Genomic DNA, 72,089 nt, shown 5'->3' with positions numbered 1-72,089 from the left:
AAAGAGGGGAGTAGAGACAACCCCGGTAACTATAGACCAGTGAGCCTTACTTCTGTTGTGGGCAAAATCTTGGAAAGGTTTATAAGAGATAGGGTGTCGAAGACAGTCGTCTGGGAGGCTCTAAAGGCGGTGGTGAGGGGTGAGGTAATTTTGTTTCAGGCCAGGGTGGACAAAGCGGAGAGGGTGGACCGGCAGAGGGTAATAGATGAGATGTTAGAGAGGAGTTATGCAGAAGATGGGGACCCAGCGAAGCTGGAGAAGAGGAAGGAACTACAGGCGAGCTTCGACCGACTGTCCACCAGGAAGGCGGTGCGCCAACTGAGACGAGCAAGGGGTGCAGTTTATTAACATGGAGATAAGGCGGGGGTTTATGAACATGGAGCTATGTTAGCAGGTCAGCTCCGGAGGGAAGCAGCAGCAAGGGAAATTCTTCAGGTGAGGAATAGGGCAGAGAAGTTGGTGGTGGCTCAAGAGATGATTAACAAGGTTTTTGAGGAGTTTTATGAGAGGTTGCACAGGTCAGAGCCACCGGGGGGAGACCGTGAGTTGCACAAATTTCTAGATGGGTTGGAGTACCCGGGGTTAGGGGAGGGGGACAGGGCTACATTAGAAGGAGCAATAGTGGAGCAGGAGATAGAGGATGCGATTGGGAGGATGTAGTTGGGGAAGGTGGCAGGGCCGGAGTGGTTTCCGGTGGAATATTATAAAAAATTCAAGGATAAGTTGGCACCCCTGATGGTGGGGATGTTTGAAAGGTGATAGGGAAGGGGATTCTGCCACAAACCTTGGGGCAGGCATCGATTTCACTGTTGTTAAAAAAAGATAAAGATCCAATGGAGTGTGGGTCGTATAGGCCCATATCACTTCTGAATGTGGACGCAAAAGTATTGGCGAAGGTACTGGCGGGTAGGCTGGAGCCTCCCGAAGGTGATAGGGGAGGATCAGACGGGGTTCGTGAGAGGGAGGCAGCTTTCTTCGAACATTCGGAGGGTTTTGAACATCCTTGTGGCACCGGCGGAAGAGAAGGAAACAGAGGTGGTTGTGGCATTGGACCCCGAGAAGGCGTTTGACTGGGTAGAACATAGAAAATTACAGCGCAGTATAGGCCCTTCGGCCCTCGATGTTGTGCCGACCTGTGAAACCACTCTAAAGCCCATCTACACTATTCCCTTATCGTCCATATGTCTATCCAATGACCATTTGAATACCCATAGTGTTGGCGAGTCCACTACTGTTGCAGGCAGGGCATTCCACACCCTTACTACTCTCCGAGTAAAGAACCTACCTCTGACATCTGTCTTATATCTATCTCCCCTCAATTTAAAGCTATGTCCCCTCGTGCTAGACATCACCATCCGAGGTAAAAGGCTCTCACTGTCCACCCTATCCAATCCTCTGATCATCTTGTATGCCTCAATTAAGTCACCTCTTAACCTTCTTCTCTCTAACGAAAACAGCCTCAAGTCCCTCAGCCTTTCCTCATAAGATCTTCCCTCCATACTAGGCAACATTCTGGTAAATCACCTCTGCACCCTTTCCAATGCTTCCACATCCTTCTTATAATGCGGCGACCAGAATTGCACGCAATACTCCAAATGCGGCCGCACCAGAGTTTTGTACAGCTGCAACATGACCTCATGGCTCCGAAACTCAATCCCTCTACCAATAAAAGCTAACACACCGTACGCCTTCTTAACAACCCTCTCAACCTGGGTGGCAACTTTCAGGGATCTATGTACATGGACACCGAGACCTCTCTGCTCATCCACACTGCCAAGAATCTTACCATTAGCCCAGTACTCTGTCGTCCTGTTATTCCTTCCAAAATGAATCACCTCACACTTTTCTGCATTAACCTCCATTTGCCACCTCTCAGCCCAGCGCTGCAGCTTATCTATGTCCCTCTGTAACTTGTAACATCCTTCCGCACTGTCCACAACTTCACCGACTTTAGTGTCATCTGCAAATTTACTCACCCATCCTTCTACGCCCTCCTCCAAGTCATTAAAAAAGGTTTGTGAGGCACGACCTACCCTTCACGAAACCGTGTTGACTATGTCTAATCAAATTATTCCTTTCCAGATGATTATACACCCTATCTCTTATAAACATTTCCATGATTTTGCCCACAACAGAAGTAAGGCTCACTGGTCTATAGTTACCGGGGTTGTCTCTACTCCCCTTCTTGAACAAGGGGACAACATTTGCTATCCTCCAGTCTTCTGGCACTATTCCTGTTGACAACGATGACTTAAAGATCAAAGCCAAAGGCTCAGCAATCTCCTCCCTAGCTTCCCAGAGAATCCTAGGATAAATCCCATCCGGCCCAGGGGACTTATCTATTTTCACCCTTTCCAGAATTGCTAACACCTCCTCCTTATGAACCTCAAGCCCTTCTAGTCTATTAGCCTGAATCTCAGTATTTTCCTCGACAACATTGTCTTTTTCCTGTGTAAATACTGACAAAAAATATTCAATTAGCATCTCTCCTATTTCCTCGGACTCCAAGCACAACTTCCCACTACTGTCCTTGACTGGCCCTACTCTTACCCTAGTCATTCTTTTATTCCTGACATATCTATAGAAAGCTTTAGGGTTATCCTTGATCCTACCTGCCAAAGACTTCTCATGTCCCCTCCTCGCTCTTCTTAGCTCTCTCTTTAGGTCCTTCCTAGCTAACTTGTAACTCTCGAGCGCCCTTACTGAACCTTCATGTCTCACCTTTACATAAGCCTCCTTCTTCCTCTTGACAAGTGTTTCGACTGCCTTAGTAAACCACGGTTCCCTTGCTCGACTACTTCCTCCCTGCCTGACAGGTACCTACTTATCAAGGACACGCAGTAGCTGTTCCTTCAACAAGCTCCACATTTCCATTGTGCCCATCCCCTGGAGTTTTCCTCTCCATCCGATGCATCCTAAGTCTTGCCTCATCGCATCATAATTGCCATTCCCCCAGATATAACTCTTGCCCTGCGGTATATACCTATCCCTTTCCATCACTAAAGTAAATGTAATCAAATTGTGGTCACTATCACCAAAGTGCTCACCTACCTCCAAATCTAACACCTGTCCTGGTTCATTACCCAGTACCAAATCCAATACGGCCTCGTCTCTCGTTGGCCTATCTACATACTGTGTCAGGAAACCCTCCTGCACACATTGGATAAAAACGGACCCATCTAAAGTACTCGAACTATAGAGTTTCCAGTCAATACTTGGAAAGTTAAAGTCCCCCACAACAACTACCCTGTTGCTTTCGCTCCTATCCAGAATCATCTTTGCAATCCTTTCCTCTACATCTCTGGAACTTTTCGGAGACCTATAGAAAACCCCTAACAGGGTGACCTCTCCTTTCCTGTTTCTAACCTCAGCCCATACCACCTCAATCGACGAGTCCTCATCAAACGTCCTTTCTGCCACCGTCATACTGTCCTTGACTAACAATGCCACCCCTCCCCCTCTTTTACCACCTTCCCTGAGCTTACTGAAATATCTAAACCCCGGCACCTGCAACAACCATTCCTGTCCCTGCTCTATCCATGTCTCCGAAATGGCCACAACATCGAAGTCCCAGGTACCAACCCATGCCGCAAGTTCATCCACCTTATTCCGGATGCTCCTGGCATTGAAGAAGACACACTTTAAACCACCTTCCTGCCTGCCGGTACACTCCTGCAACTTTAAAACCTTACTCATAAGCTCACTACTCTCAACCTCCTGTATACTGGAGCTACAATTCAGGTTCCCAAGCCTCTGCTGAACTAGATTAAACCCTCCCGAAGAGCATTCGAAAATTTCCCCCCCAGGTAGAATGGGGGTACTTGATGACAGTTCTGGAGCGGTTTGGGATTGGACTAAGATTTGTGAACTGGGTAAAGCTACTATATAAGGAGCCGAGGGCGAGTGTCCGCACAAACAACATCAGCTCGAGATACTTTTCTCTCTACCGTGGGGCTAGGCAGGGATGTCCTATGTCCCCCCTGCTGTTTGCACTTGCGATTGAGCCATTGGCCATCGCATTAAGACGTTCGGGAGCATGGGAAGGAATAGTGCGGGGGGGGGGGGGGGGGATAGAGCATAGGGTGTCCTTATATGCCAATGACTTGCTGCTGTATGTGTCGTAACCGAGTGCGTCGATAGGAGGAATATTGGAGCTACTGCGAATATTTGGGTCTTTCTCGGGGTACAAGCTGAACCTGGACAAGAGTGAGTATTTTGTGGTGTCTCGACTGGGGCAGGAGGGGGGGGGGGGGCAGGGGTGGGGGGAGCTGCCATTCCGTAGGGCAGGGACTCACTTTAGATACCTGGGGGTGCAGGTTGCCCGGGGTGGGGGGGTGGGGGGAAGTTTGGTGGGGAGAGTGAAAGCTGATCTGGCTGATCTGAGGTGGGATGGTCTCCCTCTATCACTGGCGAGTCGGGTACAGGCGGTTAAAATGAATGTGTTGCCTCAATTTCTGTTTATTTTTCAATACCTACCGATTTTCCTGCCAAAGGCTTTTTTCAGGGAGATTGAGGGAAATATTACCTCGTTCATATGGGGAGGGAAGGTAGCCAGAGTGAGAAAGGTGCTGCTACAGAGAGAAAGGCAGGCAGGGGGTTTGGGTCTCCCGAACCTGATGTAATACTACTGGGCGGTGAATGTAGAGAAGGTGCGGAACTGGGTCAGAGGGGTTGATTCCCAGTGGGTCAGAATGGAGGAGAGTTTGTGCAGGGGGTCGGGATTGAAAGCACTAGCAACAGCGCCGCTCCCGATAGCTCCGGGGAAATACTCAGGGAGTCCGATAATAATAGCTTCATTGAAAATCTGGAGGCAGTTTCGCCAACACTTTGGGTTGGGTTTAGGGTCAAGGGAAATGCCGATTCGGGGGAACCACAGATTTGAGCCAGGGAAGTGGGATGGAAGTTTTCGGAAATGGGAAGAGAAGGGGATTAAGACGCTAAAAGATTTATTTCTTAGGGGTCGGTTTGCAGGATTGAGGGAGCTGGAAGTGAAGTATGGGCTGGAGCAGGGAGAAATGTTTAGATACATGTAGGTTTGAGATTTTGCCAGGAAGGAGATACAGAGCTTCCCGGAGGAACCGGCCTCCACATTGTTGGAGGAGGTGCTGACGACCAGGGGACTGGAGAAGGCGTAGTGTCAGCGGTGTACGGAGCTATTTTGGAAGAGGATAAGGCACCATTGGAAGGGATCAAAGCAAAGTGGGAGGAAGAGCTGGGAGAGGTTACAGAGGAGGGGGTCTGGTGTGAGGTGCTCCGGAGAGTGAATGCCTCCACTTCATGTGCGAGGTTGAGGCTGATACAGCTGAAGGTGGTACATAGAGCGCACCTCACGAGGGTGAGGATGAGCTGATTCTTAAAGGAGTAGAAGATGTGCATGAGCATTGTGGGGGGCGGGGATGCTACGTTCATATGTTTTGGTCCTGTCCAAAGCTAGAGGATTACTGGAAGGAGGTTTTTAGGGTCATTTCCAAGGTGGTGCACGTGAAACTGGACCCGGGTACCCGGGAGGCCATATTCGGGGTGTCGGACCAGCTAGGGTTGGAAACGGGTGCGGAGGCAGATGTTGTAGCCTTCACCTCGTTGATCACCCGAAGGTGGATCCTGCTGGGATGGAGAGCAGCCTCTCCACCCAGTGCCCTGGCGTGGCGGGGGGACCTGTTGGAATACTTGACCCGCAAGAAGGTTAAGTTTGAACTGAGGGGAAGGACGGAGGGGTTCTACAAGTCATGGGCATTATTCATTATGCACTTTCAAGAATTGGATAACATCGAACATTAGTTGGGCCGTGTGGGTGGGAGGGTTGGGGAAGGGGGGCTGTGTGTATTAAGTGTGACTATGGGTAATCCCTGATTCCTCTTTGTCATTTGTTCATGTAAACATGCGGGCTAATGTTTGGGGTTTGGTGGGAGGATGGGATCATTTTTATTGTTATGGGGATTGACATATTTGTTGCTGATTATTGTTTATTGCTGGTGGGTGTACATTTGGGAGAAAATGTAAAAAAGGAGAATAAAAATATTTTTTTAAAAAGTCATTGGAATTAATGGTTTCACTTCAAAGAGTCTATAACTTGGAGCTGTCAATCAAACTGTAAAATAGAAGACATTCCATTGTGATAATGGAAGATTATGTCAAGAGAGGGAAATAGCAACCAATATTTTTTTTAAACAGTTCACACAATTTTTTAACAAAAGGCTCAAAGGGCAGAAGTTTTAAATGCCTTGCCAGTTTGACAGTTGCTTTTGACAGTTCCCCTTGACAGCTCCAATGGGTTGATGCACTTTTTACACACGTTCATATTCACTTTTAACAATCCTAAAAAGCACCATACTTCCTCTAAAGGTGCCCCGGGACTATAACCGAAGAGGTACACTAACTCCCCAAAGGATTCCCCAATGTTTAGACTTGATCCTACCAGATCTAATCTGCATACATCATGTTTCCGACTCCTGGCTGATGAAAATCAGGCACGACTGGAGACAGCTTCTGTTTTATATGGGCAAGTAGCTCCATGAAATGTGCATGCACAAATCCTGACCTGACCCATTTCTGTCCCTGCGAAAATGATAGGAGCTATGTTTGGGTGTGTGGTGGTTGGGGTGAGGGGGGGCATGGAATTTCCAGATTTCGGCCATTTTTGCAAAGGCATGGAGGTGAGATTCAGGGCCCACATTTTCGAGGGCATTGGAAAATATTTTCATCTGAATCACTTTGTATGCCTCTTGCAATCATCATTGCACCAGAATCTGTTCTGTGCCCTAAGCTCTGTAACCCAGCTTCACTAAAACATGCAACCCCTGCTACAATATCCTCTATGCTCCTCTTTCACACTACATTCCAAGCTGATGTAAGATTGTTATCACTGGATAAGTGAACAAACTGCTCTTTAAAAGTTCTAAGTCTACTTTCATTATGTTTTGTTGTCTTTTTTAAAAAGTCCAATGTTGACTCTTTCCGTGCATAAATTTCATGAGGACTGCATGCATTTCCCTTCAGGCAGCTACTGACACTGTCATCACCCCCACCCCACAACTTTCCATTTAATTATGTCTTCTTGAAAACAACTGACCTATTTTAGCTGAGTGAAGTTCACTTGTGAACTCACAGCTGGAGCAGCACAAAATGGTGCGACAGACTGCAGCACCACGCGGTTAGAGCAGACAGCAGCTGAGCTGATGCTGTATGATCTGTCAGACAATCACGGTGCACCATTCAGCTTGAGGCAGGATGACAAAGTAGTCCAACTGCTGCTTCTGCAGCCGCAAGGGGAATATAATTAATTATGCAGCTGGTAAAAGGAGGGCAAGGCGAGCAAAGCAATGGAGGGTGTTCCAATACACTGACCATCCTACCCCCAACACCCCCCCCCCCCCCCCCCCCCCCCCCACAAGGTGATTGTTTTGAACCACTACTTTTTCTCAATCCTGTGCAGTAAGATACATTCCAAACCACTACGGCAGTAGGGGTTGTCAGCTGTCCCGGAGCCTCCAGATATTGAAGGCTGATCCTCGGGGGCATTAATGTGAGCAACTCTGAAGAAAAATCATCAGGACATTAAAAAAAATTGTGAGCTTTCGTAAATGTTCTTTGAACACATTTTCTCTTATTAGTTGAATATGAATATCGATCAACAGTTCCAACGCGCCAAAGCGAAAAACCGCACCGACCTCCTCAGAAGACGAACATGGGACATGACCGACAGAGTACCCTTCATCGTCCAGTACTTCCCTGGAGCGGAGAAACTTCAACATCTCCTTCGGAGCCTTCAACATTTCATCGATGACAATGAACATTTCGTCAAGGCCACCCCCACATCTCCACTACTTGCCTTCGATAAACCGCCTAACCACAAACTACCCAGCCTTCAGAACAGCGACCACGACAGCACACAACAATGCCACGGCAACCTCTGCAAGTCATGCCGGATCATCGACATGGAACTACCATCGCGTGTGAGAACACCACCCACCAGGTACGCAGTACATATTCGTGCGACTCGGCCAACGTTGTCTACCTCATACGCTGTAGCAAAGGATGTCCCGAAGCGTGGTACATTGTCGAGACCATGCAGTGCTTCGCCAACGGATGAATGGACACCACGCAACAATCGTCAGGCAGGAGTGTTCTCTTCCATTCGGGGAATACTTCAACAGTCAAGGACATTTAGCCTCCGATCTTAGGGTAAACGTTCTCCAAGGCGGCCTTCAAGACACACAACAACGCAGAATCGCTGAGCAGAAACTGGTAGCCAAGTTCCGCATGCATGAGGACGATCTCAACCAGAATCTCAGGTTCATGTCACGTTACATGTAACCCGCACCGAATCCTATTAACTGTCCTGACTTGAGACAATTCAAACCTCGATTACCTGTGATTATCACTCACTCCACTCACACTGTCCCTGTAAAGACTTGTTTACCTGTAAACACAGATTAAAACCATACTTCACATTCCAATCTGTAATTATCTTGCAATTGTGACTCTCCTATAGTATCATAGAATCTACAGTGCAGGAGGCCATTCGACCCATCAAGTCTATACTGGCCCTTGAAAGAGCACCCTACTTAATCCTATGCCTCCACCCTATCCCCATAACCCAGTAACCCCATGGTAGCACAGTAGTTAGCACTGTTGCTTCGCATCACCAGGGACCCAGGTTTGATTCCTGGCTTGGGTCACTGTCTGTGCGGAGTCTGCACGTTTCCCCGTGAGTTTCCTCGGGGTGCTCCAGTTTCCTCCCACAGCCGAAAGATGTGTGGGTTAGGTGGATTGGTCACGCTAAATTTCTCTGTAGTGTCCAAAAGGTTAGGTGGGGTTTCTGGGTTACGGGGATAGGGTGGAAGTGTGGGCTTAGGTAGGGTGCTCTTTCAGGGGCCAGTGTAGACTCAATGGGCTGAATGGCCTCCTTATGCACTGTAAACTCTATGAAATCTATGAAGACCTTGTTGGACACTAAGGGGCATTTTAGCATGGCCAATCCACCAAACCTGCTCATCTTTGGACTGTGGGAGGAAACCGGAGCACCCGGAGGAAACCCATGCAGACATGGGGAGAAAGTGCAAACTCCACACAGACAGTCACCCAAGGCCGGAATTGAACTTGGGTCCCTGGAGCTTTGAGGCAGCAGTGCTAACCACCGTACTACCATGACGTCCAATATACAATCTATAGATTATTGAAACCAAAGGTAATATTAGCACTACTGGTTTTGCCAACGAAGCAATGTCACAATACAAATAGTCAAATTTCACCAGACGCCATGAAGCCAAAACTCAACGCAATGGGGAGTCACAGAGTGGTACCCAATAGACTAGAGAGTGGTCTTTTCAGGCTGTTTCTAATGGGCGTTATTTGGAGCAGAAGTTGTGAATAGGAAGGGGTATTTTGAAAGAGGGCGGGGGTGGGTAGGTCATTCATCTGTAGTCTAGGGATGGGTTGGTGGGTGAAGTGGGAAATGGTTCAGAAGGGCACTTGGCACAGAAGATGGCTGCCTGACACACAAGATGGAGACACAGAGAATAAAGCAGACATAACTGATGCCTGGAGTCCAGCGGAGTGCCAGTAGGACAGATAGGAACAGATCCAGGACAAAGGGAGCCAGACAGGAAGATTAAGAAATACATAAATACATAGTGGGCAGCACGGTAGCATTGTGGATAGCACTGTGGCTTCACAGCTCCAGGGTCCCAGGTTCGATTCCGGCTTGGGTCACTGTCTGTGCGGAGTCTGCACATCCTCCCCGTGTGTGCGTGGGTTTCCTCCGGGTGCTCCGGTTTCCTCCCACAGTCCAAAGATGTGCAGGTTAGGTGGATTGGCCATGATAAATTGCCCTTAGTGTCCAAAATTGCCCTTAGTGTTGAGTGGGGTTACTGGGTTATGGGGATAGGGTGGCGGTGTTGACCTTGGGTAGGGTGCTCTTTCCAAGAGCCGGTGCAGACTCGATGGGCCGAATGGCCTCCTTCTGCACTGTAAATTCTATGTAAATAAATGCGGGACATCACTTGAATAAAGCTGACTTTAGCCAAGGTGTACACAATGATATGCTAATACGAATGTCTTGGGCCATTTCCTAAAACAAAGGGACAATCGATACTACCTTCCTGCTGCTGCCTGTAACCTGTTAAACCTCTGACTGTGGCCATGTGTAAATGGCAAAACGCTTACAAATAGCGATGTACAATCTATAAGATGTTTAAAGATAACAAGGTGACAATTGTTTTGTATCTGGGCTCATTGTGAACCCGAAGTGGCTGTTTAAAGATAACAAGGTGATAATTGTTTTGTATCTGGGCCAAAGTATAAAATGAATGACTGCCATTCAAACCGGGAGAAAGGCCGGCTACTGTACTGCGGGGTACGTACGCTTTCTCCCGAAGCTTCATGTAACAATAAAACTGCACTGATTTGAACACAGCAAGTCTGACTCTTGAAGTGGTTGATTTTCCCACAACATATTGCCGTAGTCTGGCAGGGTCTTACTTCTGGTGAGTTCCGATCGAAGGCCTCGATCGGAAAGCCGGGGTAAAGATTGTTTCGAATCTGCAGGAGTCAGACAGATCAAAAGGTGCAGTTTAAAATAAGGTACCTATAGTGATAAGCATAGTGTTATAAGTCTTGACTGTATAGTGACATGATAATAGATCAGGTTTGGTACTAACTGCTGATAGTATTAAGGATTTGTGGCTTGTGCTGATCAACAAACGGACAAGGTAGTGCTGCCCCAAACGCCCAGCCTTAGACTGGCTGTCAAGGGGAGGAATCTCCCATGCGAAGGTCAGGATTTGAAGTGGGTATTGAGGCACCAAAGGCACTAAGGATTGTGAAGCACAAGTGGCAGAAATCGGCTAACCCCGAACTCTGTATGGCGAACAAACGCAGAGTTCTTGTATGAAAGTAGAGCATAAGTTGGGTACTGGGCTGTCCAATGTCTTATTAGCGGTGCGGAAAAGGAGCTGATCAACTTTGACCTAGAGCCGAACTCCGGTGGAGAAGCACGTTGCCGAGGCGGTAATAGTGGACACTGTGAGTATGTCAAACCCTGAGAGACGGTAGCGATAGCGCGGCGCTGGAATAGTAATAGTGGCTGGGGGGTAGTGAAGTCCCTTCAGTAGAGAGCACACTTTGCTAGGAGGCAGCTGCACCCATACAGATGGTGCTAGGGTAGTAATAGTGGCTGGGGGGGGAGTGACGTCCCTCCAGTAGAGAGCACACTTTACTCATAGTAACCGGGGGTATTGAAGTCTGCGAGATGGCAGGCAATGATATAAAAAGGGGATCTGGAGGTTCTCTTATCGAGACATATATGACAGACAGACAAGTGTTGATAAAAAAGATGAAGAAGGACGGCTGGGACACTTCCCAGACCTTAGAACAACAGAGGGGTTGGATAGACAAAGAGAAGAGAAACAAGACTAAAAAGATAGGGATAATGTTAGTACATCAGTTAGCAGGACTAATTGAACAAGTAGACACCTCTACTGAAAAGTGGAAGGAAGACAAAGAGAAGATCAGGGAATTAGAATCTAGAGTAAGGGAACTGGAGAAACACAACCACGTGTTGAGAGAACAACAAGGGAGGGGGGAAACCGATCCCCTACCCCCTTACGAGCCCACACAGCAGGGGCCAACCGCCCCTCCGGCAGGGTGGGGTGCGTTAGAATACAATTTAGCGCCAGTAACCAGAGGGGGAACAGATGCGCAGCCAAAAGCGAATTATAAACCCTTTACCCCAGGTGAGAGACAGCAGATAATGGCTTCTCTGGGCAAATTACAACCTAGAAGCGCAAACACCAAATTCTGGGAAGAATTAGACACAATCTGGGTCAGACACCAGTTACACCTAAGAGACGTATACCAGCTGGTCAGGGCAGCCTGTCCAGCAGATAAGTGGAGGCAGGTAGCTGGCGGAGCCGCCACTCCTGCAGCCCAGGATTATAATGGGGGACGGTGGACACATGCCGTCGCTTTACCAGCAGAGATAGATGCACAGCAGGACCCCTTCGCCCAATTTAAAACGGAAATCCAGAGAGTGTTAGGGAACGCTGCCACTAACTGGAGCAAGATCACTACCACAAGACAGCAGAAAGGGGAAGGAGCTTCTGAATACGGGGAACGATTGTTCCACGTGTACCAAGAGTGGTCAGGGCAAGGGAACCCATGCCGTGGGGATCGGGCGTTCATCCAAGCTTTTAAAGATGGACTCTTTAGTGCTCACCAGGCTATCCTAAAAATGGGAGTGATTATGTCCCAGGATTACGACGAATTGGTAGAGTGGGCTAGCGGTGTACAGGTAGAGGAGACATCCCAGGTCAGAGCAAGACCAGAAAGAGTAGCAACCCCCAGTAACGGGAACTGAGCCAAGCCGAAACCGGCCTGCCACAACTGTGGCCGGCAAGGGCACTATGCGAGGGATTGCGGGGCCCCACAGAAAGGAGACAGACCAGGAGACAGTGGGAAGCATTGCAGCCACTGTAATAAGTATGGACACTCAGAGGCAGTGTGTTGGGAGAAGCATGGGAGACCCCCGATCCGATCCAGGACCACCACAGAACCGGAGGAATCACGGAACCTCTGAGGTCAGCAGGGCTGACTGTCTGCAGCCCCCACTCCAGCAGATCGGAAGCAGGCAATTCAACAAATGCCACGACCCGTCACCATAAGAGGGGTCAGGAAGGTGTTAGGGTTATTCAACTATAGCTGAAGTTTTATCCCGGGTTCGCAAAATTGGCCGAACCAATACAGGGACTAGTCAAAAGGGGAAAACCAGCGTCAGAGCCCGTAAAATGGACACCGGAGCAGGAAGAGGCTTACAGTAAACTAAAAACAGAACTAATATCAGCCCCTGGACTAGGGTTACCAGATCTGAATAAAGACTTTCATATCCATTGTAGACAGAGATGAAGGAGAAGGTAGAATAAAAGACACATCATTAACAACAGCTGAGGAGACCCTCTTTGTAGATGGGTCACGAAAATATGTGGAAGGATCACCTCGGACAGGGTGGGCAGTAGTGAATGATAAGTTAGAAACCATAAGGTCAGGAAGGATTGACGGAGGTCAATCCGCACAAGTAGCTGAACTAGTGGCGCTCACACAGGCACTAGAGTTATCTGAGGGGAAAACCGTGAACATATACACGGATAGCCGATATGCATTTGGAATTCTACATGATTACATGACAACATGGGGAAGGAGAGGGTTCATAACCACTGGCGGAACCCCTATCAAACATCAGCAAAGAATCAAGGCGCTATTAAAAGCCAGTGAGAAACCTCGAGAAGCCGCAGTAATCAAAATTAAAGTGCACCAGAAGGAGCCAGGAAGAGACAACCTGGATTGGTTGAATTTCAAAGGAAACCAAGCAGCTGATGCAGCAGCACAACTGGCTCTAGAACAAAAAACGATTAGCGAGCTACCAATAGCAGCTACAGAACCAGTAGAAGAAGATATAGATATTAGGGAATTACAGGAGAACACCCCAAGTGAGGAGAGAGAGAGGTGGGAAGCGCAGGGTGCAGCCAAAGGGGCTGATAATGTTTGGAGACGAGAGGATAAGGTGATAGCACCGGAATGCATACAGAACACCCTATTGGAATTACACCATGGGCTCGCGCATGTGGGGAGAGAGGCCATGATAACCAGCTTAGGAAGAGAATGGTGGTGGAAAGGGATGGGAAGAGACGTAGCCCGACACTGCCACCGATGCGTGATATGTGCACAACACAACCCTGGTAAAGCCATCAAAATTAAAATGGGACACCAACCCAGACGCAAGGGACCCTGGGAACACCTGCAAATGGATTTCACAGGGCCACTACCACAATCCCATGGAAAAACCTATTGTCTGGTCATCATAGACCAATTCACCCGGTGGGTAGAAGCATTCCCTACCAGAAATTGTACTGCTACCATGGTAGCCAGAATATGGCAGAGGAAGTAATCCCTAGATGGGGAGTGCCCCTACAAATTGATTCAGACCAGGGGACACACTTCACTGGGAAAGTGATGAAAACGGTATGTAAGCTGATGGGGATAAAACAAAAATTCCATATCCCCTATCATCCACAGAGTGCTGGGATGGTGGAACGTATGAATAGAACACTTAAGAATACATTAGCTAAAGCCATGCAAACATCGGGAAAAATGTGGACAGAGGTGTTGCCCACTATACTAATGAGGCTAAGAGCTACCACAAACCGGACAACCGGATTAACCCCTTATGAGCTAAAGACAGGACGGGCGATGCAATTACCAGAAAGCATCATAACAGGTGGGACCGATGTAGGTCCACTAAAAGACAGAATCAGGAGATATGTTTCGGAACTGAGCACCCAGCTAAAAGGGATGTGCAAATTCATAAAAGACAATCAGGAACAAAAAGACACACAAAGAGAGCTTGATATATTCCCTGATGTCCCAGCAGCGGGGAGTCGTGTCCTAATAAAAACACTACCTGTTAAGCCAGGATTTGCCCCAAAATGGAATGGGCCATATGAAGTCATAATTAGTGGAGACACCTGTGCCTGTATTGACATAAGAGGGAAGGGAACATGGAAACACTGGACCCAGCGAAAATTGTATAAACCTGAACATGAATGAACTAATCCGATTGCTTTCCCCCAAACACAGGAGGAGACCGCGAGCGAACGACCAGTGTACTCAGAAAGTGTAGAACAGTTCTGCAACCAAGCATACAGACAGATTATAAACTATAGTGTTAGAATTGATACTTGGACTTCCGGGTGCAGTGATGACCAGCTAAGTCGCATGTTTCGGCACCTCCCGTTGAAACGGACTTTTGGGCTCTTATTAGGAGCCCCAACGGCAATTTTTAACGGCCAAAATCATTGTGCGGTGAAATAGGAGGGAATCCCCCCGGATAAATATGGATAAAGGAGAGGATAGCGGCCGGATTGCAGTGGATCCACTGGAGCAGCGGCAAGGAAGGGAAGCTCGAAGCAAGATGGCGTTGGAAGGTGGCTGTTTGGTATGGGGCCCGGAGCAACAAGAGTTCCTGCGGCGCTGTGTGGAAGAGCTGAAGAAGGAGGTGTTGGCCCCGATGCTACAGGCGATTGAAGGGCTAAAGGAGACGCAGAGGACCCAGGAGTTGGAGCTTCGGGTCGTGAAGGCAAAGGCTGCGGAGAATGAGGATGAAATACAGGGCCTGGTGGTAAGGACAGAGACGCACGAGGCACAGCACAAAAGGTGTGTGGAGAGGTTGGAAGCCCTGGAGAATAACTCGAGGAGGAAGAATTTAAGAGTCTTGGGTCTTCCCGAAGGCACAGAGGGGGCAGAAGTCGGGGCATATGTGAGCACGATGCTTCACTCGCTAATGGGACCGGAGGCCCCAACGGGCCCTTTGGAGGTGGAGGGAGCTTATCGAGTTCTGGCGCGAAGACCAAAAGCAGGAGAAATACCTCGAGCCATAGTGGTGACGTTTCACTGCCATAATGACAGAGAGATGGTTCTAAGATGGGTGAAGGAAACTTGGAGCTGCAGGTGGGAGAACGCAGTGATCTGCGTGTACCAGGATTGGAGTGCGGAGGTGGCGAGAAGGAGGGCAAGTTTCAACCGGGCCAAGGCGGTGCTCCACAAAAAGAAGGTTAAATTTGGAATGTTGCAGCCGGCGAGACTGTGGGTCACACACCAAGGGAAGCACCACTACTTTGAGACGGCAGAAGAGGCGTGGACATTCATTGTGGACGAGAAGCTGGAATAGTCTGGCGAGAGAAAAAGCTTCTGTAATCAAGTGGTGGGGTGATTATGTGGGACGAGGAAGGGGAAGGGGGAAGTCAATTTTGTAACTTTTCTCTTTTCCCCTCGTGGGGGGAGGGGAGTATGGGGAACTGTGGGCGCCAGTGGGAAGGAAAGGGGAAGGAGAAGGGAACTGCGCCATCAGGGGCGGGGCCGAGTGGGAAACGCGGGCTTTGCTCCCGCGCTATGGTAATTGTGGCGGGAACGGGGACGCAGGTAGGAGGGGGCCTCGCACAATGAGGGGCCGAGGACAAACGGGGGAAGCTGAGGTCAGCCAGAGTTTGCTGACTTCTGGGAGCAACATGGGGGGTGCAACTACGCTAGAAAGGGATCTAGCGGAGGGGGGGGGGGGGGAGTTAACTGGGTTGCTGCTGCTAAGGAGAAGGGGGAGCTGTTATGGGGCGGGGTGGTTGGGACGGGAGAGCACCGTCGGTGGGATATACGGGTACGTGGGAACCGGGTGAGGAGCTGGGTTAGAAATGGGGATGGCTAGTCGACATGGGGGGAGGGTAAAGAGCCCCCCAACCCGGTTGATCACGTGGAACGTGAGAGGGCTGAATGGGCCGATTAAAAGGGCACGGGTACTCGCACACCTAAAGAACTTAAAGGCAGATGTGGTCATGTTGCAGGAGACGCACCTGGCAGATCATATCAGACTACGTAAAGGATGGGTGGGGCAGGTGTTCCATTCGGGCTTAGATGCGAAGAATAGGGGGGTGGCTATTCTAGTGGGGAAACGGGCACTGTTTGAGGCAAAGACCAAAGTGGCGGATAGTGCGGGTAGATATGTGATGGTGAGTGGCAGATTGCATGGGGAGGTGGTGGTTCTGGTGAACGTATACGCCCCGAACTGGGATGATGTAAACTTCATGAAGCATATGCTGGGGCGTATCCCGGACCTGGAGGCGGGAAAGCTGGTAATGGGGGGAGACTTCAATACGGTGCTTGATCCAGGGCTGGACCGGTCTAGGTCTAAGACCGGGAGGAGGCCGGCAGCGGCCAAGGTGCTTAAGGACTTCATGGAGCAGATGGGAGTAGACCCCTGGCGATTTATTAGGCCTAGGAGTAAGGAGTTTTCATTTTTCTCCCATGTTCACAAGGTGTATTCACGGATAGACTTTTTTGTCCTGGGGCGGGCACTGATTCCGAAGGTGACAGGGACGGAGTACATGGCCATAGCCATTTCGGACCACTCTCCACATTGGGTAGATCTGGAGGTAGGAGAGGAAAAGGAGCAGCACCCACTCTGGAGATTGGATATAGGGTTGTTGGCGGATGAGGGGGTATGTCTAAGGGTGAGGGGGTGTATCAAAAGGTACCTGGAGCTTAATGATAACGGAGAGGTCCAGGTGGGAGTGGTTTGGGAGGCGCTGAAGGCGGTGGTCAGAGGGGAACTGATATCCATAAGGGCCCATAAAGGGAAGCAAGAGAGCAAAGAAAGGGAGCGACTGTTGAGAGAACTTCTGAGGGTAGACAGGCAATATGCAGAGGCTCCGGAGGAGGGACTGTACAGGGAATGACATAGAACATAGAACATAGAAAATACAGCACAGAACAAAGACAAAGGCTACATATGGAATTTGACCTGCTGACCACGGGCAAGGCAGAAGCACAGTGGAGGAGGGCACAGGGAGTACAGTATGAGTATGGAGAGAAGGCGAGCCGGTTACTGGCCCAACAACTGAGGAAGAGGGGAGCGGCGAGGGAGATAGGTGGGGTGAGGGATGAGGAAGGTGAGATGGAACGGGGAGCGGAGAGGGTGAATGGGGTGTTTAAGGCATTCTACGAGAGGCTGTATAAGTCTCAGCCCCCGGAAGCGAAGGAGGGAATGATGCATTTCCTAGATCGGCTGGAATTCCCGAAGGTGGAGGAGCAGGAGAGGGCGGGACTGGGAGCACGGATTGAGGTGGAGGAGGTGGTAAAGGGGATTGGGAGCATGCAGGCGGGGAAGGCCCCGGGACCGGATGGGTTCCCGGTGGAATTTTATAGGAAATACATGGACCTACTTGTTGAATCCCAAGTTTCTTTACCCGTCAGTCTGGCCTCAATAAAAGTCGAGATGGATTTGCAGGTACAGCATTAGTTATTTTATTTAGCTTGCAAGCTTGATTCCTTTCACAGAAACATAGGACACATCCAGTCTCCTACATCCAGGAAAGCGAATGAACAAAGAGACAAAGGGATCTCTGCAAATCAATTCAAATGGTATCAAGTTTCACATACTCGACGCCCATAGGTCATCCTATATCCCTCCTGACCTGTTTGATCTATTCTGATTGGCTCACTTCCAATCCCTTCCTCTGGCCCCTATTACTCAGCATCCTTTTCTCCTGCTTTGGTGGACACACCTCTTCCTGCTTTTCCATGCGGTCTGAAATCCTTTGTCTGTGAACTCACCAGAATTAGATTGGCCTTCCTCTACATTACATTAACTAATATCTCAAAAGTAACTATTTTATATCACATTCGTCATACTGGCCCCGCTTTTGACGAGAACCTTTAATGAGGCCAGGGAAAGGGGGAAGTTGCCCCCGACTATGTCGGAGGCGATGATATCGTTACTCTTAAAGAAGGAAAAAGACCCGCTGCAGTGCGGGTCTTACAGGCCTATTTCCCTCCTGAACGTGGATGCTAAGCTCCTGGCCAAGGTGACGGCGACAAGGATAGTGGATTGTGTCCCGGGGGTGGTCCACGAGGATCAAACTGGGTTCGTTAAGGGGAGACAGCTGAACACGAATATACGGAGGCTGCTAGGGCTGATGATGATGCCCCCGCCGGAGGGGGAGGCGGAGATAGTGGTGGTGATGGACGCTGAGAAAGCATTTGACAGAGTGGAGTGGGACTACCTATGGGAAGTGTTGAAGAGATTTGGTTTTGGAGAGAGGTTTATTGGATGGGTACAGCTGCTATATAGGGCCCCGGTGGCAAGTGTGATCACGAACAGGTAGAGGTCCGACTACTTCCGTCTTTATAGAGGGACAAGACAGGGGTGTCCCCTGTCTCCGTTACTGTTTGCATTGGCAATTGAGCCGCTGGCCATAGCACTGAGGGGCTCTAGGAAGTGGAGGGGAGTACTCAGGGGAGGAGAAGAATACCGGGTATCATTGTATGCAGATGATCTATTGCTGTATGTTGCGGACCCAGTGGAGGGGATGCCTGAGATAATGTGGACACTCAGGGAGTTTGGGGAATTTTCGGGGTACAAATTGAATATGGGGAAGAGTGAGTTGTTTGTGGTGCATCCGGGGGAGCAGAGCAGGGGAATAGATGATTTACCGCTGAGGAGGGTAACAAGAGATTTCCGGTACTTAGGGATCCAGATAGCCAGGAACTGGGGAACCCTACATAGGCTTAATTTAACACGATTGGTGCAACAGATGGAGAAGGATTTTAGTAGATGAGACATGGTGTCCCTGTCACTGGTGGGCAGGGTGCAGGCGGTCAAAATGGTAGTCCTCCCGAGATTTCTTTTTGTGTTCCAGTGCCTCCCGGTGATGGTTACGAGGACTTTTTTCAAAAGAATTGAGAAGAGTGTTATGAGCTTTGTGTGGCCTGGGAAAACCCCGAGAGTGAGGGTTTTTTTTTTGCAGCGTAGCAGGGATAGGGGGGGACTGGCACTGCCGAGCTTAAGTGATTATTATTGGGCCGCCAATATCTCAATGGGGTGTAAGTGGATGGGAGAAGGGGAGGGAGCGGCGTTGAAGAGACTGGAAATGGCGTCCTGTAAAGGAACCAGCCTACAAGCATTGGCGACGGCGCCGTTGCCGTTGTCCCCGAAGAAATACACCACAAGTCCAGTGGTGGTGGCAACGCTGAAAATTTGGGAGCAGTGGAGACGGCATAAGGGAATGACGGGTGCCTCGGTGTGGTCCCCGATAAGGAATAATCATAGGTTTGTCCCGGGGAGAATAGATGGGGGATTTAGAACATGGCAGAGAGCAGGGATTGTGCAACTGAGGGATCTGTTCCTAGACGGGACGTTTGCGAGTCTGGGAGCGCTGACGGAAAAATACGGGTTGCCCCAGGGGAATACATTTCGGTATATGCAATTGAGGGCTTTTGTGAGGCAACAGGTGAGGGAATTTCCGCAGCTCCCGACGCAGGAGATTCAGGATAGAGTGATTTCGGGAACATGGGTGGGGGATGGTAGGGTGTCAGATATATACAGGGAAATGAGAGACGAGGGGGAGATCATGGTGTATGAGCTGAAGGGAAAATGGGAAGAAGAGCTGGGGGAAGAGATCGAAGAGGGGCTGTGGGCAGATGCCCTACGCAGGGTAAACTCTTCGTCCTCGTGTGCCAGGCTTAGCCTGATACAATTCAAGGTCTTGCACAGGGCGCACATGACCGGAGCAAGGCTCAGTAAATTTTTCAGGGTAGAGGATAGGTGCGGGAGATGCGCGAGAAGCCCAGCGAACCACACCCACATGTTTTGGTCATGCTCGGCACTGCATGGGTTCTGGGTGGGGGTGGCAAATGTGCTTTCGAAGGTGGTGGGGGTCCGGGTCGAGCCAAGCTGGGGGTTGGCTATATTTGGGGTTGCAGAAGAGCCGGGAGTGCAGGAGGCGAGAGAGGCTGATGTTTTGGCCTTTGCATCCCTAGTAGCCCGGCGAAAGATATTGTTAATGTGGAAGGAAGCTAAACCCCCGGGCGTGGAGGCCTGGATAAACGACATGGCAGGGTTTATAAAACTGGAATGGACAAAGTTCACACTAAGAGGTTCAGCTCAAGGGTTCACTAGGCGGTGGCAACCGTTCATTGACTATCTCGCAGAACGATAAAGGAACTGGGAAAGTAGCAGCAGCAACCCAGGGGGCGGGGGGGGGGGGGCTCGGGTGGGTCCTCAGGGGAGTTTTTGTATGGATATTTTTGCTTGGATATGTATATTGGCTTGTTTGACTTTATTATTTGGCAGAGTTAATATTTTGTTATGGCAGTTGCCATTTAGTTTATATATTATTTATTTATTTGTTAAAAACGGTCACTATTATTTATATTGTTTTATTGTTATAAAAGGGAAAAAATTTTGTACTGTTTTGTTTGGCCGAAAAAAATTTGAATAAAATATATTTTTAAAAAAAAAGAATTGATACTTGCTCATTGTAAAGATGTGTGTAACCACGGGTGTGATTATGATACTTTGCGTTGTCGCGACTATAAATTTGACTGGGCTAGAGGATAATCTATTTTACAAAGCCCACATAAACTTACACGGGAATCGAACTGTATGCTACCCATTAGCACAGTCGGTAGAAGCCCTATTTGTAGCCACCCCTGGGTGGATCCCGAGCAATTTATATACAGTTGATACATCAGGTGCACCCTGTAAGGGAGAAATCAGAAAGTATAAAAAGGGGATACAGGGGAGATGTGTGAAACTTGTAAATCCCACCGACTCTGGGGGTGGGGAGCTCCAAAAGGAGGGAGGGAAAGCTGGTCAAGATACAGCAAGCTATCCGCTTTGTTTCACAGGGCAGGGATGGGGATGTGCCTACGTCCTGGTCCCCACAAATAATTCCTGCATACAGATGCAGTACATCCACCAGCATTGTCGAGTTAATAAAGGACAGTTTACTTGCATCTGCAATGAACTAAAATGCATGAACATAACCGCAGGAAGACAGCTCATGTGTGGGCAGTGCAATGGGACTCACGTAAGGTCAGCCACATGGGATTATACCCGTTTGATACTTACCGGGTGGTGGAATCCAAAGGGGAGTCAAGGGAACCGAAAAATTGGGAATACAGGCAGACTCATAACCAGGACACTACATGCTACCGGGCAAAGGAGGGATACATCTACCTCTTCAATGGAACGTACTCGACAGAAACACTACATCTCCCAGGCCTTTTTGCAGTGGGAACCATAGGACCACTCACTGTGCCATACCCTCAGAAGGGACAAATTCGGAGAAGAATAGTGACCCGGACTATCAGCAAGGAATTCTGCACTGATTGGGAACCCCGGGCACATTAGGATCATCCCTGGGGTACGGGTTCCTCGGGACTCTATCTCTGGGGGGAGCAGCAGGAGTGATTAGTGCTAAGAATAGAAATGTAATTGTTTGTGAATTAATAATCTTGGGAAACAGTACCTCAAAAGCGCCAGAGGCTGACAACCAAGAAATGGCTGAACTCAGATTATATGCACAACAGACACAGTATGCAGTAGACTACCAGTTAGTCAAACAAGGGGGAGTGTGTACAATCATAGGAGATAAATGCATAACCCATGTCATAGACGAATCCTATAATATTACAGAGGCCATTCACAATATCAGGGAACTGGATAACTTCAGACAGGGACCCACAAAAGGAAGTAGCTGGCTAGTGGGAAATATCTGGGGACCCTATTTAATACACGGACTGGTCATGTTCATATCGGTCACACTGGTGTGCTGCCTTAGCTTTGGGTGTCTAAAAATATGCTGTAGTACCATAACAAAGGTTGTGTCAGGAGCCAGTGTCACCCTTAACGAAACCACGATATTCCCCGAAGACTCCAGGAGATGCGGAGAACGACGGGAAGTTGTGGACTTATACCTATGAGAGGTACCGTGGTGTTGGTCTACGGGGCTGTTGGGGCGACAACAGCCCGACCAAAAAGAGGGGTTGAAGTGGGAAATGGTTCAGAAGGGCACTTGGCACAGATGATGGCTGCCTGACACACAAAATGGAGACACAGAGAATAAAGCAGACATAACTGATGCCTGGAGTCCAGCGGGGTGCCAGTAGGACAGACAGGAACAGATGCAGGACAAAGGGAGCCAGACAGGAAGATTAAGAAATACATAAATGCGGGACACTACTTGAATAAAGCTAACTTTAGCCAAGGTGTACACAATGATATGCTAATACGAATGTCTTGGGCCATTTCCTAAAAAAAAGGGACAATCGATACTACTTTCCTGCTGCTGCCTGTAACCTGTAAAACCTCTTTGACTGTGGCCATGTGTAAATGGCAAAACGCTTACAAATAGCGATGTACAACCTATAAAATGTTTAAAGATAACAAGGTGATAATTGTTTTGTATCTGGGCTCATTGCGAACCCAAAGTATAAAATGAATGACTGCCATTCAAACAACGAGAAAGGCTGGCTACTGTACTGCGGGGTACGTACGCTTTCTCCCGAAGCTTCATGTAACAATAAAACTGCACTTATTTGAACACAGCAAGTCTGACTCTTGAAGTGGTTGATTTTTCCCACAACAGTGGGCTAGTCTGATCAGTGAAGGGATGCCAGCACAAGTGAACTGCACCTATAGGGCTCAGGCTTAACCCCCCCATTTTATAAATGTGATTTCTTTTTTCAGTTTTAGTTGTGAAAACAAGTTTTCACTTGCAAGGGAATCCAAAAAGAGGGACCATAAACGTAAGACAGTAATTAATGAGGAATTCAGGAGAAACACGGTTCCCAGATAGTGATGATAATGTGGAATTTGCCATCACAGAGCAGTTGAAGCGAATAACCAAGTCCATGAATCAGAAAGGAATTGATATCAGAAGGATATGCTGATAGGATGAGATGAAAGGAGGTTCACGTGGAGCATAAACATTGGCATTGACCTATTGGATAAAAAGGCCTCTTTCAGTGCTGTACTATGTTAAGCTCTGACAGCTACATTGGAAGCACATTTCCTCATGGGACGTCTTGGCACCATCTTCCCGAGTGAGGTCAGGTAAAGCCGCCATAGTACCAGATGACTATAGGCTGTTCCCCTTTGAGGGGGAGAACTGGTGGTGATTTAACCTGAAGATCATGTGAGGGGCAAGGTCGAGAAGGCGGAGCCTTCATGAATAATCTCAGCCGGTACGGGGATTGAACCTGCACTGTTGGCCTCACTCTGCATCATGAACCAGCTGTTTAGCCAATTGAGCTAAACTGGCCCAAGTGAAACCCCCCCAGCTTTTCGCAGTCTCCTTTCTATTGTGAAGTGCCTACCTTTGGTAAAATTAGATAATCACCCTGATCCCACTGTCTCCAGTGAGTTGCGTGCCCGAGGTCATCGGCGAATAATCCTGCCACTTACACTGGGATCCATGTCCTGCTGGCTTTCAACATCTATGAACAGGTTCATCCATGAGACCATACAGGGTGAAAATGATGATCATCAGTGGAAAGCCAGTGATAACTCAATATTTCACTTTGGTAATGTTACTTTTGGCAATATAGGTTGTGTACTTTTGAATCAATAAAGGTAGGAAATTGAAAATATTTTTTATTCCTATAATAATAATTCACATAGAGATGGAATATTTAAGAGCTAAGAAACTATAGCATACATTGCATTTACTGTTGTATGTTACTGTTCCCCAGCCCTGCACTGTTTGGTGTTGTAAACATTATTAATTCAGTGTGTAAATCACACACCAACATTATCTCACTCACCATACAACCAATGCCTCTGCACCAAGGACATAGTCATTATTATATATAATATTCTATTGCTCACAATGTTCTGCAACATGGCTTGTGAATCTCATTAAAGACCACGGCTCTTGATGGGGAGGGGGGTGTCTTGAAACAGCTGCCGAGTTTGAGATACTTGTAAACTTAATGTTCCAGTTTAGCAATTGGCTTTTAACATCTATAAAGAACAGTATCTGGAGTTTGCCAGATGTGCACTAGATATTTTACAGGTGGTGGATCATCTGTGGCAGTTACAGGAGTAGGCCATTCAGCTCAAGTTCTTGTGAAATCAAATAAGGGACACTAGCACCTTTCACCATGGGACCTAGCGGCCGGCGAGGCAGTGCTGGTCGGTTTGTGGTCACCATACCTCCCCTTGGTGGCTGACACTTGGCATGCACATGCTCACAAAAATAAACAAGAGGCAAAGGTAAGAGACTACCAGTCTCAGTTCTCCACAGGCTGTCCTAGAAATAAGGCCCCAAAAGGGTCCCTTTGGGACAAACAGTCAAAACAAGGAACAATACTTTAAAACACGAGAGATTTGGCCACCCTGTCCTTGAGGCGATTCTATATCACGTTGAACTTGTATCTCAGATCCATTTTCTCCTTAATCCATGGTGACAGGATGTGCCATCTTATAAAACCTGCAGCACAATTTATTCTTTTGGTGCTGACTACAAGGTGCAATTGCTCGGCCTTCGCAGTCAACACTTGGGGTAAATCACAGGAGACCAGCTTTCTTCATATTTCTTTTTAAAGGCAAGTGTTATTTGTGAGGATGAATTTGAAGGTCGATTTGAAAACATTTTGATTCCTGAGTTCCTCACAACTTGCAAGTGATCAAAAGAAAAGAAAGCCAATTATTTTTAAAAGCCATGGCTCTCCTGATTGGAATTCCAAGTTTGGATTTAAATGTGGCAGAATGAATCCCAGAAGATCTGGGACCTTGGGCAATTTCTTGAGCTCCAGGTGGACTTTGCCTTATGCCCTCTTTCAGAGCACTCTGAATCCTGGCTGCAAATATTGTCGGTTAAAGAGAGGAGCTTCTTTATACAATAAAATTAATTTCTTTGTAAGAAACTGCATGTGATCAATCAGCTGCAAGAAACTTGTTTGAAAGCAGCTTTGATTGTGACAGAACTGAAACACCAAACGTGATGTAGAAACAGTGGGTACACATCTAGATACGAAAATCATTTCAATGCCGTAAAACCATAGAGCTTTGTTTCTTGCTTTTTTAGTTTGAACCATGCAATGAGATTATAGCCTTGGTATTGCTGCAGTTTGTGACACCACCTCCAGTCAGATTACTGCCCTGTAATCATTGTCCCCTGTCCATTATTTAACGCGAGTGATCAGTGTCAGAAATGTCAAGAGTAAATCATGAGACTGACTGGCATTCAGCTCCATGGTGATCTCTGGGGAATTAGCCAGGCTTGGAGGAGGGGGGTAAGTGAAGGATCGTGAGGTGGTGTGAATATTGAAATCCATAATATACTAGCTGATATAGATTATTTTAATGAGAATCCTAGGAATGCTTTCAGCTGAAGGGTGCACACATGTAAACGTGTTTGCTGTTAGTCCTTCCTTTTGATTTCTCTTTGTTCCCATTTTTACATTTTTTCTTTATTGTTTGGTTTGCCAACCCATAATCGTCTTTGAGCAGTGGATTCAAGCTGCAGCAGCCATCCTGCTGGTCAGGACAGCGTGTTCCAGTTCTGTTTTTTGGAGAGGGGAAAACAGGCTCATCAACATCGGCTGAATCTTAAGAACCAGCTTTGGAGGAAATTGGTTTGATCTGCTAACTGGCAACCCGTGAGTTGGCCATGGACAGTGTTCTGGCTGACAAGTCAGTGATTGGTTCCTGTGCGATGCTTTTCAGAGAGCTGGGCAGAAGGGATTAGTTCTTGAAAGGAGAAGGAACAGTCTCTCCCTCACTGCTGAAGTAAAGAACTGCTTTGTAGTTCTTAAACTACAGTGCCCGCCACATCTTTACTATAAATTTGAAATGTTATTGAATTTAGAGAGAAAGTAGAAAACCTTGCCAGAAAAAAACATCTCAAGTCTGGAAGGAAGAAACACTGAAATGAAAACTTGAACTAAAGACATTAACTGGAAGATATTCTTGTGTACCAGAGACCCGTTATCATTTTATTTTGCCATCATTTTCTTCAGGTGCTCAGTTGGAAGGGGATGGGGGGGGTTGGGAAAGGGGTATTAGATAGTCAGTTACATTGTTGTCAGTTTCATTATATTGTTGAAAAGTAATAAAAGGTTATTTGTGTTTAAAATTTACAAACCTGGCGACTGCAGTTTATTGGGAATCAGCCAAGGTTCTCAGGTATTTAAAATAACATTGAATTTCACTTCCCGGACGAGCCCCCAAATTATGTCACGATTCTCTGTGCTAACGCGCGGTCAATTCCATCCTCACTTGACCCGGAGATGCAACACAAGTGAAATTAGATGTTGTTTTATAATACCCGAGGATCTTGTCTGATCCCAATAAACCGGAGTCACCAGATTTGTAAATTTTAAACACAAATAACATTTTTTATTTAACAGTAATATAATTAAACATTTTTTATTTAACAGTAATATAATTAAACTAACAAAAATGTAACTGATTCGGATTTTGTTTAGTCACGTGTACCAAGGTACAGTGAGTATTTTTCTGCGTGCAGCTCAAACAGATCATTTAGTACATGAAAGGAAAATACGTAATAGGGCAACACACGGTACACAATATAAATACATAGACACCGGAATCGGGTGAAGCATAGAGGGGTGTAACATTAATCAGATCAGTCCATAAGCGGGTCGTTTAGGAGTCTGGTAATCGTGGGGAAGAAGCTGTTTTTGAATCTGTTCGTGCATGTTCTCAGACTTTTGTAACTCCTGCCCGATGGAAGAAGTGAGTTGGAAGAGTGAGTAAGCTAGGTGGGAGGAGTTTTTGATTATGCTGCCTGCTTTTCTGAGGCAGTGGGAGGTGTAGAGAGTCAATGGATAGGAGGCGGGTTCGTGTAATGGACTGGGCTGTGTTCACGACTCTCTGAAGTTTCTTGACTATCCTTTTCCAACTCAACCCACATATATATATACACACACACACAGACAACAGAGGATGGAGAGAGGATAAAATAAAAGGATAAAAGATCTCTGATGCAATAGGAGAACCGCCTGTTAATGTCCAGGAGTTCAAGCTTTCATTCATTTCTGTATTTCTTCCTTCTGGGCTTGAGTTTGTTTTCTCCAGCAAGATTGCCTATTTTCTCTGTATATTCAAGCCTGATTTTAGAACAATAAAGCAGTTTTTTATACTTCAAGTGAGGGAGAGAGACTGTTCCTTCTCCTTTCAAGGTCTAACCACATCTGCCCAGCTCTTTCAGAAGCATCACGCGCGCAGCAAACATTCACTGACCGCTGTCAGCCAGAACACTGTCCCTGGCCAACCCACAGGTTGCCAGCCAGCCAATCGAGCCAACTTCTTCTAAAACTGGTTCTTAAGATTCACCTTGTGCTGACGAGTCTGTTCTCCTCCCCAAAATACAAAACCTGGAACACACTGTCCTGATTTGTAGGCTGCTTTGGCTTCAGTCGACTGCTTAAAAGCACATTCCGATTGTGGGTCCACGGACCAAAACAAAATAAAGATAAAAGAAATGGGAACAAAGGGAAATCAAAAGGAAGGACTTTAACATTACAAAAATGTTATAATTATTGCATAAAGTACACTTGCTTTTATCAGTACTATGTGCTTCTAGAAAATGCGAAGTGACAATGCTGTAGCACACTCCAGCCCAGAACATCAGGCACTCAGGACTCCCCACATGGCATAGTGCTGATTTTGCCTGGACGGTCACAGAGAGCTCCTGACTGACTGGAGGCTGACTTCCATCCACAGGAAAGGAGACACACCCTCGAAAGAAATTGCCCCACTTGTCGGTGTCCCAGTAGCTGCCTCACAAGCAGCAAATGCTGTCAGCAGGTCTAAGATTTCAGAGGCATGCAGGTGAACTACTGACAGAAGCAGCGATATTTAATGATCTAGAAATGACTGCCGCCGAATTACTGGACACCTGCCATTCTCCTACCACATTCCACTGTCACTTATGTATTAAAATTGGAGCCAAAGGAACATGTTCATCTGCTACGATCACAAACAGTAGCTTATGGACTAAAGAGTTTCCTTGATGTGGATAACCAGGAAGAGTAATAATACTACATGGTGCAGTGAGGATGTGCTTACGTTGGGATTGAAATATCCAGTTGCGGTACAGTACACGATGCCCAACTCTCACAACCAGCACCAGTAGTCTAATCCATTACTTTATCACCTCGAAGAGCAACTTTTTGAATACACTCCCAACTTTTCAACCATTGTTATATTCACCAGAGATAAGAGGTTACAAAGAGAGATACCAGAAGGGCTCATTTTCACTGGAATGAGATGATTATGAGCTGACCCGAGGTGGGATGAGGGACACAAATTTAGAATGTTCACAAAAAGAATTAAAGGAGATGTTTTGAAACAAATTCTTCACAGAGTATGACAATCGGAATTTTCTGCAAGAAATTGTTGAAAATAGAGTCCTTAAATGTTTCAAATAGGAAATATGCTTGATAAAGAGCAATATTAAAAGGTATTAGGGTGAGATTAGATTGGGTAACACGGGGAGAAAAGCACTGGAACAGACTTGATAAGCCGAGGAGTCTGTTTCTGCACTCTTGAATGTTTCTCTCCTGCCTATCTGCCTGCACACCTAACTGAAAAGCCTGTATCTCCTGTTCACACACAATATGCAGCACAATCGTCACCCAAAGCCAAGTGGCTGTGTATCCCAGCAAATCACTATCAGGATCCTGGTTCTCATTTACAAATGCCTCAATAGCCTTGCTCCATCTTATCAGGGTAACTTCCTCAGTCATATTGTCCAACCCTGACTACCCCCGAACTCCCTGCCCCCCCGATAACCTCCCACCTCACTCCGACTTCAGTCTCCAGATTCCTGCTTCTTCCCCAATCCCTCCATACCACCATACGAGGCAGATTTTATAATAATTATTTCCTTGTTTGTTTGGACTCACTTTGAAAGCATCACTTGCTCTCTTCAAATAGCCTTTCTAAAATCTCTCTCGTATCCCCTTCAGCTGCCTACCACCGCTCTGAATTCCTTCTCCTGCTGTATGCTGTAGCTGTGTAAATGTCACCGCACTCCCAGAGGACCATAGGCTACTCGCCTCTTGGAGAGCTGACTGGTCGTGATTTAACCTGGAGGGTCACACCTCAGACGAGGGGCAAGGTTGAGAAGGCATGAATAACCTCAGCCGGTACGGGAATTGAACCTGCGCTGTTGGCATCACCTAACCCTAACCGACCCACAAAACCAACAGACTGCGATGGACGGGATGTTGATGTACCCCCTTATGAAACGTTGGAAATGCTCCTCACGTGACCAACATTACATGAATCTGAACGTCGGTCTTGTCATGGAGAGAAATTGGAAAAAAGCGTCCACATGAATTCCTGTTGTGTTACAGTCTCGTGTTTCGTAAACTCTCACGCCACATCTTCCAGCATACGGCTCCCACTGGCCAGCAGAGTCTTATTTAAACACCTCCTCTCTGGGCAACTGTAGGTGTTTCCAGCGCCTCAAAGTCACTCGGTATTTATCCGTATATGTCATATCCTCAGCAACCTTTCTAACAATAACCCTCATGATGGTGACTGTTTGAGCTTCCTTATCGTCCCCAATAAGGTGATCCAAGACATCACCCTCTTTCACCTACAAATAGAAAAGAAAAAGAATACTTGTTCAGACCGAAGTCAGTTGAGCCATTTAGAAATTACAGAGACGCAAAATGCAAACAGCGGGATTGGTTCTCCAGGTCTCTTGTAACTTTAGTAGAAGATTGACAGATTTCTCAACTATTGATATAAACACGTGTATTGATCACTATTTCCCTGGGACATCTGCTGATTTACTGCAGGAGATTTGGATATTAATTCTACCTCTGTTTCTCTGTTTCCTTTTTAGGTTTATTCCTCGAATGTTATACATTAGGTCTGAATCATGAAATGGTCTCAAGAAGGAGACAGATGTATTTCGGATGAAAAAACGGGTTAAAGGGATATGGGGAACAGGTAGGGAGGTGGATTGAGACCAGGAAGAGATCAGCCATGATCTGATTGAATGGTGGAGCAGGCTCGAGGGGCTGAATTGCCTACATCTGCTCCTAATTCCTAGTGGACGAGGCTAAAAAGGGATTTGATAGAGATGTGCAAAATCATGAAAGAGTATAAAGGGAGAAACTGTTCAAGAATCAAGAACGAGAGGGCACAGATTTAAAGTGATTTGCAAAAGAAGCAGATCAGGGGCGTCATTCTCCGACCCCCCGCCGGGTCGGAGAATGGCCGTTGGCCGCCGTGAATCCCGCCCCCGCCCCCGCCGAAGTCTCCGCTCCCGGAGATTGGGCGGGGGCGGGAATCCGGCCGCGCCGGTTGGCGGGACCCCCCGCTGGATTCTCCGGCCCGGATGGGCCGAAGTCCCGCCCAGGAATTGCCTGTCCCGCCGACGTAAATCAAACCTGGTATTTACCGGCGGGACCAGGCGGCGTGGGCGGGCTTCGGGGGGCGGGGCGATCTGACCCCGGGGGGGTGCCCCCACGGTGGCCTGGCCCGCGATCGGGGCCCACCGATCCGCGGGCGGGCCTGTGCCGTGGGGGCACTCTTTCCCTTCCGCCTCCGCCACGGCCTCCACCATGGCGGAGGCGGAAGAGACTCTCCCCACTGCGCATGCGCGGGAAACTGACAGCGGCCGCTGACGCTCCCGCGCATGCGCTGGGAAACTGACAGCGGCCGCTGACGCTCCCGCGCATGCGCCGCATTTCCGCGCCTGCTGGCGGGGCAACAAACGCCATTTCCGCCAGCTGGCGGGGCGGAAATCCCTCCGGCGTCGGCCTAGCCCCTCAATGTTGGGGCTAGGCCGCCAAAGATGCGGAGACTTCCGCACTTTTTTGCCGGCGCGATGCCCGTCTGATTTGCGCTGGCTTTGGCGCCAGTCGGCGGGCATCCCGCCGTTGGGGGAGAATTTTGCCCGTGATGTGAGAAAAAAAGATTTTCACACAGCGAGTGGTTTGGGTCTGGAATGCACTGCCTGGAAGTGTGGTGGAGGAAGACTCAATTGAGGCATTCAAGTGGGCATTAGATGATTACTTAACTAGAAACAATGTGCAGGGGCAAAGGCAGGAGATTGGAACTAAGTCATGGTGCTTGTTTGAAAAGCCGGTGCAGACATGATGGACCAATGGCCTCCTTCTATGCCATAATAAATTGTGTGAAACAACATTCTGTGGGTCAACACTGACCAGAAACGTAACTGGACCAGCCAGATAAATACTGTGGCTGCAAGAGCAGGTCTGAGGCTGGGAACTCTGCAGCGAGTAACTCAAGAGTGTGATGGAATATTCTCCACTTGCCTGGATGAGTGCAACTCCAACAATATGCAAAAAACACAACACCACCCAGGACACCCACTCCTCCAACAAGGCATGTCGTGGCAACAGTGTGCCCCATCTACAAGATGCTATGCAGCAACACACCAAGGCTGCTTCTACAGCACCTTCCAAACCCGCATTGTCGGCTACGTTCACGGACAAATGAAGCAGGTGCATGGGAACACCATAACCTGCAAGCTCCCATCCAAGCCACGTACTATCTCGACTTGGAACAATATTACTCCTCCTTCACTGTTACCGCATCAAAATTTGGTAAGTCCCTACAAGTCCCATGGGGGAAGGTGGTGGCATCGTGGTATTATCATTGGATTAGTAATCCAGAGACCGAAGGTAATGCTCTGGGGTTATGGGGAAAGGCATGAGACTGGGGTTAAGAAACATATCAGCTATGATCAAATGGCGGAGCCGACACGATGGACCGAATGGCCTAATTCTGCTCTGATGTCTTAATAGGGCCCTAACTGGCAGATGGTCAAATTTGAATTCAGTAAGAATCTGGAATTAAAGGTCGAAAGAAGACCGTGAAACCATTGCCGATTGTTATAAAACCCCATCTGGTTCACTAATGTCCTTTAGGGAAGGAAATCTGCCGTCCTTACCCGGTCTGTCCTATATGTGACTCCAGACCCACAGCAATGTGGTTGGCTCTTAAATGCCCTCTGCAATGGCCTAGCAAGGACAATTAGGGATGGGCAATAAGTGCTGGCCCAGACTGCGACGTCCACATCCCATAAAACAAATAAAAAGAAGCAGCACTGTGTTCAGGCCCTGTGATAAGATAACCCTGTGGCTCTTGCTGAGCTCTCCCAGCTACTGGCATTTTGCTGCTGCAATTGTATTACGGGAAGGGAGCACTTTTCAAAAGCACCATTCCCATAGCCCAGTAATCACAGGACGCTGCGAGAGAATTCGAGAAGCTCACTGTTCCTCATTGATGCTGCCTCCTTGCAGCTGAGCTAACACCTGCCTGATCAGGATGGCAATGTACTGAGTTCTTCTACTTTGCTGTGATGACAAAGGTAGAGATTTTGAACATTGATTTTGGAAAGCTGAGACGAACATTTTCTATTTCTTGAGTTATTTACAGATAGCGATTTAAAGTGAGACTTGAAGATACAATCCTGTAGAAGTGAGAGTGCTACCAACTGAGCCATGATTGGTACCTAGTTTCATAATCTTTACTCTCGTTGGATAAGGAGCTTGGGTTGGTTGTGACGAAGCCTTTCATAGACACTGACTGACCTGCGTTATATTGAAAAGATTTTACCGATTTTATTTCAAGCTTTTCAACAGCTTTGTTTCTTTCCCCTCCTGTGCTTTAAATCGCTATCTGTAAATAACTCAAGAAGTAGAAAATGTTCGTCTCAGCTTTCTAAACTCAATGTTCAAAATCTCTATCTTTATTACCACAGCAAAGTAGAAGAACTCAGTACATTGCCATCCTGATCAGGCAGGTGTTAGTTCAGCTGCAAGGAGGCAGCATCAATGAGGAACAGTGAGCTTTTCGAATTCTCTCGCAGCGTCCTGTGATTACTGGGCTATGGGAATGGTACTTTTGAAAAGTGGTCCCTTCCCGTAATACAATTGCGGCAGCAAAATGCCAGCAGCTGGGAGAGCTCAGCAAGAGCCACAGGGTAATCTTATCACAGGGCAGATGGTTTCCATCCCTGTGTAGGCTAATGATGATACTACCCACCCATCATGCCCATAATCAGGGATTAGGCAAATGTTTCAATGTCATGCTTTGGGTTCATGTGGATCTGTTCTATAATTCAGTTACTGTTCAATGACATTTTTGTTTAAACACGAGCAGCTCGGTAGGATTACAACTACACTAGATCCTCTATTATCTAGCGTAAAAAGGCAACATTCCCCCTTCAAGTGAATATTCAAAATTCCCAGTTAATTGAGAGTCCTGGCAGTCCCAACTCCTGCTGGATGCCTCACTCAGCCCGCGCAACAGCTCAGTGTAGGGAAAAGAATGTTCTGGACCCTCAACCTGATCGGACCCCAAAACTGTAACTCATCATTAAAAATAGGGACTCAGTCCCCAGAGCTCTGGTTCTTAGGTAATGAAGGCCGTGAATTATCTCTTAGTGTAAAGCGCAACAAACATCAGCCATTAATTTGGGGTGGGTGTGAAGGATAAAGAGAGGCAGATGCTGCCACGGGTGAATGTAGGTACTCCTTTGCCACCAACTAAAGTTACTCAGTGGTGGACAGCTTTTAGATTGTTACAATGAGTGCATCTGGAATAAATGAAGGTGAAAATATAAAACCCACCATTTTACTTTTCTTCAGTAACTTTTCTCCGTTCAGTCTCAGTTTGTTGCTATAGAAGGAATCTTCCACTTTACTGGAAAGCAAAACACAAGTCGGTGTTAGAGTATGCTGGCTGGCGTAACATTTAGCAATAGCTGCAGGGCCTAGCTTCAAATCAAAACCCTCGAGATGAAAGCCAATTTAAACCAATCTCAAAAGAACACAACTCAGTTCAGTAGCTCCAAGCTAATTTCATCATATGTTTTTGGGAGTTTGTAGAATCATAGAATCACTACAATGCAGAAGGAGGCCATTCAGCCCATCCGGCCTGCACCGACCCTCTGAAAGAGAACCCTACCAAGGCCCACGCTCCCACCCTGCCCCGTAACCCTAATTAACCTTTTGGACATTAAGGGGCAATTTAGCATGGCCTAGCCACCTAACATGCATTTCTCTGAACTGTGGGAGGAAACCGTAGCACCCGGAGGAAACCTACGCGGATGCGGGGAGAAGGTACAAACTCCACACAGGCAGTGACCCAAGGATGGAATTGGACCCAGGTCGCTGGCGCTGAGGCAGCAGTGCTAACCACTGTGCCACCATGAGACAATGTCTATAGGGAAGGATACTGTAGGGACAGCAGTGCATTGAGCAGCTGTAAGGTAGCAGTGGCCTTGTAACCTACAATGTCTGATTAGCAGATGCCTTAGCTATCAACTAAAACACACCCAAACACCCTCCCTGCCTCCTCCATTCCTTGTGTGCCAAGTTATCCCAGGTCAAGGGAAGCCATCCAGTGAAAATCGGCAGGAGGGAATGGGAATAAAATGCCAAGCAGTGGCCACAGCCAGATAGAGTGGCAGTGGCAGCAAGAATGAAGTGGGATCCAGCTTGGTTGGGAAATTGTGTGTGGATGATCTAAAGACGAGGAGGAGGAATTAAGTAAAGGTGTAAGGGAGAGTTTGTGGCCAGGGCACCTAATGCACGGGGAAGGGCTAGATCATACCCAGCTGCAGCACCACACAGTAGCATTGTCCCACAGTGTTCTTCCAGCGTTAACACAGCAAGAGGGTTTTTTTAAATATAAATTTACTGTACCCAATTAATTTTTTTCCAATTAAAGTGCAATTTAGCATGTCCAATCCACCTACCTTGCACATCTTTGGGTTGTGGGGGCGAAACCCACGCAAACACGGGGAGAAATGCAAACTCCACACAGACAGTGACCCAGAGCCTGGATTGAACCTAGGACCTCGGCGCCGTGAGGGAGCTGTGCTAACCACTGCGCCGCCATGCTACCCTTCCACAGCAAGAGGGTTAATGGAAAATTGAGATTTCTCAAAAGATGCAATTGGAGTGGAGGAAGAATGATTACTTTGTTGCTTTGTTTAATATAAATTTAGAGTGCCTAATTTATTTTTTCCAATTAAGGGGCAATTTAGCCTGGCCAATCCACCTACCTTGCACATCTTTGGGTTGTGGGGGCGAAACCCACGCAAACACGGGGAGAATGTGCAAACTCCTCAGACAGTGACCCAGGGCCGGGATCGAACCTTGGACCTCAGCGCCGTGATCGAACCTGGGACCTCAGCGCCATGAGGCAGCAATGCTAACCACTGCGCTACCGTGCTGCCTCGAATGATTACTTTGTTGAAATGGTCACAGAAATATTGACAGCATTTCAGGCTAATGATTCTGACATCACTCGTATGGAAGTCTTAGACAAACAGTTCAGACAAATAAATCGCCAGGGTTAGGGATTACCCATCTGGGTAAACCAGCCTAGAAAATTGACCAAACATGTAAATTCAGATGCATTAGTTTATTAGTAACAGGCAAAGTAAGTTGAGGATTGCCATATATGAAAATAATCTACTATGTGGCACCCAACTTGGTTTGAGGAGTGGAAGATCCTGCTTGACCAAACCCCTGAACTTTTGTGAGAAAGGGATATCTCATCTGCCCAGTGGCAGTCCCTGTATGTATGAACTGTATCCCAGTTCATGTATTTGGACATCCAGAGGTTTTTAATGTAGTTCCATGTGAAAGGCTGTTGCACAAACTTAAGGTGGTGGATATCCTGGGCTAAACAGTATCCTAGTAGTTACAGTGACAGCTCCACAACCTGGTGGTGGAGAGTTCACATCCCACAGTGGAGAAATTCAATTTAATATATTTTTAAGATAGCATCAGAAAGCCGCTAAATTGTTAGAAAAACACATAATAATAATCTTTATTAGTATCAGAGAATTTACAGTGCAGAAGGAGGCCATTCGGCCCATCAAGTCTGCACCGGCTCTTGGAAAGAGCACCCTATTAAGCCCACTCCTCCACCCTATACCCGTAACCCACCTAATCGTTTCAGACACGAAGGGCAATCTATCATGGCCAATCCACCTAACCTGCACATCTTTGGACTGTGGGAGGAAACCGGAGCACTCGGAGAAAACCCACGCAGACACGGGGAGAACGTGCAGACACCGCACAGACAGTGACCCAAGCTGGGAATCGAACCTGGGACCCTGGAGCTTTGAAGCAACTGTGCTAACCACTGTGCTACTGTGCTGCCCTAGACGTAGGCTTACATGAGATCAAAAGTAGGCTTACATTAACACTGGAATGAAGTTACTGTGAAAATCCCCTAGTCGCCACACTCCGGTGCCTGTTCATGGAAGAGAACCTTGCCTGGCCTACATGTGACACCAGAGCAGTCTATATGGTTAATCTGTACTGCAGTCACACTAACTAGGGATGGGCAATAAATAATTCCTTGCTAATATCACACACATCTCAAAAGAAAGTTGAAATAAAGGTTCCAACCCTATTGTGAGGCAAACGGTTCAGAAGGAGCTTCACAGAACTCAACATTTTTAAACAATTGTGTGACCTACAAATAGTAGTTTGGCAGTCCACAACTTGAGTATTGCTGAAAAAATATTTGTCGAAGCTTTTTATCTTGTAATCATCAGGACAATCGCAAGAATATCAACACCACAGGAAACACTATGAAAAGGAGCTGCTAATTAGTTGGCAGGTGGACTCTGATTGGTAGAGGCAATGCCATGGAGAATGCACCAGTTGCTGGTGACTGACAGTTAACTGCCAAGCATTGTTTGAAATTTAACCCAGGCAGCTTGACCTCACAGTGTGGAAGCTATGTATATTAACACGCAGGACCGTGCTCTTTGCAGACAGAAAGAACATGTACACACATTACACTGTTTCAGCTAAACAAAATAAGTGATCGTCATTTGCTGGATCCTTCCACAGGGCAATGCCTTGATCAATCAGAGTCAAGCTGCCGAGCTGAATAATTGATCAGTGTGTCAGGTTTGATTAGCAATACCTGCTGCTAAAATAGAGCAAACATGCCAACACTGGCATGCCTTTCCAGTGCTTTGAATAGTTCAAAGACATGATACTTACTTCCGTGCCATATCCAGACCTGCTTTCATGATGAGGTCAAATCTGAAAGATGGCACGACTTTCTCAAGGTCTTTGTAAGCTTTTGGCTGGATGTCATCCTCTTCGGATATGTCCTCATTGTCACTTTTCTCAGAATCATCCTCTTCTTCATCCGACTCCTCTTCCAACAATCTCTTTTTCCCTTTTTTGGAGCTTTTGCTGCTTTTGTGTCGTGCAAACAGAAGCAGATTGTTTTCTTGCAGTGCTGGTTTCTCACAAAGTTGTTTGGACCTCTGCTCAGCAGTGTTTAACTTCAGGTAGACACGCCCACAGCTTGCCCTCACGCTCCATGCTCCACAAGGTTCGGGTGATGCCCACTTCCTCCAAAAGGTCCTGTAGGTGCTTAAACTCTTCAGGATGCGTGCTGGGGAAATCAAGCTGTTCATGCTGCCTGAAAAACGAGCACAGCGCTAAAACGAGGACGTGTGGCGCTACCGGAGATGTTAAAACCAAAACACCGTTTGCCTGCTGGTGAATGCAAAAGAAGTTATTTTGAAGAAGAGCAGGGGAGTTATCCGGGTTGTCCTGGTCAATCCATATCGCTCCATTAACATCACAAAACAGAATATCTAGCTTTTTATCACATTGCTGTTTGTGGGAGTTTGTTAAGTACAGATTGGCTGCTGCATTTCCCTCATTACAACAGTGACTGCACTTCAAAAATACTCCATTAAGCGCTTTGAGAAGTCCGATGGTTGTAAAAAAGGCACGTCAATAAAAGCAAGTCTACTTTTTTTTTTTAAATGTCAAAATGCCCTGAACTGATTATGTTAAATCAATCTATATGGATATCGTTAAGAACAGGTAGGAAATCTATGACACAATGTATAGTTCAGGGAAATTATGTAAGAATGACAAGGCAATAGTAATGGAAGATTTTATCTATCCACTACCGTCTGGAATAAAGTGACTGTGTGCGGTCAGAGTGGAAATGTTTCTCAGAATGTATTTAGTACTGCCTTGTAGATTGGTATGTTTCTAGTCCTGCTGGGTTAAAAAGTTGCTTCATTTGTTTCTGAGAAGTAAAAGGGGACAAATAGGCTGGAAGAGTACGAAAGTTTTTAGGAAATAGTCATAAAATAGGCTCAATAAAAAGAATGATCAGGCACAGATGATCCGGTACTATGGTTGTTGTACCAGAGAAGAGTAAAGGCCAATGAGACAAGCAGTAATCACATCCAAATTCAATGGGTAAGAAAGTTAGCAAATGGGTCTTAAAATTCAGGACAGGGCAAATAGAAATGAAATACGAACATAAGATCAAATGTATTCTTAGAAGACAACAAGACTTCAGAGCACAATTAAGCAGCAGCTTAGGGTTAGCAAGATAAAGGAAAGCCCAGTGGAATAGAAGAAATACAGTACAGTAGTAAAATGGGCTAAAATGCAATATTTAAGACTGGTACAGAACAAAAAAAAGTTAAAATGGTTTTCATAAACACTTAAAAAGAATTGTTCGTGGGAATGCAGCACTGCTTAAGGGTAAATAGACTGTCATTCTGGGGAATGAAAGCATAGAAGAGATAGCAAATAAATATTAGCCATCAGCTTTTACAAATGAGCAAGGAAGTGAAGATGTAAGTGCATTATGTCATGTGAGAGTACCATTAAGAAATGTACCTTTAAGAAATGGGTGTTTATTACTGCAGTGATGTCAGAGAGTGGGTGAAGCTGGGCTGTCTGTCAGCTTTTTACTTTCGTTTTAGGCTGTTTGCTGCAGGGTGTATTTTAGTTTCGCTTTCAGAGCTCGATAGCTGCAGTTACAGCCAGAATCATAGAATCATAGAATCATAGAAGTTTACAGCATGGAAACAGGCCCTTCGGCCCAACCAGTCCATGCCGCCCAGTTTTTTACCATTAAGCTAGTCCCAGTTGCCCGCACTTGGCCCATAACCCTCTATACCCATCTTACCCATGTAACCATCTAAATGCTTTTTGAAAGACACAATTGTACCCGCTTCTACTACTACCTCTGGCAGCCCATTCCAGACACTCACTACCCTCTGAGTGAAGAAATTGCCCCTCTGGGCCCTTCTGAATCTCTCCCCTCTCACCTTAAACCTATGCCCTCTAGTTTTAGGAAAAGATGTTGACTATCTACCTTATCTATGCCCCTCATTATTTTATAGACCTCTATAAGATCACCCCTAAGCCTCCTACGCTCCAGGGAAAAAAGTCCCAGTCTATCCAGCCTCTCCTTATAACTCAAACCATCAAGTCCCGGCAACATCCTAGTAAATCTTTTCTGCACTCTTTCTAGTTTAATAATATCCTTTCTATAATAGGGTGACCAGAACTGCACACAGTATTCCAAGTGTGGCCGTACCAATGTCTTGTACAACTTCAACAAGACGTCCCAACTCCTATATTCAATGTTCTGACCAATAAACCAGAAGGTGTATGCGTCTCTCTCTCTGTAATCTAAAGCCTGTAAATCGGTCCTTTGGTGATTTAAAACTAATAACTGCTCTCAGTGACTTTAACCTGATGTGCTTCTGTTTAAAGTTTTTTTTAAAGTCTTCTGGATGTTAAAAGGAAAGCTTAAACAATTACTTAGTGTTGTATTCTTTGGGGGTTGTATTTGAATTGATGGTTGCTAAGATGTTCACTGTATATTTTAAAAATGTTAACTGGAGTTCATGGAATAAACATTGTTTTGCTTAAAAAAAATACTTTTTGATTTCTGCTGTACCACATCTGTAGAGTGGGCCATGTGCTCCCCATACCACAATCTTTTAAAAGTTGTGGTCAGGTGAACTCCATGATACACTTTGGGGTTCTCTAAATCCTGGCCCATAACAAATTGGGGGCTCGAGGGGGATAGAAGTCTATCTATTGGATTGGCTTAGTGAACTTAAAGACAGTGAGGGGTGTGCGTATTGTGAGTGCTTTTCAGGTGTGGTATTTTAGTTTAAGTGGGGAGTGTATTGTGGACAATGGCTCTTTCAGAGGCTCTGAGGTTTTTGGGGGTGGAGGCGGTCACACACAGTACCTTACGGACAGAGAATAAAAACAGACTGTTAGATTTGGCAAAAACATTGCAGTTAACATTACCTTGCAAAATGCGAAAAGATGAGGTAATTATGGCGGTGGTTAAGCATTTAATGTTGCCTGAGATACAGTCTGACGCATTAGAAATGGCAAAGATCCAGTTGCAGATTAAGCAACTTGAACATGAAAAAGAATTAAAGCAGCTTGAATATGCAATGAGAGAAACAGAAAGAGAAAAGGAGATACAGATCAGGGAAAAAGAAATGGAGAGAGAAGAAAGAAACAAAGAAAGAATAGCCCTAGCAGAACAAAAAGAAAGAGATAGAGAGGAAAGGGAAAAAGTGAGTTTGAACTTCAGAAAATGGCTAAGAAACATAACAGTCAGTTAAAATTGGCAGACGTAAAGGGAAACGTACAGTTGGAGGATAGTGATGAGGAAACGTACAGTTGGAGGATAGTGATGAGGATAGTGACAGAGCGTCATAGTCAAAGGCTTGGTGGGGATCTATTTAAATATGTCCATGCATTGCCACGGTTTGATGAGAAGGAGGTGGAAGCCTTTTTCATTTCATTTGAGAAGGTAGCTAAACAAATGAAATGGCCACAGGACATGTGGGTATTACTGATTCAAACAAAGCTGGGAGTTAGGGCTATTGATAAGTGTTTGCATCACTAACGGAGGAGGTATCTGGGACCTATGAGGAGGTGAAAAAATCCATCTTAGCTGCATATAAACTAGTGCCTGAAGCCTACAAACAAAGGTTTAGAAATTTAAAGAAAGAATTTGGTCAAACATACATGGAGTTTGAAAGGCTCAGAGTCATTTTGATAGTTGGATAAGGGCTTTGAAAATAGACCAAACGTATGCAGCTCTCAGAGAAATTATACTTTTGAAGGAGTTTAAAAATTAAATTCCTGATGTAGTGAGAACTCTGCCCATGAAGTGGGCAGCACAGTAGCATTGTGGTTAGCACAATTGCTTCACAGCTCCAGGTTCGATTCCCGGCTTGGATCACTGTCTGTGCGGAGTCTACACGTTCTCCCCGTGTGTGCGTGGGTTTCCTCCGGGTGCTCCGGTTTCCTCCCACAGTCCAAAGATGTGCAGGTTAGGTGGATTGGCCATGCTAAATTGCCCTTAGTGTCCAAAATTGCCCTTAGTGTTGGGTGGGGTTACTGGGTTATGGGGATAGGGTGGAGTTGTGCGCTTGGGTGCTCTTTCAAAAAAAGAGCCGGTGCAGACTCGATGGGCCGAATGGCCTCCTTCTGCACTGTAAATTCTATGATTCTGTGGAAGAGCAGAGGGTTAAAGCTGCGAGGTTAGCAGCAGAAATGGCAGATGATTATGAATTAGTTCATAAATAAAACAGGATAAGACAGTGAGGTTTGTTAAAGTGGTAAAGGAAAGCCCAAGTGAAGTGAAGGAGGTGCAAAAGATTGTACAGCCTGATCAAGAGGTGATTGATAAGAAGGTGACAGATCTGTTTAAAGAATTTACTTGTGTGGGTAAAGTTAACTCATGTATCAGGAGGAGCAGGTAAAGAAGTCACAATTTTAAGAGACACGGGAGCTAGTCAATCTTTAATGGTAAGAGATGAGGAGTTATGTAGTTTGGGAAGAATATTGCCAGAAAAGGTGGTAATATGTGGAATTCAGGGTGAGAGGAGTAATGTTCCATTATATAAGGTAAGGTTGGAAAGTCCAGGTTAAGACAAGAGGAGAAATTAAAGAGTGAAGATGCAGTTGAAGTGCAATTATCAGAAATGATTTTTGATCAGATGGTTGAAAAAGAACAAGGATGAGGCGGATATTTTTAGTTCAGGAAAATTGGCGGAGTTAGAACAAAATGATATAGAAATGAAATGGATGGATCGTGCAGAGACCTTCTTGTTCAAAGAGACTGTCGATCGAGAAGAATTTCAGTTGGAGGAAGGACAAATAAAAAATGGACTATATTATTATACCTGTTTGCGTGTGTTGTTTTTTTTAAACAGAAAAGTATATTTACTGTGTGCATTTCTTAAAGGGTAGTGAAAAGGTGAAAAAAGAAACCATCTTGAAGTTGATGGTTTATTATTTTTTCTTGGGGGGAGGTGTCATGTGAGAATACCTTTAAGAAATGGGTCTTTTAGAAATGTACCTTTAAGAAATGGGTGTTTATCAGTGATGTCAGCGTGTGGGTGGAGCTGGGCTGTGTCAGCTTTTTACTTTTGTTTTAGGCTGTTTGCTGCAGGGTGTGTCTTGGTTTCATTTTCAGAGCTGGATAGCTGCAGTCACAGCCAGGTGTGCGAGTCTCTCTCTCTGTAATCTAAAGACTGTAAATCGACCCTTTGGTGATTTAAAACTAATAACTGCTCTCAGTAGTGATTTTAACCTGATGTGCTTCTATTTAAAGTTTTTTAAAAAGTCTTCTGGATGTTAAAAGGACAGCTTACTTACTTAGTGTTGTATTCTTTTGGGGTTGTATTTGAATTGATGGTTGCTAAGATGTTCACTGTATGTTTTAAAAAGGTTAACTTGAGTTCATAGAGTAAACATTGTTTTGCTTAAAAAAATACTTTTTGATTTCTGCTGTACACCTGTAGAGTGGGCCGTGTGCTCCCCATACCACAATCTATTAAAAGTTGTGGGTCAGGTGAACTCCATGATACACTTTGGGGTTCCCTGGCCCATACAATTAGGTGCTATGTAACACCAGTTACAGAGAACTGTAAAAAAAAGCTTCTGTAAGTCAAATCCTCAGAACCTATCAAAGTGGTGCTTCATAGTCAGTTTATTTTTATTTTTATAAATTTACAGTACACAATTCATTATTTCCAATTAAGGGGCAATTTAGAGTGGTCAATTCGCCTACCCTGCACATCTTTGGGTTGTGGGGGCGAAACCCACGCAAACACGGGAGAATGTGCAAACCCCACACGAACAGTGACCCAGAGCAGAGATCGAACCTGGGACCTCGGCGCCATGAGGCAACGGGGCTAACCCACTGCGCCACCGTGCTGCCCAAGTCAGCTTATTTTTGATGAATGCAATGTAGGCAAATGTAGAAGCCACTGTATGCCAAGCAAGATCCCACACACACTCAGCAATGATATAAATGCTCAAGCAATGGGCCTTTGATCTTTGCTCAGAGGCAGGAGAGCTACTCACTGAGCCAGATGAAAACTAGAACTAGTTCTGAAAAATAAACAGAGCTCATGATGTGTAAGTTAGTAGACCCTAGTGGTTTACATTTAGGATACTGAAAGAAGTCTAAGAGACAACAGAAGCTCAGACCAATAATTTAATTCTCCTCAAATGTGAAAATCCAGCCATAGGCATGGAGGGTAGCTAATGTAACATGTTGATTCAAAAAGGGAGAGAATGATTAAACTGGTGATGTGAAGTAGCTAGCTCAATGTCAGTTGAGGAGAACTCCAAGAATCCATAAATTGAGACAAAATAATTCGGAATTTAGAACACTATGATTAAATAATGGCAGGCAGCTCATACTTTTAATAGGCAAATCACGTTTGACAAATTCTGTCTTTTTGTTTGAAGATATGACGGATTGGATGGATAAAGGAAACATAGTAGATGTAGTGCATTGATTGAGTGCATGTGGATTTTCAGAAGCTTCAGAGTTTCAACAAATATAAAATATTCAAAATAAGAAAGCTGATGGGCTCAACAAACGGTTGCTTTATTTATAACATTGCCAGAATCAGAGTTCTAATAAACTATAAAACTGTTTCAAAAATGCATTGATTAAAAATTATTTTGCACACATCAAAAAATGTTGCTGCTGGTTTAACTGGACAGCACCTGTGATAGTCCCCAGCTATCAAGGGCGAAAGAGGCATATGAGGCCTGAGAACACATTGCACAGATTGCTTCACACCTACTTTCCACATCGGACTCGATATATTGATAGGGAACAAAAAGACTGTATCTGGCTTTGTCGATGGTATGATCAAAAAACAGCGAGGTTCAAAGAAGCAATTGTTAGAAAGTTACCGTGTCAGTCGATTTGACTCACTCTTGTTTCTGTTGTTCCAGCTGCTTGGGAAATGGGACAGTGAGAGGCAGGTCTGGCTGGATTATCAAATCAATTCCGCAACTGCAGAATATAATATTTCATTGACTTGGGGGAAAAAAAATCTCCTGCTTCCAATTTGTCCTCCTCATCTGAAGATGAGCACCAGCTTGCCTTTCAACAAGTATCCGAGTGACGGGATGTTACCACAGCAACGACATACTGAGTGGATCTGAGAGAAGTGCTGGCATTTCAGCTGTTGGGGCCGAGCCAAGGCTGTTGCATGATGGCACTGCCTCCCTCTGCCTTAAAAGGCCCGGTGCTGACAAGCGGACTGCCAATCGTGGCAGTCTCACTTGCTGCATTTCCACATGTTCACCGATGAAGCTTCCCTGCCCTGCACTGGCCTCGCAGTGCCGCACTGCCACTCATAGGAGAGAGACAGACTGGAAATATGCAGGAGAGGAAACATGAGCAGCCTAAAATAATTACTTTAAAAAGCTACCACATCACACGGCGGCACAGCAGGAACATCTATCTGGCCAGAAAACATCAGACAATACCAAACCTTTGCACAAATTTCCAAATTTGACCCTTGCACCATAGTTAATTGGGGAACGATATGATGTGCATAAAGACAATAATAGGGGTACAATATACCCACTGAAATCGAGACCCACAAAGGAGGTTAGATAACGTCGTGGAATGTGAGCACAAATGCAGAGTTGTTTAGTATGTTACCTGAACGTGGGGTGCCGATTACAGGCGTGAAAATTGCTTCCATCTGTCCATTTATGAAATAATATTTACTGTGGACTTCAAGGCGAGGCATTTTCCTGCTTTGAATGTTTCTGTTTCTTGCTAGAATTTTGACGATTTATGATGCTTGGTTTAGTGACTTGAGATATAAGTGAACGGTAATTCACACCCTTTCTAGGAAACCACATGCTCGGTGGGTAAGAATATTGTTGGGTTTTCTGAATACCTAGCATTGCTGCAATTTACACTGCAGCATCATTATCTTGTTAATGTTAACCGATAAAGGAGATCTTTCAGAACTATATTTAGTAGCTGCATTTACAGCAAGCGAGGGAGAAATGCCATTGGCAAACCATGAACTGAAAGATGGCCGAGTGCCAGGAGCCCAGTGTTGGATCTGGGAAGTAAAAGGGAGGAGAAGTTGGAATAAAAACAGGAAAATGCTGGAAACACTCATCAGGTCGGACAGCGCTCTGCGATCATAGAGGTAACAACTGCCCTTTTACATCTAGGCAGTTGAAGATATGACCACGAATGCTGGCATGAGGTAAGTGTGGATGTGGGTACAGAAAACACTGGAGTCTGAGAAACAGAGATTTAAGTATTGAGGGATTGAAGAGTTAACTTTATCCGTCTTTTGGATGGGCACTATTTCAAAGAACAACAGGTGGATTATCCCTGGGGTCTTGCCTAATATTTACCCCTCAATTTAAAAATAAAGCTTGATTATCTGGTCATTATTGCATTGCTGTTTGTGGGGGCAAATTGGCTATCATGGTTTTTACATTACGACAGTGACACTGTCTAACAGCATCGTGCATATAGACTGCAGTGATTGAAAAGGGCAGTTCACCACCACCTTCTCAAGGGCAATTAGCAATGGGCAATAGATGCTGGCCTAGCCAGCAACACCCACATCTGTGAAGAAGAAATAAAGTGTTATTAGCTGTTAAGGTGTTTTAGGAAATACTGTTGTAAAAGAGGGCAGCAAGATAGCACAAGTGATTAGCACTGTGGCTTCACAGCGCCAGGGTCCCAGGTTCAATTCCCCGCTGGGTCACTGTCTGTGCGGAGTCTGCACGTTCTCCCCGTGGTTGCGTGGGTTTCCTCCGGGTGCTCCATTTTCCTCCCACAGTCCAAAGACGTGCAGGTTAGGTGGATTGGCCATGATAAATTGCCCTTCGTGACCAAAAAAGGTTAGGAGGGGTTATTGGGTTACGGGGATAGGGTAGAAGCGAGGGTTTAAGTGGGTCGATGCAGACTCGATGGGCTGAATGGCCTCCTTCTGCACTGTATGTTCTATGTCATATAAATTAAAGTCTTTCTTTTTTGTAAATTAAGTTCTAAAGATCGACAGGTGGTGGTGGAGGCTGTGAAGATATTTAAACAAGAGATTGAGAATATTTAAAATGGGAGATGATCGATGACCAGTAACAAATGTAGTGCAGTGACTATATGTGTGATAGGCAAGCAAGGCTCGGCTCAGGGCAAGGCACAGATAGGAACAGTTTGGATGAACTGAAGCTCATGAAGAACAGAGGTGGGAGAATAATCAGGAGAGTATTGTTTCAAGAAGGGGCAAACCCATAGACTTATGCTTGTAAAAAGCAGATGGGCTGAGGTGGGCAATGATACAGGTGGTGGAAATAGGAGGAGGAGCCTCATTAGCCCAATGTATGCACAGCATCACGGAATGGACAAGATGAGCTTTCTGCTGTAAGCTCCTGAGTCACGAGCTCCTCCAAAGGGAGGAATGTGAAACCGTTCCTGAGTCACTAGCTCCTCCAAAGGGAGGAATGTGAAACCGCTGACAGATACATTAGCTGCTGGAGTTTAACTCTGAATCGGGCTGGTCCCCTCAGTATATGTTAAAAGGCAACATAAAAATACAGATATCCCAACTTCAGAGAGAAACAAATTAATCTGGGATATTAAATGGTAAATCAGTAGGCAATTTTAAAAGTTGAAGAATTCTACATTATGTATGGACCTTGGGCGAGATTCTCCACTCCCGTGCCGGTTGCTGGAATCGCCTGGGCCGCCAAGATTTCCCGGGACGCCGGTCCGACGCCATCCCGCGATTCTCCCAAGCGGCGGGAACGGTCCCGTCGAGTTCCGCGGGCCGCAGAATCGCCGGAGACACCCAAAATGCCGATTCTCCAGCACCCCCGCTATTCTCAGGCCCGGATGGGCCGAGCGGCCAGGCCAAAACGGCGGGTTCCCCCGGCGCCGTCCACACCTGGTCGCTGCCGTCGAACAGCGCGGGAACGCTTGGGGGGGGGGGGGGCGGCCTGCGGGGGTGGGGTGGGGGGATCCTGCACCGGGGGGTACCTCAAATGTGGCATGGCCCGCGATCGGTGCCCATCGATCGTCGGGCCGTCCTCTCTGAAGGAGGACCTCGTTCCTTCCGCAGCCCCGCAAGATCCGTCCGCCATCTTCTTGCGAGGCGGACTCGGAGAGTACGGCAACCACGCATGCGCGGGTGACGCCAGTTATGCGGTGCCGGCTGCGTCATCTATGCGGCACCGCCTTTACGCGGCGACAAGGCCTGGCGCGTGTAGATGACGCGGCCCCGATCCTAGCCCATTGTCGGGGCCTGAATCGGTCGGGATAGGGGCCGTTTCGCGCCGTCGTGAACCTCGACGCCGTTCACGACGGCGCGGCCACTTCGGCGTGGGAGTGGAGAATCCCGCCCCTTATATTTGGGTGGACGGGAGGGTTGGAGAACTTTCTAATAATAATAATCTTTATTGTCACAAGTAGGCTTACATTAACACTGCAATGAAGTTATTCTGAAAAGCCCCTAGTTATCACACCACCTGTTCGAGTACACCGAGGGAGAATTCAGAATGACCAAATTACGCAACAGTACGTCTTTGGGGACTTGTGGGAGGAAACCAGAGCACCCGGAGGAAACCCACGCAGACACTGGGAGAACCTGCAGACTCCTCACAGACAGTCACCCAAGCGGGAATCGAACCTGGGACCCTGGCACTGTGAAGCACCAGTGCTAACCACTGTGCTACCGTGCCACCCACTTTGTATTTTTACATATTATCTCAATATTTTGTCATATTTTCTGGGGTGTACAACTTGGATGTGAAACAATATGCCTTTGGCTTTGACCCCAAAACAAGGCACTGATAATGAGAGTATAATTTAATATAGTTCGCTGTCACAGTAACCCCCAAACCTGCACCCTCCACCATATGGAAGGTCAAGTCTTTGCAATGGATAAGGTGTGTGGTTAAGTGTTCATATGGGCGGCACAATAGCACAGTGGTTAGCACTGTTGTTTCATAGCGCCAGGGACCCAGCTTGGGTCACTGTCTGTGCAGAGTCTGCACGTTCTCCCAATGCGTGCGTGGGTTTCCTCCAGGTGCTCCGGTTTCCTCCCACAAGCCCCAAAAGACGTGCTTGTCAGCTGACTCGGACTTTCAGAATTCTCCCTCAGTGTATCCGAACAGGAGTTAGGAGTGTGGCGACTAAGGGCTATTCACTTCTTGCAGTATTATGTCAGCCTACTTGTGACAATAATAAAAATTATCTCAAGCTGCAATGGGACATGAGGTTATGACAGTCAAGTTCTGGCTGAGGCGGTGCTCAATGAGAGGGCTGATGGAGAAGGTGGGAGCACCAGGTTTGTGGTGCGGATTTACCTGGGAATAGAATCCCTACAGTGCAGGAGGCCATTTGGCCCATTGAGTCTGCATGGACTCTCTGAAACAGTCATTTTCAAACTCAAGGTCGTGACCCACGGGTGGGTGATTTGGAGGGTCGCGGAGCCATCCATTGTGTGAATTAATGTGCAACGGCCACAGCAGCTGGCTTTTAAAAATGACAGCTGGCTTTCAGAATGCAGGTGCACTGCGCACGCGTGCCCGCTCATCAGCGTGCATGCCTGGAGCACAGCGAGAAACACCAGACGTCAGTGCGTTGACCCAGAATATATTTTTAAAAATTCAATGCAGTCTTCCTGCTTGAAGCAACAGCAGCGAGGTCATGTGCCCCGGACACATGCTCTGGGCGCGATTGCCATTCCTCCATTTTGTCAGCAGCAAACAAGCAACAGGACTGTAAAATTTAAAATGGATCGTTTTGTAATAAGGAAGAGAGGGCCAGAGACACAAACAAGCCAGGATCTCACAACTAAACCTGCTGGAGAGAGTGGCTCAGGAGAATCCACAGCAGGACAAAGCAGTCCTGGTGTGAGCGCCAGGACCTCTGATGAAAAACCCATACAGAAATGGAACATTGAATGACAAAGCAAGTGAGATTGTGAGAACCAAGCAGGCTCACCTGTCGCATTAAAGGTAAGCAAAAATGGCGGGTCATGAAGTTCGGCCGGCATGGTTCACAAAGGTCGGCCGGCATGGGTCGCGACGGTCGGCCAGAGTGAGTCCCGAAGGTTGGTCGGTTCATAAAAATGGGTCCCTGGAAAGAAAGTTTGAAAAACACTGCTCTGAAAGAGCACCCCACCCAGGCCCCCCCCCCCCTTCTATCCCTGTAACCCTGCCTAATCTTTAGACACGAAGGGGAAATTTTACGTGGCCAATCCACTTAACCTGCGCATCTTTGGACAGTGGGAGGAAACCGCTGTGAGGCAGCAGTACTAACCACTGTGCCACCGTGCTGACCACACCCATAAATAACTCCTAGAACTACAGATTCCCCATGGTGCAGACGGAGGCCATTCGGTCCATCACTTTTGCACCAACCCTTCAAAAGAGCACCCAACCTAGGCCCAATCCCCGGAACCCCACCCAACCTTTGGACATTTAAGGGTAATTTAGCATGGCCAATCCACCTAGCCTACACATCTTTGTACTGTGGGAGGAAATCGGAGCACCCGGAGGAAACCCACACAGACACGGAGAACAAACCAACTCCACGCAAACAGTTACCAAAGGCCAGAATTGAATCCAGGTCCCTGGCGCTGTGAGGCAGCCGTGCTAACCACTGCCACCATGCCATCCATGGCAACTGTGAGGGGGAGCGGGTTCTGTGAAAGGCACCAACCTGCAAAATTCTCATCTCGGTTGAGTGGAAAGTGCAGGGTCACTGGCCAAAATCTTCTCTAGATAAGGGGAATGACCAAAGGCTTGAAGAATTGCAAACATTTCACCCTTGTTCAAAAGAGATTGCAGGGATAATCCCAACAATTACAGACCAGTCAGTATAACTTGTGCGAAAGCTTCCTGAAACAATTATTCAGGATAGACTTAATACTCACATGGAAAAATATGGTTTGATTAGGAAGAGCCAGCATGGATTTCTAAAGGAGAAATCATATTTAAAGTAGCTAGATTTTTTTGAAGAGGTCATAGAAAGGGTCAATGAGTGTCATGCTGTTAATGTGGTGTACATGGACTTCCTGCAGACAATCAATATAGTGCCAAACAGACTTGTGAGAAAGGTTATAGCTAAAGTATTAAAAGGGCCAGTAGCAAAGTGGTTACAAAAGTGGCTGAATATTAGGAAGCAGAGTAATGGTCAATGGATATTTTTCAGGCTGCAGTAAGGTTTGTAGTGGAGGTCCCCAGGGGTGGTATTGGGACCCTTGCTTTCTCTGATATATATTAATCTACATCTTGGTATGCAGGGGGCAACTTCAAAGTTTGCAGATGACACAAAACAGATGGGCAGCATGGAGCACAGTGGTTAGCACAGTTGCTTCACAGCTCCAGGGTCCCAGGTTCAATTCCCGGCTTGGGTCACTCTCTGTGTGGAGTCTGCACATTCTCCCCATGGGTTTCCTCCGGGTGCTCCGGTTTCCTATCACAGTCCAATGATGTGCAAGTTAGGTGGATTGGCCATGCTAAATTGCACTTTGTGTCCAAAAGGATTGGGTGGGGTCGCAGGGATGGAGTGAAGGCGTAGGCTTAAGTGGGGTGCTCTTTCCAAGGGCCGGTGCAGACTCGAAGGGCCGAATGGCCTCCTTCTGCACTGTAAATTCTATGAAAACTTGGAAGCATTGTAAACTATGAAGAGGACAGTGCAGAACTGTCAGGCAGAAGACAAGTTGGAATGAGCAGATAGATGGCAGATGAAGTTCAATGTGAAGAAGTGTAAGGTGATGTATTTTGGGAGGAAGAACATGGACAAACAATATAAAATAAGGGGTAAAATTCTTAAGGAATGCAGGAGAGGCAGGACCTGGGTGTATGTATGCATAAGTCATTCAAGGTGGCAAGATAGGTGGAGCGAGCAGTTAACAAAGCATTGTTAACATTATCCTGGTATTATTAATCAGGCATGGAATATGAGAGTACCTATACAAGACACTATTTAGATCTCAGCTGGAATATTGTGTACAGTTCTGGGTACCACACTATTGGGGAGAGTGCAGCAGAGGTTTACAAGAATTGTCCCAGGGATAAGAAATTTAATTTATGAGGATAGATTGGAACTGTTCTCCTAGGAGAGAAGACGGAGAGGAGCTGCGAGAGAGGTGTTCAAAATCATGAGGGGGCTGGACAGGGTAGATAGGGAGAAACTGTTCAGTGCTTAAATGGATTGTGAACGAGGGGGCACAGATTTAAAGAACGAAGCAATTGTCAGGTTAAACTTTTTCACACAGCGAGTGGTTCGGGCCTGGAGTGCACTGCCTGAGACTATGATGGATGCAAGTTGAATCGTGCAGACTCGAGGGGCCAAATGGCCTCCTTCTGCACTGTGACAATTCTGTGATTCCGAACCATTAACCTCCTCTCCCTCTCTCCAGAGACGATGCATTTACCTGCTGAGTGTGAACAGCTTTTTGTTGTGTTGCTTTAACGGCAAAATCTGAAATTCTTCAACTAAAACCTTTTAAAGAGAATAACTACCTCAGCACCAGGACCGGCACTGGCCCCAGAAGTTGCACCACCACCTCGGGGTCACCAGGACAGAGAATGTGGAGGGGACATAGAAACATCCAGCCAAGCACACGAGAATTGCCGAGGCAAAAAAAAGGTGACAGGGTCTCAGAGAGATCCGTGTGCGAGGGAGAAAGTTTATAAACCTGCCTGCCGCCCTGAGCAGCGGAGTGGCGCCCACCCTCTGGGTAGGCAGCAACTGACACCGATACAGGGGCAAAGAGGCGGGTGGAGGGAAATGGGGGTCCCTTGGTGCCTGGCGGGGATGCACAGGGTCCAACTTTACACAACAACCTTACTTGTTACAAGATGCCAGGCTCGGCCCTCTCTGTGACCTGCTCACTTTGGCCCCATCTGCACGAGGAGTGCTCAGGGTGGACAAGATGGGCTTCCTGCTCTGAGCTCCCGAGTCGCTAGCTCCCCCAACAGGGAGGAATGTGCAACGGCTGACAAGACACATCACCGGGTGTTACAGAGCGTTGGTTACTCTGCCCTTTCACACCCAGTGGGGCTGGCCAGTGTCAGTCTTAAGCATGGCAAAGCAGAGACCCCAATTTCAGGGAGAAACTTAGTTGGATAATAAATGGCAAATCAGCTGGCAATTTTAGATGTGGGTCTAATCTTATGCATGGTGTTTCCTTTTTTTTGGGGGGGGGGGGGAGTTTGTGGGGGCAGGTTGTGATCATTGACACAATACATTTTTACACGTATTTTCAATATTTTACATGATTTTCTGATATGAATAAGGTAAGTATGAAAGACCAATTGAGGAAAAGGGGAGCAGCGAGGGAAATAGGGGGAGTGAGGGATGAGGAAGGAGAGATGGAGCGGGGAGCGGAGAGAGTGAATGGAGTGTTCAAGACATTTTATAAAAAATTATATGACGCTCAACCCCCGGATGGGAGGGAGAGAATGATGGGCTTCTTGGATCGGCTGGAATTTCCCAAGGTGGAAGAGCAGGAAAGGGTGGGACTGGGAGCACAGATCGAGGTAGAAGTGGTGAAAGGAATTAGGAGCATGCAGGCGGGAAAGGCCCCGGGACCAGATGGATTCCCAGTCGAATTCTATAGAAAATATGTGGACTTGCTCGTCCCGGTATTGACGAGGACCTTTAATGAGGCAAAGGAAAGGGGACAACTGCCCCCGACTATGTCTGAAGCAACGATATCGCTTCTCTTAAAGAAGGAAAAGGACCCGCTACAATGCGGGTCCTATAGACCTATTTCCCTCCTAAATGTAGATGCCAAGATCCTGGCCAAGGTAATGACAATGAGAATAGAGGAATGTGTCCCGGGGGTGGTCCACGAGGACCAAACTGGGTTTGTGAAGGGGAGACAGCTGAACACGAATATACGGAGGCTGTTAGGGGTAATGATGATGGCCCCACCAGAGGGGGAAACGGAGATAGTAGTGGCGATGGATGCCGAGAAAGCATTTGATAGAGTGGAGTGGGATTATTTGTGGGAGGTGTTGAGGAGATTTGGTTTTGGAGAGGGGTATGTTAGATGGGTGCAGCTGTTGTATAGGGCCCCGATGGCCCACGAATGGATGGGGATCTGCATATTTTCGGCTCCATAGAGGGACAAGGCAGGGATGCCCTCTGTCCCCATTATTGTTTGCACTGGCGATTGAGCCCCTGGCGATAGCGTTGAGGGGTTCCAAGAAGTGGAGGGGAGTACTTAGAGGAGGAGAAGAACACCGGGTATCTTTGTATGCGGACGATTTGCTACTATACGTGGCAGACCCGGCGGAGGGGATGCCAGAAATAATGCGGATACTTGGGGAGTTTGGGGATTTTTCAGGGTATAAATTGAACATGGGGAAAAGTGAGTTGTTTGTGGTGCACCCAGGGGAGCAGAGTAGAGAAATAGAGGACCTACCGTTGAGGAAGGTAACAGGGGACTTTCGTTACCTGGGGATCCAGATAGCCAAGAATTGGGGCACATTGCATAGGTTAAATTTAACACGGTTGGTGGAACAAATGGGGGAGGATTTTAAGAGATGGGATATGGTATCCCTGTCACTGGCAGGGAGGGTGCAGGCGGTTAAGATGGTGGTCCTCCCGAGATTCCTCTTTGTTTTTCAGTGCCTCCCGGTGGTGATCACGAAGGCTTTTTTTAAAAAGAATTGAAAAGAGCATCATGGGTTTTATGTGGGCCGGGAAGACCCCGAGAGTGAGGAAGGGATTCTTACAGCGTAGCAGGGATGGGGGGGGGGGGGGGGGTGGCTGGCACTACCGAGCCTAAGTGAGTATTATTGGGCCGCTAATATTTCAATGGTGAGTAAGTGGATGGGAGAGGAGGAGGGAGCGGCGTGGAAGAGATTAGAGAGGGCGTCCTGTAGGGGGACTAGCCTACAGGCTATGGTGACAGCCCCATTGCCGTTCTCACCGGGGAACTACACCACAAGCCCGGTGGTGGTGGCTACACTGAAGATTTGGGGACAGTGGAGACGGCATAGGGGAAAGACTGGAGCCTTGGGGGGGTCCCCGATAAGAAACAACCATAGGTTTGCCCCGGGGGGAATGGATGGGGGATATGGAATGTGGCAAAGAGCAGGAATAACGCAACTGAAAGATCTGTTTGTGGATGGGAAGTTCGCGAGTCTGGGAGCGCTGACTGAGAAATATGGGTTGCCCCAAGGGAATGCATTCAGGTATATGCAACTGAGGGCTTTTGCGAGGCAACAGGTGAGGGAATTCCCGCAGCTCCCGACACAATAGGTGCAGGACAGAGTGATCTCAAAGACATGGGTGGGGGATGGTAAGGTGTCAGATATATATAGGGAAATGAGGGTCGAAGGGGAGACTATGGTAGATGAACTAAAAGGGAAATGGGAAGAAGAGCTGGGGGAGGAGATCGAGGAGGGGCTGTGGGCAGATGCCCTAAGCAGGGTAAACTCATCGTCCTCGTGTGCCAGGCTAAGCCTGATTCAGTTTAAGGTATTACACAGGGCGCATATGACTGGAGCACGGCTCAGTAAATTTTTTGGGGTGGAGGATAGGTGTGCGAGGTGCTCGAGAAGCCCAGTGAATCATACCCATATGTTTTGGTCATGCCCGGCACTACAGGGGTTTTGGATGGGGGTGACAAAGGTGCTTTCAAAAGTAGTGGGGGTCCGGGTCGAACCAAGCTGGGGGTTGGCTATATTTGGGGTTGCACAAGAGCCGGGAGTGCAGGAGGCGAGAGAGGCTGATGTTTTGGCCTTTGCGTCCCTAGTAGCCCGGTGCAGGATATTGTTAATGTGGAAAGAAGCCAAGCCCCCGGGGGTGGAGACCTGGATAAATGACATGGCGGGGTTTATAAAGCTAGAGCGGATTAAGTTCGTTCTAAGAGGGTCGGCTCAAGGGTTCACCAGGCGGTGGCAACCGTTCGTCGAATACCTCGCAGAAAGATAGATGGAATGGAAAAAAGAAGGCAGCAGCAGCAGCCCAGGATCGGGGGGGTGGGTGGGCGGGGGGGGGGGGGGGGGGGGGGGAGGAGGAACCAGAAGGACTCTCAGGGTTGTTAATATATACTGTATAATATGTATAGGTCGTTGCTACAGATAATTATATATTGGACTGTTAAATTATATTTTTGGAGAGTATTACTTGTGATAAGGCAGTTGCCAATTAGGGTTAGTTTTCATTTTTGTTATTTATTATTTATTAATTTTTTGTTTATAAAATAGGTCATTGTTATTTGTGTTGTTATAATATTGTGTAAAGGATGCACAATGTACTGTGTTGGTTGACCAAAAATTTTCAATAAAATATTTATTAAAAAAAAGGTATCCCTTATTCAGCAATAATCTGCTCACTGCTGCTCAGTTTGGGTTCTGCCAGAGCCACTTAGCTCCTGAACCCTTACAGCCTTGGTCCAAACAGACAAAAGAGCTGAACTCCAGAAGTGAGGTGAGAGTGATTGCCCTCGACGTCAAGGCAGTATTTGACTGAGTGTGGCATCAAGGAATCCTAGCAAAGCCAAAGTCAGTCGGAATCAGGGACAAAAGTCTCTGCTGGTTGGAGTCATACCTAGCACAAAGCAAGATGGCTGTAGTTGTTGGAGGTCAATCATTTCAGTCTCAGGACATCACGAGAGAAGTTCTGCAGGATAGTGACCTAGGCCCAACCATTTTTAGCTGCTTCTTCAATGACTTTCTGTCCACCATAAGATCAGAAGTGGGAACCAATGTAGATGACTGCACAATGTTCAATATCATTCACGATTCCTCAGATACTGAAGCAGTCCATGTCCATATGCAGCACAAAATCTCGGCTTGAGCTGATAAGCGGCTAATAACATTAGCACCACACAAGTGCCAGGCAATGACTAACTCCAGCAAGAGAGAATTTAACCATTGCCCCATGACACTCAATGGCATTACCAATGGGGAATCCCCCAAAATCAACATCCTGAGGATTACCATTGACCAGAAACTGAACTGGACTAGCCATATAAATACTGTGGCTAAAAGATCAGGTCAGAGGCTGGGAATCCTGTGGTGAGTAACTCACCTCCTGACTCCTGAAAGCGTGTCCACCATCGACATGGCACAAGTCAGGAGAGTAATGAAATACTTTTCACTTGACTGGATGAGTGCAGCTCCAGAAACTCAACACACCCAAGACAAAGCAGCCCACTTAATTGGCACCCCATCTACCACCTTCAACATTCACTCCCTTAACCACCAATGCACAGTGACAGCGATGTGTTCATCTATATGTTGCACTGCAGCAGCTCAATATGGCTCCTTGAACAACATCTTCCAAACCAATGAGCTCTACCACCTAGAAGGACAAGGGCAGCAGACGTATGGAAACACCACCACCTGCAACTTCCCCTACAAGCCACACACCATCCTGACTTGGAAATTTATCGCCGTTCTTTCACAGTTTCTGGGTCAAACCCCTGGAACTCCCGAACCAGCACTGTGGGTGTACCTACACCACCTGCACTGCAGAGATTTATGCAGGAAGCACAGCACCACTTTTTCAAGGGAAATTAGTGATGGGCAATAAATGTTGGTCGATCCAGCAATGCCCACATCCCCTGAAAAAAATCTGGGCCTCTGGTGGGTGAATTAATGGTCGCTGACATCACGCCTGGTGAAGCTGATGGCAATGAGGAGCTGCCAATCTCTGATTGGTTTGTAGCTCACTCTTGGTGGGGTGGGGGTGGGGGTGGGGGGGGGGGGGGTTGCGGGAGGTGGGAGGGAGGAAATTCCTGGGGATTCTCAATCCAGGGGGTTGGGGAATGTCCAATGGTGACCAGTCAAGTGCCTGATAGGCATTTAATTCTCTAGGGCCACCACCACAGAACTGATGGGGTTCCTATGGGTTCCCCAACTGCAGGGTGTACCTCTTGTTGGGCCCATTGGATCCAAAGTCGAAGCTATGCACAAGCACAAACTCATCTTTTACAAATAGTTCATGGTCATGGTGTATTGTGTCAAACAGCACGTCACTTTGGCTGTTCACACCCGGCAAAGTACTGACTTTACCCAATCAGCCCGTGTATGCAAAGCTGAAAACATAGTGTCCAACATTGAATGTGATTCCTCAACTGAACAGCACTTACTCAACAACCCTGATTATGCTAAGAATTACACTGAAAATAAATTTAAGGTCAGCAGTCGGACTGGCAGTGTGGCTCACGTACCTGTGCTAAAAGACACATATATTCACACATATTAATATTAATAACTTGAACGAGGGAAGTGAATGTACTTTTGCCAAGTTTGCAGATGACACAAAAATAGATGGTTAGGCAAGTGATGTGAATGGCACAAAGCGTCTACAGAGGCAGGTTGTGAGTGGGCAAAACCTTGGCAGATGGAATATAATGTAGGAAAATGTGAAGTTACGCACTCTGCTAGGAAGAATAAAGGAATTGAATATTATTGAAATGGAGAAAGACTGCAGAAAGCTACAGCACAGAGGGATTTGGGAGTCCTCATGCCTAAATCAAAAAAGCTAGCATGCAGGTAATTTGGAAGGCAAATGTAATGTTAGCCTTTATTTCAAAGTAAATGGAATATAAAAATATGGAAGTCCTGCTAAAACTACACAAGGCATTAGTTAGACCTGGAAAACTGCAAATAGTTTTGGTTCCTTATCTAAGGAAAGATATACTGTCATTGGGGGCAGTCCAGAGCAGGTTCACTAGGTTGGTCCACGTATGGAGGGATTTTCTTATGAGCAGAGGTTGAGTAGATTGGGCCTGTATTCATTGGAGTGTAGATGAATAAGAGGCAACCTTATTGAGGCATATAGGATTGTCAATGAGCTTGACAGGGTAGTTGCTGAGAGGATGTTTCCTCTTGTGGGAGAGTCTAGGACCAGATGAATAATCTCAGAGTAAGGGGGTCACCGATTTAAGACAAAGATGAGGAGGAATTTCTTCTCTCAGAGGGCAGTGAATCTGTGAAATTCTTTACCGCAGAGAGCTATAGAGGCTGGGTTGTTAAGTATGTTCAAAGCTGAGGTAGACAAATGTTTAATCAGTAAGGGAATCAGGGTTTATGGGGATAAGGTGGCAAAGTGGAGTGAAATGATCTGGGGCTGGTTTAGCACAGTGAGCTAAACAGCTGTCTTGTAATGCAGAACAAGGCCAGCAGTGTGGGTTCAATTCCCGTACCAGCCTCCCCGAACAGGTGCCGGAATGTGGTGACTGGGGACATTTCAATGAAGCCTACTTGTGACAATAAGTTATTATTATCTTCCTTCTTGTTCTTTCTACCAAAGTGAATAACCTCACACTTATTCACATTATATTCCATTTGCCATGTTGTAGCCCATTCACTTAGCATCTCCAATGCTCATAAAGTCTTCCTGAATCCTCCTCACAACTTACATTCCCATCAAGATTGTGTCATCAGCAAATTGGGAAATATTAACAATCAGTCCCCACATCCAAATCATTTATATACTGTGGACCGAGCACTGGTCCTTGCAGTACCTGTTGCTACTTTTATTATCAAACCACAAGCTGCGAGTATGTTTCTTGTGTTGACCAAATGATCACACAACCAGTATGGTAGTTCAATGGACAGTTTATTTTAAACACAAGACTTACCTCTCTGTGCAATGATACATGTGGCTACGTATTAAACCACACCTATCAACTAAGATGACCTTTACTTAACTTCTGGATGACCGGCTCTGTGCAGGAAGATAAGGCCTTTATCTGAATCCCCACGTGTGTCGGCTGGAAGTCGGCAGGTTCGTCTCGGCCGCGGCTCGTCTTTCTCTCAGGTAGCGATCGCGGGTTTTGAACTTGGCTGGTGGTTCTGCTGCGATTGGTGTGGGCAGAGGCCGGTCCCAAAAGAGATTGATTCCTGTGGTAAACCACTGTTGCACCTTTATTAGGTGATGTAAGGTAGGACCTTTACTACAGGTTCGCCGGTAGCCCCTGCCTGCTGGCTCCACCCAGTAGGAGGAGTATAAATATGCGTGTCCTCTATTCAGCAGCCATTTCGCCAGCTGCTGTGGGAGGCCACACATCTTACTGCAATAAAGCCACAGTTGTATCCAAACTGAGTCTTTGTACAATCGATCGTGCATCAATCCCTAGTGCGCAGGGCCTCTTATCCTTCTTCTCTTTCGAGCCCTTTTGGGCGAGGTTAACTCAAGATCCAATGGTTCGATAGAGTCTCGATCACTCTGATTGATACCGGCCAATTAGTGGCGGGTACCTTGATGGCTGGGCGGGTCCTAGTCATTATTGTTCCAAGTGTGTAGGCCTTGCCAAAAAGGGGGAGGTGGTGCCGGGGAGCCTGCTACTGTTGCTATTCCTTAATTTGAGTCTATTGTCCTGGGGAAATCGGTGATTGACTTTTAACAGGTGCAAGTTTCAGTTCGGTCTGGTTTTCCTTTGTTCAATACACAGAGGCTGTGTACTGTCTGTGGCCCAACCTGACCACAATTCCCATTATCCTTTGCGGGCGGTCATTTTAGATGGCCACATATCCATCCTCTTGATCCTGAACGCGAAGCGTGGTGAATCACAGGCTTGAGCCCATGTTTACCTTGTTTGGCCAGTCGCCTGTCAGTCAGTTCAGGTCCTACTCTACTCTGTCCAAACATTCATTGCACAGTTCTACCTAATTCATTATTATTACATACAGTTTCTCAAAATTAAATCCATTGCTAATTATTATCTCATTTTAAATTACATCCATACAAACAATTAATTTCTAACTAACCTTTCTAAGCTAAACATGCTGCTTGCTCATACATTAAAGAACTTATTTACAACATGAAATTTAAAGGTGCAGCACCTCATTCATTCTACTTATTCTTATAACTAAAGAAAAGCACAGATGGCTCATTCCAGCAGCGGTTGTTACATTCAATTATAGATTTTACATTCCCAGGATACCGTCTTGTTAAATTCCGAAAAGGGGGTCTCGGACCATGTATGTCTGAGGGTGCGAGGCTTTTGCCTTCCATTTACAGAGTTGGACTGTGAGGATGACAATATATATTACTGCAATCAGGGGGAGGGTCTCGACTACGTAGGAGAGGGGGTTGCATTTTGCACAGTGTTCCCACCAGGTGGGGGCTTTGGTCTTGATCTCTAACAGTTGCTGGGTGGTGTTCTGACTGAAGGTGGTCTGTTGGGTGGTGGTGTTTGGGGCTGGCTTATGTGTTAACCAGGGTTCAGGGTAAGCACATTCCCTTTAGAGTGAAGGGCAAGGCTGGTAGAAGTAGGGAACCCTGGATGACTCGAGATATTGAGACTCTGGTCAAAAAGAAGAAGGAGGCATATGACGTACATAAACAACTGGGATCAAGTGGATCCCTTAAAGAGTATAGAGATTGTCAAAATAGAGTTAAGAGGGAAATCAGGAGGGCAAAAAGGGGACATGAAATTGCTTTGGCAAATAATGCAAAGGAGAATCCAAAGAGCTTCTACAGATACATAAAGGGAAAAAGAGTAACTAGGGACAGAGTAGGGCCTATTAAGGATCAACAAGGACATCTATGTGCAGAGCCACAAGAGTTGGGTGAGATCCTGAATGAATATTTCTCATCGGTATTCACGGTGGAGAAAGGCATGGATGTTAGGAAACTAAGGGAAATAAATAGTGATGTCTTGAGAAGTGTGCATATTACAGAGGAGGAGGTGCTGGAAGTCTTAAAGCGCATCAAGGTAGATAAATCCCCGGGACCTGATGAAATGTATCCCAGGATGTTGAGGGAGGCTAGGGAGGAAATTGCGGGTCCCCTAACAGAGATATTTGAATCATCGGCAGCCACAGGTGAGGTGCCTGAAGATTGGAGAGTGGCGAATGTTGTGCCCTTGTTTAAGAAGGGCAGCAGGGAAAAGCCTGGGAACTACAGACCGGTGAGCCTAACGTCTGTAGTAGGTAAGTTGCTAGAAGGTATTCTGAGAGACAGGATCTACAAGCATTTAGAGAGGCAAGGACTGATTCGGGGCAGTCAGCATGGCTTTGTGCGTGGAAAATCATGTCTCACAAATTTGATTGAGTTGTTTGAGGGGGTGACCAAGAAGGTAGATGAGGGCAGTGCAGTAGACGTTGTCTACATGGACTTTAGCAAAGCCTTTGACAAGGTACCGCATGGTAGGTTGTTGCAGAAGGTTAAAGCTCACGGGATCCAGGGTGAGGTTGCCAATTGGATTCAAAATTGGCTGGACGACAGAAGACAGAGGGTGGTTGTAGAGGGTTGTTTTTCAAACTGGAGGCCTGTGACCAGTGGTGTGCCTCAGGGATCGGTGCTGGGTCCACTGTTATTTGTGATTTATATTAATGATATGGATGAGAATTTAGGAGGCATGGTTAGTAAGTTTGCAGATGACACCAAGATTGGTGGCACAGTGGATAGTGAAGAAGGTTATCTAGGATTGCAACGGGATCTTGATCAATTAGGCCAGTGGGCCGACGAATGGCAGATGGAGTTTAATTTAGATAAATGTGAGGTGATGCATTTTGGCAGATCGAATCAGGCCAGGACCTACTCAGTTAATGGTATGGCGTTGGGGAGAGTTATAGAACAAAGAGATCTAGGAGTACAGGTTCATAGCTCCTTGAAGGTGGAGTCGCAGGTGGACAGGGTGGTGAAGAAGGCATTCGGCATGCTTGGTTTCATTGGTCAGAACATTGAATACAGGAGTTGGGACGTCTTGTTGCAGTTGTACAAGATATTGGTACGGCCACACTTGGAATACTGTGTGCAGTTCTGGTCACCCTATTATAGAAAGGATATTATTAAACTAGAAAGAGTGCAGAAAAGATTTACTAGGATGTTACCGGGACTTGATGGTTCGAGTTATAAGGAGAGGCTGGATAGACTGGGACTTTTTTCCCTGGAGCGTAGGAGGCTTAGGGGTGATCTTATAGAGGTCTATAAAATAATGAGGGGCATAGATAAGGTAGATAGTCAACATCTTTTCCCAAAGGTAGGGGAGTCTAAAACTAGAGGGCATAGGTTTAAGGTGAGAGGGGAGAGATTCAGAAGGGCCCAGAGGGGCAATTTCTTCACTCAGAGGGTAGTGAGTGTCTGGAATGTGCTGCCAGAGGTAGTAGTAGAGGCGGGTACAATTGTGTCTTTTAAAAAGCATTTAGATAGTTACATGGGTAAGATGGGTATAGAGGGTTATGGGCCAAGTGCGGGCAACTGGGACTAGCTTAGTGGTAAAAACTGGGCAGCATGGACTGGTTGGGCCGAAGGGCCTGTTTCCATGCTGTAAACTTCTATGATTCTATGTCCTACTCTAATTCTGTGCAATACCAAATTACCTTTAGTGAGTGTCCCTGGGCAATTTTGTCCGATTCCTAATGTGTTCCCTGAGCTTCTCCTTAAACATCCAATTTCGGGACACCCTTCATTCATAACAACTCCAACAAGTTTGTCAAACATGATTTCCCTTTCATAAATCCATGTTGGCTCTGCCCAATTTGACCCTGGAAGTGGCAGAACTGGTGGATCTGCTGAATACACAGGGTGAAGATAAGGATAAGGGTGATAATTCTGGGAGGGACGGGTAGGGGTGAGAGCAGAAGTCTGTAAATTGCCTATTCGGCCATGGTGGAAGACCCAGCCAACCAAGCATTGGTGGGTGGGTCTGAATCCTTGGTTGGGAAAAAGGAAGACATATCAGAAGTGATAGTACGGAAGGCTGTGACAGGGACAGAAAAACTGGGAGGATGGACAGGAGTCCTTGCAAGCAACTAGGGTGTGAGGAAGTGTTGTGATGACAGCTCACAGAGACCTTGGGCAGAGCTGAATTGTACATTCCTCAATCAATTTTCCACCTGTTAAAACCCGACAGGAGGCCCAGGAATCTGCAACATCAGAGTTCCTGCGGCCTCATCTGAATATGATCTGAAGATGAGGGGGCGGGCTAACCTCTCTGTTCCTCGCATTACATGGGATGTAAATACCCCAGCCTAGGTGAGGGCCGAGATTGGGAGACCCTTTGGGGGGTAGGAGTAGTGAATGAATAAAACCGAATATCTATACAGACATCGCTTCCAAGTGGTTGCTTGCCTGAGACTTTACACCCTCTCTCCCCTGAAGCCAATATTTGGATCAGACACTGTCAACAAGGTGAATGTTTGGAGCGGCTTGCTGAGTGTAAATGCTTCCTTTAGTTGTAACTATGGGTATGATCACTAGAGGGAGCAATTGCACCATTTTCATTTCCCATCCACATCAAAGTTTGATCAGTGAGGTTTAACTCTGAACCAAATGCATTTCAATATTCTCTTCACCAGACCTGAGTGAAATTAAAGGAAAGCTAGAGTTCGGGTCAAATCAGCTGAACAATTCAAATATCTTTAGATTATTTAGAAACCCCACCCACCTTTGTCAAACGATGTCACATTGACTCCCTTTAGATTTGAACAGCGTTCATAAATCACCATCCAGGATCATTCAAATTGACCCTCCCCACACCCCAAAAAATACCAACCTACACCCCCCACCCCCTCTCACTGGTGCAACATGTAGTTCTTCCTTGTGACAAAGTCAGATCAATGCTTCTAATTTGAACATTTAATTTGTCACAATGATTAATAATAATAATCTTTATTAGTGTCACAGGTAGGCTTATAATAACATTTACATGCCCTTAACATAACATAACATGCCCTTAGTGGTGGGTGGGGTTACTGGGTTATGGGGATAGGGTGGAGGTGTTGACCTTGGGTGGGGTGCTCTTTCCAAGAGCCGGTGCAGACTCGATGGGCCGAATGGCCTCCTTCTACACTGTAAAGTCTATGATAATCTATGATGAACATTGCAATGGAGTTACTGTGAAAATCCCCTATTCGCCACATTCCGGCGCCTGTTCGGATACACAGAGGGAGAATTCAGAATGTCCAATTCACCTAACAAGCACATCCTTGGAGATTAGTGGAAAAGGCCAAGTATCCATTGTTTCAAAGGCTGTGTTGTGCAAATCTGCAGGACTGCCATCCCCTACAGACCCATTCATTATATAGTGTACATGGTATCAGTTCAGGATAACTGATTACATACAGAGAAGCTGAGAAGCCTTCAGGAAATATCCTCTTCCTAAATGCTGCACCTCAATCAGCTCACTGGTTGTGTTTGACAATGAAATAACCCTTTTCTGTTGTGTCTGTTTATAAAAGCTCATGGCGTATGGGCGAACAAATTCACATTGATAGAAGGTTGGCCAACAAACAGGAAGCAGAGAGTTGGCAAAAATGTGTCATTTTCCGGTTGGCAAGATGTAACAAGTGGTGTGCCACAGGAGCAGTGCTGGGGCCTCAAATCTTTATCATTAATGGAAATGATTTGTATGGTGGCTGCAAAGGTATGACTGCCAAATTTGCTGATGATACAAAGATAGGTAGGAAAGTAAATTGTGAAGAGGACATAAGGACACAGACAAAGGGACAGGTTAAATGATTGGGCAAAGATCTGGCAAATGAAATCTAATGTGGGAAAATGTGAAATTGTACAAAAAGAACAAAGAAATGTACAGCACAGGAAGAGGCCCTTCGGCCCTCCAAGCCCGTGCCGACCATGCTGCCCGTCTAAACTAAAATATTCTACACTTCCTGGGTCCGTATCCCTCTATTCCCATCCTATTCATGTATTTGTCAAGATGCCCCTTAAAAGTCACTATCGTCCCTGCTTCCACCACCTCCTCCGGTAGCGAGTTCCAGGCACCCACTACCCTCTGCGTAAAAAACTTGCCTCGTACATCTACTCTAAACCTTGCCCCTCTCACCTTAAACCTATGCCCCCTAGTAATTGACCACTCTACCCTGGGAAAAAGTCTCTGAATATCCACTCTGTCTATGCCCCTCATAATTTTGTAGACCTCTATCAGGTCGCCCTTCAACCTTCTTCGTTCCAGTGAGAACAAACCAAGTTTATTCAACCTCTCCTCATAGCTAATGCCCTCCATACCAGGCAACATCCTGGTAAATCTCTTCTGCATCCTCTCTAAAGCCTCCACATCCTTCTGGTAGTGTGGCGACCAGAATTGAACACTATACTCCAAGTGTGGCCTAACTAAGGTTCTATACAGCTGCAACATGACTTGCCAATTTTTATACTCAATGCCCCGGCCAATGAAGGTAGGCATGCCGTATGCCTTCTTGACTACCTTCTCCACCTGTGTTGCCCCTTTCAGTGACCTGTGGACCTGTACACCAAGATCTCTCTGACTGTCAATACTCTTGAGATTTCTACCATTCACTGTATATTCCCTACCTGTATTAGAGCTTCCAAAATTCATTAGCTCACATTTGTCCAGATTAAATTCCATCTGCCATCTCTCCGCCCAAGTCTCCAAACAATCTAAATCCTGCTGTATCCTCTGACAGTTCTCATCGCTATCCACAATTCCACCAACCTTTGTGTCGTCCACAAACTTACTAATCAGACCAGTTACATTTTCCTCCAAATCATTGATATATACTACGAACAGCAAAGGTCCCAGCACTGATCCCTGTGGAACACCACTCGTCACAGCCCTCCAATCAGAAAAGAACCCTTCCATTGCTACTCTCTGCCTTCTATGACCTAGCCAGTTCTGTATCCATCTTGCCAGCTCACCTCCGATCCCGTGTGACTTCACCTTTTGTACCAGTCTGCCATGAGGGACCTTGTCAAAGGCCTTACTGAAGTCCATATAGTCCAACACCCACTGCCCTACCTTCATCAATCATCTTTGTGACCTCTTCAAAAAATTCTATCAAGTTAGTGAGACACGACTTCCCCTTCACAAAACCGTGCTGCCTCTCGCTAATATGACCCCTTGCTTCCAAATGGGAGTAGATCCTGTCTCGAAGAATTCTCTCCAGTAATTTCCCTACCACTGACGAAAGGCTCACCGGCATGTAGTTCCCTGGATTATCCTTGCTACCCTTCTTAAACAAAGTAACAACATTGGCTATTCTCCAATCCTGCGGGACATCACCTGAAGACAGTGAGGATCCAAAGATTTCTGTCAAGGCCTCAGCAATTTCCTCTCTTGCCTCCTTCAGTATTCTTAGGTAAATCCCATCAGGACCTGGGGACTTATCCACCTTCATATTTTTCAAGACGCCCAACACCTCATCTTTTTGGATCTCAATGTGACCCAGGCTATCTACACACCCTTCTCCAGACTCAACATCCACCAATTCCTTCTCTTTGGTGCAAACTGTGGCAAGGAGAATAAAAGTATCACTGTCCAAATAGTGAGAGGTTGCAAAATTCTAAAAGGTAGAGGGATTTGGGTGTCTTAGTGTGTGGATCACAAAAGGATAATGTGCAGGTACAGCGAGTAATTAGGAAAGCTAATAGAAGTTACTGTTTATTGCGAGGGGAACTGAATACAAATTGAGGGAGGATATAAACGGCACTGGTGAGACTGCGCACTGTGTCCAGCGCCACCATAGTCGAGACTGGGAGCCGTACTGCTGGCCGGGGGGGCTTCAGCGAGGTCTGGGGGACTGGTGGGATGTGGACAGGGGGCGGTGAGGAGGTGTCCAGGGGGGCACTATCTGGCAGGTCGGGCCTGTGCACGGCTGGCGCCATGTTGTGCGGCGAGACCGCTGCAGGTCGCCGCCGTGCGCATACGCGGCCAGTGACCCGGCTAATCTCCAGCTGTTTTTTGTCGTGGAGGGCGGACGTTTTATGTGGCGCGGTTGCTCGCCCCTCACAGGTCGGAGGGCGGTGCTGGGGCGCCGCCGATTGTTTTGAAGTAAAACGCCATGGGACCTCCGGTTCCGGAAAATCAGAGGATATAGCCCCTAGCCTCAGAAACGGAGAATCCCGCCCATGTAAGAGAGAGAATGTGTGAGAGAGAGAATGTGAGAGAGAATGTGTGAGAGAGAGAATGTGAGAGAGAATGTGTGAGAGAGAGAATGTGAGAGAGAATGTGTGAGAGAGAGAATGTGAGAGAGAGAGAATGTGAGAGAGAGAGAATGTGAGAGAGAATGTGAGAGAGAATGTGAGAGAGAGAATGCGAGAGAGAATGTGAGAGAGAATGTGAGAGAGAATGTGAGAGAGAGAATGCGAGAGAGAATGTGAGAGAGAATGTGAGAGAGAATGTGAGAGAGAATGTGAGAGAGAGAATGTGAGAGAGAATGTGAGAGAGAATGTGAGAGAGAGAATGTGAGAGAGAATGTGAGAGAGAATGTGAGAGAGAGAATGTGAGAGAGAATGTGAGAGAGAATGTGTGAGAGAGAGAATGTGAGAGAGAATGTGAGAGAGAGAATGTGAGAGAGAATGTGAGAGAGAATGTGTGAGAGAGAGAATGTGAGAGAGAATGTGTGAGAGAGAGAATGTGAGAGAGAATGTGAGAGAGAGAGAATGTGAGAGAGAGAGAATGTGAGAGAGAGAGAATGTGTGAGAGAGAGAATGTGAGAGAGAATGTGTGACAGAGAATATATGAGAGTGAGAATGTGAGAGAGAGATAATGTGAGAGGGAATGTGAGAGAGAATGTGAGAGAGAGAGAATGTGAGAGAGAGAGAATGTGAGAGAGAATGTGTGAGAGAGAGAATGTGAGAGAGAGAGAATGCGAGAGAGAATGTGAGAGAGAATGTGTGAGAGAGAGAATGTGAGAGAGAATGTGTGAGAGAGAGAATGTGAGAGAGAATGTGAGAGAGAGAGAATGTGAGAGAGAGAGAATGTGAGAGAGAGAGAATGTGTGAGAGAGAGAATGTGAGAGAGAATGTGTGACAGAGAATATATGAGAGTGAGAATGTGAGAGAGAATGTGTGAGAGAGAGAATGTGAGAGAGAATGTGAGAGAGAGAGAATGTGAGAGAGAGAGAATGTGAGAGAGAGAGAATGTGTGAGAGAGAGAATGTGAGAGAGAATGTGTGACAGAGAATATATGAGAGTGAGAATGTGAGAGAGAGATAATGTGAGAGGGAATGTGAGAGAGAATGTGAGAGAGAGAGAATGTGAGAGAGAGAGAATGTGAGAGAGAATGTGTGAGAGAGAGAATGTGAGAGAGAGAGAATGCGAGAGAGAATGTGAGAGAGAATGTGTGAGAGAGAGAATGTGAGAGAGAATGTGTGAGAGAGAGAATGTGAGAGAGAATGTGAGAGAGAGAGAATGTGAGAGAGAGAGAATGTGAGAGAGAGAGAATGTGTGAGAGAGAGAATGTGAGAGAGAATGTGTGACAGAGAATATATGAGAGTGAGAATGTGAGAGAGAGATAATGTGAGAGGGAATGTGAGAGAGAATGTGAGAGAGAGAGAATGTGAGAGAGAGAGAATGTGAGAGAGAATGTGAGAGAGAATGTGAGAGAGAATGTGAGAGAGAATGTGAGAGAGAGAATGTGAGAGAGAATGTGAGAGAGAATGTGAGAGAGAGAATGTGAGAGAGAATGTGAGAGAGAGAATGTGAGAGAGAATGTGTGAGAGAGAGAATGTGAGAGAGAATGTGTGAGAGAGAGAATGTGAGAGAGAATGTGTGAGAGAGAGAATGTGAGAGAGAATGTGTGAGAGAGAGAATGTGAGAGAGAATGTGAGAGAGAGAGAATGCGAGAGAGAATGTGAGAGAGAATGTGAGAGAGAATGTGAGAGAGAGAATGTGAGAGAGAGAGAATGCGAGAGAGAATGTGAGAGAGAATGTGTGAGAGAGAGAATGTGAGAGAGAATGTGTGAGAGAGAGAATGTGAGAGAGAATGTGAGAGAGAGAGAATGTGAGAGAGAGAGAATGTGAGAGAGAGAGAATGTGTGAGAGAGAGAATGTGAGAGAGAATGTGTGACAGAGAATATATGAGAGTGAGAATGTGAGAGAGAGATAATGTGAGAGGGAATGTGAGAGAGAATGTGAGAGAGAGAGAATGTGAGAGAGAGAGAATGTGAGAGAGAGAGAATGTGAGAGAGAGAGAATGTGAGAGAGAGAGAATGTGAGAGAGAGAGAATGTGAGAGAGAGAGAATGTGAGAGAGAGAGAATGTGAGAGAGAGAGAATGTGAGAGAGAGAGAATGTGAGAGAGAATGTGTGACAGAGAATATATGAGAGTGAGAATGTGAGAGAGAGATAATGTGAGAGGGAATGTGAGAGAGAATGTGAGAGAGAGAGAATGTGAGAGAGAGAGAATGTGAGAGAGAGAGAATGTGAGAGAGAGAGAATGTGAGAGAGAGAGAATGTGAGAGAGAATGTGTGACAGAGAATATATGAGAGAGAATGTGAGAGAGAATGTATGAGAGAAAGAATGTGTGAGAGAGAGAATGTGAGAGAGAATGTATGAGAGAGAGAATGTGAGTGAGGGAATGTGAGAGAGGGAATGTGAGAGAGAATGTGTGAGAGAGAGAATGTGTGATAGAGAGAATGTGAGAGAGGGAATGTGTGAGAGAGAGAATGTGTGACAGAGAATGTATGATAGAGAGAATGTGAGAGAGAATGTGAGAGAGAATGTGTGACAGAGAATATATGACAGAGAGAATGTGAGAGAGAGAGATAATGTGAGAGGGAATGTGAGAGAATGTGAGAGAGAGAGAACATGAGAGAGAATGTATGAGAGAGAGAGAATGTATGAGAGAGAGAATGTGAGAATGTATGAGAGAGAGAATGTATGAGAGAGAGAATGTGAGAGAGAGAGAATGTGAGAGAGAATGTATGTGAGAGAGAATGTGAGAGAGAATGTGAGAGAGAATGTGTGACAGAGAATATATGAGAGAGAATGTATGAGAGAGAGAATGTATGAGAGAGAGAATGTATGAGAGAGAGAATGTGAGAGAGGGAATGTGTGAGAAAGAGAATGTGAGAGAGGGAATGTGTGAGAGAGAATGTGTGAGAGAGAGAATGTGAGAGAGAGAGAGAATGTGAGAGAGAATGTATGAAAGAGCGAATGTATGGGAGAATGTGTGACAGAGAATATATGAGAGAGAGAATGTGAGAGAGAATGTGTGACAGAGAATGTATGAGAGAGAATGTATGAGAGAGCGAATGTGAGAGAGGGAATGTGTGAGAGAGAGAATGTGAGAGAGAGAGAATGTGAGAGAGAATGTGAGAGAGAATGTATGAGAGAGAGAATGTGAGAGAGAATGTGTGACAGAGAATATATGAGAGAGAGAATGTGAGAGAGAATGTGTGACAGAGAATGTGTGAGAGAGAATGTGAGAGAGGGAATGTGTGAGAGAGAGAATGTGAGAGAGAGAATGTGAGAGAGAATGTGAGAGAGAGAATGTGGGAGGGAATGTGTGAGAGAGAATGTGAGAGAGAATGTGAGAGAGAGAATGTGAGAGAGAATGTGAGAGAGAATGTGAGAGAGAATGTGAGAGAGAATGTGAGAATTCAAGGCTGGGTGAGAGCAGGTGCTTTTTTATCCCTTGCTTTGTTACACTCAAATTTCCAGCCTTTTCAGGAGCGGAGCAGAGACGAGTGGTTGGACCGACGGCATCTTGGGAAGATAAGCGGGTAAACGGTGAATCTGAGGTTTAGACTGGAGGGAAACTGAAGAGTAATGTCACAGGAAGACTGTGATTAGATTGGCCAAGAGGGGACCTGCAAAATTTGTATCTATCTGGTAAGTAGTGGTCACTGGTAAGTATATTTTCTTTTATTTTCATTTATCTTTTATTTTCATAGAATTTACAGTGCTGAAGGAGGCCATTCGGCCCATCGAGTCTGCACCGGCTCTTGGAAAGAGCACCCTACCCAAGGTCAACACCTCCACCCTATCCCCATAACCCAGTGACCCCAGCCAACATTAAGGGCAATTGTGGTTACTAAGGGCAATTTATCATGGCCAATCCACCTAACCCGCACATCTTTGGACTGTGGGAGGAAACCGGAGCACCCGGAGGAAACCCACGCACACACGGGGAGAACGTGCAGACGCCGCACGACAGTGACCCAAGCTGGAATCGAACCTGGGACCCTGGAGCTGTGAAGCAATTGTGCTATCCACTATGCTACCGTGCTGCCCCTTTTTGAGCATTGTAGTTGTATAAGTTAAGGGTGAAGACATGGCAGGAGATCCCAGACCCATGTCATGCTCCTCTTGTGCGATGTGGGAGTTCAGAGACATGTCCACTGTCCCTGGCTCCTTCACATGCAAGCAGTATGTCTAGCTGCAGCTCCTGTTAGACCTCTTGATGGCTCTGGAGCTGCAGGTGGACTCACTTTGGTGCATCCGCGATGCTGAGGACGTCGTGGATAGCATGTTTAGCGAGTTGGTCACACCGCAGATAAAGAGTACTGAGGGAGATAGGGAATGGGTGGCCAACAGGCAGAGGAAGTGTAGGAAGGCAGTGCAGGTGCCCCCTGCGGTCATCTCCCTCCGAAACAGGTATACCGTTTTGGATACTGTTGGGGGAGATGGCTCACCAGGGGAAGGCAGCAGTAGCCAGGTTCATGGCACCGTGGCTGGGTCTGTTGCACAGGTGGGCAGGAAAAAGAATGGTAGAGTTATAGTGATAGGGGATTCAATTGTAAGGGGAGTAGACAGGCATTTCTGCAGATGAAAACAGGACTGCAGGAAGGTATGTTGCCTCCCGGGAGCAAGGGTCAAGGATGTCTCAGAGCAGCTGCAGGACATTGTGAAGGGGGAGGATGAACAGCCAGCTGTCGTGCTGTATAGGCACCAGCGATATAGGTACAAAATGGAATGATGGTCGACA

At 46.6% G+C, this 72,089-nt stretch overlaps 1 protein-coding gene across 5 annotated transcripts; it reads right to left on the bottom strand.

The window, feature by feature from the left end:
- Positions 1 to 23,957: 23,957 nt before the first annotated feature.
- Positions 23,958 to 52,422, bottom strand: mtres1 (mitochondrial transcription rescue factor 1). 5 transcript variants are annotated; one of them, XM_072499926.1, is made up of 4 exons: positions 52,332 to 52,422; positions 37,375 to 37,881; positions 33,970 to 34,042; positions 23,958 to 29,954 (listed from the first exon to the last, which is right to left on the bottom strand). In XM_072499926.1, the coding sequence occupies exons 2-4, from the start codon at positions 37,797 to 37,799 to the stop codon at positions 29,775 to 29,777; spliced, it is 678 nt and encodes a 225-aa protein (XP_072356027.1). In that variant the 5' UTR covers positions 37,800 to 37,881; positions 52,332 to 52,422; the 3' UTR covers positions 23,958 to 29,774. The 5 variants fall into 5 exon arrangements, with proteins under 5 accessions (XP_072356027.1, XP_072356032.1, XP_072356033.1 ...); XM_072499931.1 differs by having other exon boundaries at positions 37,375 to 37,804; positions 52,332 to 52,406; XM_072499932.1 differs by lacking the exon at positions 52,332 to 52,422 and adding an exon at positions 51,915 to 52,304 and having other exon boundaries at positions 37,375 to 37,804.
- Positions 52,423 to 72,089: the final 19,667 nt, after the last annotated feature.

The sequence above is a fragment of the Scyliorhinus torazame genome, chromosome 4 (assembly GCF_047496885.1).
Source record: "Scyliorhinus torazame isolate Kashiwa2021f chromosome 4, sScyTor2.1, whole genome shotgun sequence".
NCBI classification, from domain to species: Eukaryota; Metazoa; Chordata; class Chondrichthyes; order Carcharhiniformes; family Scyliorhinidae; genus Scyliorhinus; species Scyliorhinus torazame.
This window is presented reverse-complemented; position numbering and strand designations above follow the sequence as displayed.

Excerpts from the sequence above, each read along its gene's own strand:
- mtres1 (XM_072499926.1), bottom strand. The coding sequence starts at position 37,799 with ATGAACAGCTTGATTTCCCCAGCACGCATCCTGAAGAGTTTAAGCACC. Across the intron at positions 34,043-37,374 it reads GGTCTGGATATGGCACGGAA|TAAAGTGGAAGATTCCTTCT; the intron begins GTAAGTATCATG and ends TTTGCTTTCCAG. Across the intron at positions 29,955-33,969 it reads TACTGAAGAAAAGTAAAATG|GTGAAAGAGGGTGATGTCTT; the intron begins GTGGGTTTTATA and ends TTCTATTTGTAG.